Raw genomic sequence first — 72089 nt, forward strand, 5'->3', positions numbered from 1 at the left:
TGTGAATCAACATGTAAATTTTCAAAAATTATTTTATACTAAGATCCTTGGGAAATAGAGATCCTCAACCTCAATATATCTTCGGCAGTAAACATGCTCAAATATCATTAACTTATTTTACTCAATTTTCATTGTTGACCAATAGTAATACTTACTGCTATTTAAAGTGAAATCTGAAATCTATATTTTACTAACTTTTTCACTGTATTCTTCAAACTTGAATCGCCAAAAAGCACGAAGTATAATTGAAGACAAACGTAGTAATAAATAAGATGCAATTGGATGCACTATGGGCGTAGCATAGTTGGTAACGGAGGAGCAGATCTTGCTGCTATGTAATAGCAGTATATGACATTCTAGATGATGTTGCATATGAAGAAATGGATGAACAATTATGTGAAGTCATGCCCTCCCCATTTGAATGTATATAAAATGGTTAACGTTCTTAGCATACACAATGTAGCCAAGCTGTATTAGTATTAATTTATAACGTATGGAATCTGTACCAAACAATAATAAATTGTAACATCACAATTCATCGCACCACAAAATTGAAATTAAAGAAACAAATATGAAATTCATTGGCAACTATGCGATACCTCGTCAATATAGGAACGCCATGCGCACCAGTTTCACACTCTCGACCAAAAAGAAAGAGTAGACTTTTTTACAAGCCCACCCAATTAAGATATGCTATAAATAAGGACTTCATTTTCTCTCATTTTCCCATCTCACTGAGCCACATTTACACTGAGCCACATTTTCTCCTACTTATAACTCCTTTGCTCATATTACTTCAACCAAGCATGGGTGCCACCACTTACGACATTGAGATCCCTTCCTCCATCTCGGCCGCAAAGATTTTTAAGGCCGTGGTGCTTGATGTTGACACCCTCGTCCCCAAGATCATGCCACAGGCAATCAAGAACGTTGAGATCTTGGAAGGGGACGGTGGCGTTGGGACCATCAAGCTTATTCATTTTGGCGAAGGAAGTCAGTACAAGAGTGTCAAGCACCGTGTGGATGCGATCGACAAGGAGAATTTGACCCATAGTTACAGCATAATCGAGGGCGATGTTCTTGGAGGAGTTATTGAATCCGTTACCTATCATGTGAAGATCGTCCCAACTGAAGATGGAGGAAGCATTTGTAAGAACAGAAGCATCTATAACACAAAGGGTGATGCTGAGATTAGTGAGGAGAAGATTAAGGAAGGAAAAGAGAAGGCCATGGCTATGTTCAAGGCCATTGAAGCTTACCTCCTTGCCAGTCCAGATGCCTAAAACCTCCAATAATACACAGCTATGAGCCATGCATGCATGAAAACTGTTGTTTTGTGTGATTTTATTTCTTTGTTTCTTCAACTTTGTATTTTCCAATAACATGCATTTTTGTTGTATGCTTTTCATCAAATTAAAGTGTTTTTTTTTTCTACCAAAACTATGTCGAGTTGCCAACCAACTAACGTTATTTCTACAATTCTACTTATTGAACTGTTTCACATCATATGAGCAGCACATAGAAACAAAAAGATGATGAAAGGGACCGGAAAAGTAATGTGGAATAGATTATTTAGGGTAATGTAAATTAAGATATGCACAGCATAGCAAATACTAATAATCTCTAGGCATATCATAAACAATACATGTGAGTAATATCATCAACAGAAAATGGCAAACTACTTGAAATTTTGGCCACCAAGAATGGGTGCAGGCCTCAAACGTTAGAATAGGGAGAATATAGAATTTGTGATAATATCATTGGATTCAAAACGTATGACTATAACTTTTTTCCAAAATACACATTTCGAGGGACATGATTGCAAATTGGTAACATTTGGACCTGACTGTAAATCTTGCACCTCTTGTTGTGATAAACGTTTAACACATGGAGTGGTTGTAAATTGGGTATATGGAAAAGAAAAAATAAACCTTTAAAATTTGATCAAATTTTAGTCCATCTCGTAATTTCAAAAATCATCAATTATATCATAACATTGACATTTTTCTTAATTTTCTCATAGTCAATGATTTTGGGGAGATTATATATGCTTTTGGCAAACGAGAAATATCACTTGAACAAAATATTCGGCTATTTAAACATGCCATTTAGTAAAATTAGTCTAATATGTTGATACGCTTGGATTTTGCACCATTTTAAGGCCATTATTTGGTCCGTTTTTTATGTCAAAGTCACTCTACACGTCCATTATTTTCATATTTTGTCTATTTTGGTATTTTGATGTGTTTTGTGAGAAATGTGCATAATTGAGCCGAAAAAGGGAGCCAAAACGCGAAGTCTAGAAATCTGAGTCGACGGCGCCCGGCGGGCAGAGCAATGCAGAGAAGATACACTTGGAAGAGAAGTCTCGCCCGGCGACCGCCGGAAGCCATGCGGCGGTCCGCCGCCGGAAAAAACAGACTCTCTGGACTCCAACGCGGCGACCCACCGGAGAAAGGCGGCGAATCCGAGATGCCCTAGATTTGCTCCAAGATTTACCATATTTTGAAGATCTTTTCCTTCTACAAGAAGGAATGGCTTTCCCCTATAAATTAGACCCCAAGCTTCATTAAAAAGAGAGAGCTTCTAATTGCAAAATAATTCGTAGAGATCAAAAGGTAGAGTACTTCATTTGTGCAAGGAGTTGGAGAAGGATTTCAAGAACATCAAGAACGACAAGGATTCAACCTACAGGTTTTATTTGGTTTAGTTTTATGTTCTAATTGTCTTCCCTTCAATCTATGTGTTTAGCTTATTTCATTATATGTAACTAAACTCATAGGATTCTAGGGATGTGTTAGTAACGACTTTGGTTATACAATTCATTTTTCTATTTAATATCCGTTTTGTTTTTACTTTGTTTCTTCCATAAGTAATTCTGATGCTGCATGATTGAGTGACACAATCGTGTATGATTTAATATAGCTTGCTTCATAACTGTGAGAGAGTTCTAGCGAGTTAGATCTGAAGGAACTGGCAGCGGAAGCGTTGCCTCAAATTATCATAATTTAATAATTATTAATCGAACAAATAAATCACATAATAATGAGATCTATTTAGCATATTGTTTAGACAAAATCTATTCGCGTAATTCTCACATGTATCATGATCATAACTTGAATTAATCATGCTTTAAGAATATTGAAACCTAAAACATGCTTTTCTACGGAGCATAAATAATACCTAATTAATTCTCCAAAGAATTGATGATGGCTAGGGACTTCTCCACGTGATGCTTTGAATATTAGACCACGGATCTTCTCTCTGGTTCCCGAACTGTACTCCAATATCAGTGTGCTGATCTCACCGGAATACTAGGACTTAAATAAAGAAGACAGAAGAAATCCTACTCCTAAGAGGAGAGAAATTCGAACTCCTCTATGTAGAGGGGAGACGAAAATTTTGGGTAATAATAATTATGATTTCTGTCTCCTTTATTCTCCTATTTATATTAAGTTCTTTTTGGGCCCAGACAGGGATCTATGAAAGGTTTTGGATATGGGCTCATCCAATTTACTTTTTACTAATTAAATTGAACCCACAATTTAATATAAGCTTTAATTGGAATATTACGAGCAGCCACTATAGAAGTAATATTGAACTCTCCCCATCCAAATCCGAAATTATAAGTAATCCGCGTTTCCGTTTTAACTTGCATTTCCCGCGCTTAAGATAAAAAATGTCTATTAATTAATTCATGTCTGCTATGTACTTAATTAATTAACTTCTTATTAATTCCAAGAGTGGACTTAGCATGAAACACTTATTTATTATTCATAGAGTAATCACAGTCCAACTAGCTAGGTTGCGAATAATAAAACCTTGTTTCGCGCTCTTCTTGAGGACATTATCAAACGAGTCTCACCTCGCGCACGATTCAATATAATAGCAATCCTAGCACCGCTACATATTAATCACCACTACCCAATATATTAGGATTATTGGGTTACGAAAAATCCGCACCATTTGATAAGTCAAAGTAATGCATAATCAATACCGTATGCTCAATGCTAACCTACATTGATTAAGAAAAAAATATTTATCAAGACCTCGCCTTTCAGTAGATAGCCCAAGGAGTCAAGGACAAGTCTTGCTGTTAGATCCGTTCAGTGCTATACCACACTAATGTCATCTTATTTCAGTAAGGCTTAGAAATATGCGGACTGACATTGCAACCTTTCACGATGGATAGTCTAATTCCATCTAGGTTGTGAAATTCTTCTTTTTCTTTGTTTAGGACTGACCGTGTTACCTTAAAGTGGACACCGCTCACAACCGGTCTACTAAAACAAAGACTTAGACTTTGTTAAGTTAACTTATACATTTAAACATGCATTAACATCCATTAAATGTAAAACATAACAACATTATGACAAAAATAATCTGTTTTATTCCTTGAAAAATAAAATAAGAGTTTTACAGTATTCAATCACTCGAAACGTGATTTCTAGTATACAAACTCTAACAAGATCCACTTAGTAGACGCTACGGTTAGCTTCCCCTAAAACGACATTGTTAATTGAGAGTGAGGACTTTTCAAGGGTCTTAGGAGCTATTTGGAGTTACGTGTTAGGATTGACAACCCTAATCTTGTAATCAACGTTTGCATCGCATGAGCATAAGCTAGGTGACTCGTCCTATCAAAGTAATAACTGTGCTAGGGTATTGTAGTTTGGAATTTGTATAACCATAACTGTGAACGCACATCCATGGAATTCCCTTATCTCTATCGATTGTCTCTGTATTTTATTTGCATCTAGTTGTTAATTGCTTTTAATTGTTTTTAGCTTTCAAAAGTTTTCAAAATTCTCTTGTTCTTCCAGATAGTAATTGAGTCTTAGTAGGAGATAGACACTTTGTGTTTGCCTTCCCCGTGTTCGATATCCCGGTACTGACCTTTAGCTATACTATATATACTCTGTATACTTGCAAGTTTATTTAGTGCTAATAAAAAGTGCATCATAATTTTTACACATGTACACATTACGTTGATAAATTTATAAACTGATAATTTTTTATTTTTTTTTCCTGTGGGGCAATTGAGAAAAATATCAAAGTTATGATATAATTGACCAATTTAAAATACTACGGGATAGACAAGAATTTAACCAATTATTATTATTTTTTTGGGGGGCTTTCTTTCCCTTGTAAATTCAATCGAATTTGTAATTTAAATTAAAGAGCTAGAGATTGTTTGGAGAAAAATATCAAAGTTATGATATAATTGACCAATTTAAAATATTATGGGATAGACAAGAATTTAACCAATTATTATTATTTTTTCGGGGGGCTTTCTTTCCCTTGTAAATTCAATCGAATTTGTAATTTAAATTAAAGAGCTAGAGATTGTTTGAAAAAAAGTACATGAACAAGTATAAAAGTTGAAAACTAAAAGTAAAATAGCTGATAATATGTAGTACGGAGTAGGAACTTAAACACTTACCCCCTGTCTCCAAAAAATAGTAAATATATAGCATATTTTTATCATTTTGATCTATCACCTAAATTAATTCACTTTCATTTTTCTATCTATTTTATTTTATCAATTTCGCATTAAAATTCATACCGTTTCCCATTGTGTAATTATAAGCTGACAAAAGAAGTATATACTCCCTCCGGTTCCCATTAAATATCCTCTATTGACCGGTGCAAGTTTTAAAAAATTGTTTACCTTTGTGAAGGAAAATGGATAAAACAATTTAGTGGAATGTGAGTCTTACTTTTATATAATAGTTTTATAATAAAATGTGAGTAAAAATAAGTTAGTGAAATATGAGGTCCACTACTAAAAATGATAAAAGTGAAATAGGATATTTATTGAGGATCGTTCAGTTAAGGAATTATAGGATATTTAATAGGAATCTGAGGGAGTATTAAATTTTGAAACAAAGTATTGAAAGGACTGGGTGAAAACATTTGAAAATAATTATAAAAAGTTGATATATGGCCTAAAACCTATGATAACAACCAAATCGGATGAAATGAATCATTTAAAGAAACAATAAAGTTGATGAAATTCTAGATGAAGTTGACTTGTAATCATTGTATGAAGAACTTGGCATATAATGAAGTCATGCTTCACACATTTAGTAAGTTATATACGACTTTCATTATATGCCATCATGGGTTCATAATGTAGGGAATCTGTACCAAATACAAAAAAAAAAAATTATAGTCGGTGGTGGTGGTTAATATACAGAAATCTAATAAAATAGCATGTGAAGAGTTGACCTTTTGTTCAACGAATTGGGCTGGATTCCCACACAATAAAAAATGAGAACCTTCGATTATATGCTATAAATAGGCAACTCATTCTCCCATCTAATTAAGCCATATTTACAACCATTACACATATCTTCCAACTTATAACCCCCTTTAATTTTCTCATATTACTTCAACTAATCATGGGTGCCATCACTTACGATACCGAGATCCCTTCCTCCATCTCAGCCGCAAAGATTTTTAAGGCCGCGGTGCTTGATGTCGACACCCTCGTCCCCAAGATCATGCCTCAGGCAATCAAGAATGTCGAGATCTTGGAAGGGGATGGTGGCGTTGGGACCATAAAGCTTATCCATTTTGGCGAAGGGAGTCAGTATAAGAGCGTGAAGCACCGTGTGGATGCCATCGACAAGGAGAACTTGACCCACAGTTACAGCATTGTTGAGGGCGATGTTCTTGGAGAAGCTATTGAATCCATTACTTATCATGTGAAGATAGTCCCGACTGAAGATGGAGGAAGCATTTGTAAGAAAAGAAGCATCTACAACACAAAGGGTGATGCTGAGATTAGTGAGGAGAAGATCAAGGAAGGGAAAGAGTCTGCCAGTGCTATGTTCAAGGCCATTGAGGCTTACCTCCTTGCCAATCCAGACGCCTAAACCCTACAATATTGATATTACCTTGTTTGAATACTATGCATGTTTGTTTGTGTAATTTCTAGTTTTTTTCGACTTTGACTTTTCCAATTAATAACCGGAATTATCATTGTATTCTTCTCATCAAAGGAATCTTATTATGTATTGCTCTATTCCAAAACTATGTCAAAACTGAACCATGTCTTATTGCATAACTAAAGGTCAAATAGCAATCTCAGGATTGCAATATCAAACAAATAGGATTGATGTCGCTGAAAAATTATCCAAATGAAGCAATATAAAATCAGTTGACAGAAAATATTTGGTGTTTCATTTATCTACTCTACAAAACCTTACAAAAAACAAATTATATGAAAAGAATTCAGATGTAGAATGAGAATCCTAAAAACGACTTAATATCTATTCTCTCAACGACTTATTGATTCACTTTCTTGTACTAAAAAACAATCTAGAATAATATCTATCCTTCATCTTCTTCAACGATTAATCCATGTAGAAATACATAGCGAAAATGCTGCAAATGCAAACCTGCTTAAGACAGTTAATACACAGGGTTAACGGGACGAACTCATCTCATATAGCAAAATGAAAAAATATCCCCCTAAAAATATCCCCCTAACTCTTTTTGAGCAAAAATACAAGAAAAGATTATACTTACGAGCATGAGAACTAACGCTGGTGACCATTAACATAGATGAGGGTGCGATTAAAGATCTTGTGCATCTCATATTCCATCTGTAATTCTGGACAATCATGAATGTGCAACTCCTGTAAATCAATGAGGCTCTTCATTGAAGGAAGACCCCTCAAGTTTGTACAATCATATAGGCTCAAGCTTGTTAGAGACGAGAGATTTCCAAACCATTCTGGCAATGCTTTTCCTCCAAAATTCTCCAACGCTAAACTATAAAGAGCAGTGAGATTTCCAATCGAGTCAGGCAAACTTTCCCACATTTCTGTTCCTGACAATGTTAGCTCACCAAGTGAAGATCGGCAGTTTTGCAATGTGCCATCAACTGTCGATTGAATGGCCATACTAGTCTCTTTTGACCACTCCCTACTGACTTCAATCTCCAATTTACGCAATCTGTGAAAAGGCCAACTCTTGACACTAGAAGTGGACATGAATTTAGGGACACCAACAATGCTAAGTTGTTTTAGGAAAGGTGATGCTGTCAAGCAATCAAGAAACCTAGGTAGATTCTGAAGGCTCCTTAGTTCCACCAGAGACACTTTCTTGAGCAAAGGCGCCAATGGCTCCACCACTGCCATCAGCTCTTGGCATTCCCAGATATCCAAACAACGGAGGTGTGAATCTTGCGACGCAATGAACACGAACACGAAAGAAGACAACGATATAACGTGGTTTGGCGTAAGCCTACGTCCACGGGCAAATGAAGAACTTCTTCACTAATCGATCAAAACAAGATTACAGTGTGGATCTCAAAAGCAAAACAAGAACAAAGAGATAACTAAGCTAACACAGCCATATTCTCCATCAACTATAGAACACTCTGTTTCACTCTTGTGTCTCTTCTTCTCACGGAATGAATTGAGTGAAGTAACTGCTGATCTCAGCTCTTATATGTGAGCTAACAGCCTCGGCTCCCAGGTCTTCCTCCGAGCCTCAGGTTAGTTGCAAACTAGCCGTTGCAACTAATATTTGAAACCGATCCAGCTCACTCAACCGACTTGCCCTTTTTCAATTGCTAAGATGATGATTTGTTCTACCATATACTTAACAATTCTCCACCTTGGTTGATCAAATCAGCTCTAACCATTCTCATCTGCCAAACACCCCAGATTACTGACTGCTCAATCCCACCAGCCCCAAGCAATATTTGAACTTGGGTGCTGGGAGAGCTTTGGTTAACATATCGGCCGCGTTTTCCTCCGTGCTGACCTTCTGCACCTTCACCTTCCCCTTATCTATCTCATCTCTAATGAAATGGAGCCTCACATCAATGTGCTTCGTTCTTTCATGAAAGACTTGGTGCTTCGTCAGGCATATATCACTGTTACTATCGCAAAATATGGTAACACATGCCTGCTCAAAACCAAACTCTTCTACCATTCCTTTCAGCCAATAGCTCTCCTTAACTGCCTCAGTTAAGGCAATATACTCTGCTTCAGTAGTCGAGAGGGCGACCACTGATTGTAGAGTGGACTTCCAACATATTGCAGCACCAAAAAAATTGAAGATATATCCTGTCTAAGATTTTCTGCTATCCAAATTTGAAGCGAAATCTGAATCGCAGTAACCGATCAGAGCATCTCCTTCATTGTTCTTCTTGGCTCTAAACAAAATTCCAAGCCCCTCAGTTCCCTTCAAGTACCTTAATATCCATTTAAGAGCTAGCCAATGCTCTCTTCCCGGATAAGCCATATACCTACTAACCACACTAATTGCATGAGCCACATCGGGTCTAGTACAAACCATAGAATACATAACACTGCCAACTATATTTGAATAAGGAATCCGATTCATATCCCTTTCTTCTTCAATGCTTTTGGGACACTGATCCTTGGATAGCCTGAAATGCTGAGGCATTGGTGTTGAAGTTTCCTTACTTTTCTCAATCTGGAACTTCTTTACAACCTTTCTGATATAATCTCCTTGAGATAACCACAACAACTGTCTGCTTCTGTCTCTAGCAATGTCCATTCCTAGAATTCGTTTTGCTTGACCCAAATCCTTTACTTCAAAAGCCTTTTTCAGTTCTGATTTCACCTTCTCAACCTCTGACTTCTTGGGCCCAGCCAAAAACATATCGTCCACATATAAAAGTAAATATGTGACTGATTCTGTACCCTTATTCCTCACATAAACGCAGCTGTCAAATTTGCATCTGCTGAAACCAATCTGTTCCATATGCTCGTCGAATCTGATATACCATTGCCTACTACTTTGCTTCAAGCCGTAGATGCTCTTCTTAAGCAAGCACACCTTCTGACTATGCTTCTTGTCCACAAAACCTTCCGGCTGACACATATAGATCTTCTCTTCAAGTTTCCCATGCAAGAATGCAGTCTTCACATCTAATTGATCCAACTCCCAACCATTTTGATTAACTGCAGCCATCAAGATCCTGATGGAGCTGTGCTTAACTACTGGGGAATACACCTCATTATAATCAACTCCCTCTAGCTGGTTAAAGCCTCTAGCTACGAGCCTTGCCTTGAATCTAATTTTTGATCCAGCTGTTGTAGTCTCCACCTTCTTCTTGAAAACCCATTTGCAAGTTATAGCTTTCTGATCACTTGGTGCATCTACTAGTATCCAGGTGCCAATTTTGACCAGAGACTCCATCTCCTCATTCATAGCAATCAGCCACTGCACTTTTTCGTTGCTCAACATAGCTTCTTTGTAATTTGCTGGCTCTGTGTACTCAATATTCTCTGCCACACAAAGAGCAAATAATATGTATTCAGAATCACTATACTTTGAAGACGGTTTGGGAATTCTCCTTGCCCTATCTCTGACCAACACATAATCATTAGTTGTTGTATTACTGGTCCCAGCTTCAGTCTCCATGTTGGCTGCATTATCAGGCAGATCTTCTAGTCCCTCATCAACTTCCTGTGAGATTTCATTCTCACTTGAGATCATATCCTCTCTAAGCTCCACCTGAACACTTGTATCAGCAGTAATGCTACTGGATTTTTCTTTCTGTTTCTCAAGGAAAGACATTCTTGTTTCTTCAAAAATAACATCCCAGCTAATTAACAACTTCTGATTTCCTGGCTCCAAGCACCACAGTCTGAAACCCTTCACCCCCTTGGGATAGCCCAACATTACACACCTAAGTGCCCTTGGTTCCAGCTTGCTCTGCCTCACATGGGCATATGCCATGCAACCAAAAGGTCTGAGAGTTGAATAGTCTCCAGCCTTCCCATACCATTTGGAGTCTGGTGTCTCATGTTCCACAGCTGAAGATGGACTCTTGTTTATCAATTTGGCTGCTGTAACTGCTGCTTCTCCCCAGAAAGACGTTGGCATTCTTGAGCTGAACAACATGCATCTAACTCTTTCCAAAATCGTTTTGTTCATCCTTTCTGCCACGCCATTTTGTTGTGGATTGCTTGGCACTGTCTTGTGCCTTTTGATGCCTCTATCTTTACAGAACTCTTCAAATTCCTTATTGAGAAACTCTAACCCGTTGTCGGTCCTCAAGCATCTCAATGATCTACCCTTTTCCTTCTCAACATCCTTACACCATTGCTTAAAATTAATGAAGGCATCTGATTTTTCTTTTAAAACGTAAATCCACAGCTTTCTGGAATAGTCATCTATTATAGATAGAAAATACCTTGCACCTCCCGTTGTAGATGGCTTTGCTGGTCCCAGAGATCCGCATGAGCATAATCCAATGGTGAGCTTGAAACATGTTTTCCTTTAGGAAATGGTAACTTCTTACTTTTTTCCCAATATGCATTCCTCACATGTTTGCATCTGTTCCTGGCCATCTGTAACAGCTATCAGCCCCTTCTTTGCTAGCTCTTTGATGCCACTTTCACTGGCCATCTGTAACAGTTATCAGCCCCTTCTTTGCTAGCTCTTTGATGCCACTTTCACTGAGGTGCCCAAGCCTGATGTGCCATTGCTTCATGCTCATAGCTTGTACCACATTTATTGACCCATTAACTGCCTTTGCTGTCAGGTAGTACAAGTTGTTACTTCTAAGTGCAATCATAACAACTCTGCTCTCTTTAGATATCTTCATAGCTCCACTGCCTGAACTTGATGTATAGCCTTTCTTCTCCAACATACAAAGAGAAATAAGGTTTCTCTTGACCTCTGGGATGTATCTCACACCAGTCAACACTTTAATGCTCCCATCATCCAGCTTAAGGTTTACACTCCCAACTCCTCTGATTTTGCAAACCTCATTGTTGCCTAGAAGAACTGATCCTTCTCCCTCTGCCAGTTCTTGATACCACTCCTTCACCGGGCAAACATGAAAGCTACAACCCAAATCAACAATCCAAGAACTCCTATCATCCCCCTCCATCACATTTAGGATTTCAGGAACATCAGTGGCCTCCACACAATCAATTGTGTGTGATTCCTTTTCTTCCTTAGCTTGTTTTTTCTTCCATGAGAAACAATTTTTCTTGAGATGGCCCGGCTTCTTGCAATAGTGACAAGACCGAGTCTTCTTCTCCTTTGATTCATTCCCAGTCTTGGCTGACTAGTCTTGGCTGACTGTTGATTAGGCTTTTGGAATCCATCCTTTTGCTTGAAAGGCTTTTTCCCCTTTGAGAATTTGACATTCAAAACCTCCGCATTCTAATCAGCAGAACCCCCATTTCTGATTTAGGCACTGCAACTCCTTGCATTTCAAAGCTGACTGCACTTCTTCGAGAGAAATTGTAGCCACTCTAACATAAAGCATGACGTCCTTCAATTGATCATACGTTCTTGGCAACGCATTGAGGAGGATGATCGCTTTGTCCTCGTCATTCAACTTGACATCAATATTCTCAAGATCATCGATGATCTTGTTAAATTCCTCCAACTGCTCACCGATCCCCTTTTCCTCCACAAACTGGTAAGAATACAACCTTTGTTTCATGTAAAACCTGTTTGCGAGAGACTTCGTCATGTAGATCAATTCAAGCTTCGTCCATACACCCGCAGCGGTGGTCTGCTTGGCTACTTCGCGCAGCACTTTGTCTCCCAAATTGAGAATTATTGCGCTGTGAGCGCGCTCCGCAATCTATACTCTCTTGGCCTTCTCCTTCGGATCTTCGATTTCCCCTTTCGGATCTGCTTCGTGTTTGAGCGCATCGCCTTTGAGTGCATCGGCTAATCCGTGCTGCACCAACATCGCACGCATCTTGAGCCTCCATAGCCCAAAATCGTTCTTCCCAGAGAACTTTTCCGCCTCAAATCGTGAAATCGCCATCGGTCGCAGAACTGTCTCTTTCTTGGTCTCTCAATTCTCACAGACGGCGCCACGTTGTGAATCTTGCGACGCAATGAACACGAACACGAAAGAAGACAACGATATAGCGTGGTTCGGCGTAAGCCTACGTCCACGGGCAAATGAGGAACTTCTTCACTAATCGATCAAAACACGATTACAGTGTGGATCTCAAAAGCAAAACAAGAACAAAGAGATAACTAAGCTAACACAGCCATATTCTCCATCAACTATAGAACACTCTGTTTCACTCTTGTGTCTCTTCTTCTCACGGAATGAATTGAGTGAAGTAACTGCTGATCTCAGCTCTTATATGTGAGCTAACAGCCTCGGCTCCCAAGTCTACCTCCGAACCTCAGGTCAGTTGCAAACTAGCCGTTGCAACTAATATTTGAAACCGATCCAGCTCACTCAACCGACTTGCCCTTTTTCAATTGCTAAGATGATGATTTGTTCTACCATATACTTAACAGGAGGGAAGTTAAATTCCCCCCACCACTTGGGTTCCCTATAGACTTCAGATTTCGACAGCCTCTAATAGTAATCTGCTCCAGAGACCATCTGGTAATTCTCCCAACTTGAAGCAATGCCTTATTGTTATGACAAATGAGAAAATTGTGAATCGAGAAACAAAAGAACGTAAATAGAGACAGAATTTACGTGGTTCACCAACGTTGTGTTGGCTACGTCCACGGGCAAGAACGGAGAACCAATTGTATTATGACTGCGGTTTTCAGATACAGATTGTATCTGTCAGATCACAGAATTATGAATTATGTGCTCTACTCCCATACATATAGACACATAAGAGACAGACTGGGCCTAGGAAACATAATCCTATCCCAATTAGGAAACCTAATCCTATACAAATTCAAGGCACACTAACAAATCTTCACCTTGACTTGAATTCTCCCTTGCAGACGCATCATCATTACACCAGACGAACAAACTTCTCCATTCTTGCCTCAGATTTGCCCTCCACGGGCAACTAACAGCTCATGACATTAAGCAAGTTGACTCAACTTATTTTAACACAAGTGATACCGGCAAGTGTACGAGGCTAGTGTAGCAATTAGCAAGCAAGAGTATCGTGTCCCACAGAGACAAATTCGTATCAACTTAACTACCACGAACAAACGTTGACTACTATCTAGAGAATCGGGAAAGGTTTGGTTGTTTTCTAACACTACGAAAAGCATATAATGAGCAAATAAACAAATAAAATCTAGTAAACACGGAGTGAAAAGATAATATGGAGGAAATTGTAGAACTCAAGGATCCGATGCACAATTCCAAGCTCTTATCCAATCAAATTGTCTTACCTTTTGGTGTCTCTAGAGTTACTAAGTCGACCACAATTATAGATTAAACCCCCTCCCGAGGTGAGAAACCTGCAGATTAGGTGCTAGAATTGAAGTCCCCGTCTAATCCTAAAACCCCTAACTCCCAAAAGCTCGATTAGGTCAAAGACCTCACTTAAAACCTCAACTCTCCCGAGTTTTATTGCATTAAGGTGTGAATTATTCTTATTTCCAAATTAATTATTTCATCTCTCGATTAATCTAGTTAATCCTACACACAAGCAATTGAAAGGAATAAACTCAAGAATAATCAAATAACTTCAAGAGCAAGACAAGAACAAAATTAATTGGATAAAAACTATGAAATTAGTGCATCTTCACCAAGAATTCTACAAAAAGATGTTTAGCTACTCATGTTCTTCACAAAAACCATGTTTGAAACAAAAGATTCTATGAAATACATGGAGAAAAGATTAAGATACTCCTATGAGAATGAATCTATGGAATGGCAACTTCAATCTTCCAATTGGAAGTCTTCAATCTTCAATTCTCTCTCTCAAAGTGTTCTTTGGGGGGTGTGTATGAGTGATGGAGGCGGTGAGTGTTGAATGATATGAACCCTAGGCGTTTTTCCTTTAATCTCCCATAAAAAATCACGTTTTTGGCAAGAGAATACGCCAAAATAGCGTACCCGGCCGGGTGGAATTATAAAGAGCAAAATTTACCCGGCCGGGTGGTCATTTTCGACCACTTTCTGACCCTTTTCTCACAGAATCGTTGTACCCAGCCGGGTGAATTTATAGTGTAATAATTCACCCGGCCGCGTGAAAGTTTCTGGACAGCGCAGTGTTCTTGTAACGGCCATAACTTCTTCTACCGAACTCCGATTGAGGTGTGCAAGATACCCACGCGAAGATCTTTCGAAGACGAAGAGATTGATATGCATTAGGGGCTGATTGGACTTCAAAGTCTCCAGTAAATATTGTCTCAAACCAAGGCTACTGCACATCCACATATTTTGTACCTTTTCTACACATTCTTAATAAAATGGTCAACATACCAACATAATAGAGAAGTAGATATAAACATGTCCAATAATAGACAAAATATGATCAAATTCATACATAGCCACCCTCTAAAACCATGTAAAATCCAAGTATGTCATAAGTCTAAACAATGTTGGAACTTGTTCTGCGGGACCCGACTTGGTGAACATATCAGCAAGATTATCAGCAGTACCTACTTTCTTCACCTCAATTCTCTTCTCATCTCTTAGAAAATGATACCTCACATCAATATGCTTAGTCCTCTCATGATGGACTTGATCCTTGGCTAAACAAATAGCGCTCTGACAGTCACATAAAACAACAACTTGATCTTGATGTAAACCAAGATCACCAACTAGCCCTTGCAACCATATTCTCTCTTTAGCAGCTTCTGTCAACACCATATACTCTGCTTCAGTAGTAGACAAAGTAACTGCAGCTTGCAAAGTTGCTTTTCAACTAACAACAGAACCACTAAGAGTGAAAACATAACCGGTCATAGATCTTCTACTATCGACATCTCCAGCGTAGTCAGAATTAGAATAATCAGTCACTAAACAGTGAGTACCACCTCCATAAATGAGACCAATATCAGACGTACCTCTCAAGTAACGAAAGATCCTCTTCACAGCCTGCCAGTGCTCCTTTCCAGGATTTCCCATGAACCTGCTAACAACGCTGACAGCATGTGCTAATATCTGGCCTAGTACAGACCATGGCGTACATCAAACTCCCTACTGCATTAGAGTACGGGACTCGAGACATGTACTCCTCCTCAACTTCGGATTTCGGTGCAAGATCAGATGACAAATGAATGTTTGTGGCACTTGGAGTATCAATAGCCTTAGATGCGGACATGCTAAATCTCGACAAAATCTTCTCAACGTAGCTCTTCTATGACAGAGAAAGTTTATTCTTTTTTCTATCACTAGAAATCTCCATGCCCAAAATTTTCTTCGCAACACTCAAATCCTTCATATCAAACTCAGCACTAAGATGAGCTTTCAACTTCTGTACTTCAAACTTCGACTTCGCAGTTATGAGCATATCATCCACATATAGAACAAGATAGACCATAGAACCATCATCAGCTTTGTTGTGATACACACAACAATCATACGGATTCCTGTTGAATCCCAGCTTGATCATGTAGCTGTCAAAACTCTTATACCACTGCCTCGGAGACTGCTTTAGTCCATACAAGGACTTCTTCAACTTGCACACATAATCCTCCTTGCCCGGAACCACAAATCCCTCTGGCTGAGTTATGTAGATATCCTCCTCAAGAAATCCGTGTAGGAAAGCCGTCTTCACATCTAGTTGCTCAAGCTCCAAATCATAATGTGCAACTATCGCAAGTAACACTCTAATGGAAGAGTGTCTGACCAGTGGTGAGAAAATCTCATTATAGTCAACCCCCTCCTTCTACGTGAACCCTCTTGTAACTAGACGAGCCTTGTATCTAATGCCCTCATCTAGTGTAGTGCCTTCCTTCTTCTTGAAAATCCATTTGCAAGTGACAATATTTCTTCCCTTAGCCCGTGGAACCAATTCCCAAGTCAAGTTCTTCAAAAGTGATTCTATCTCTTCTTCCATTGCAGCGAGTAATTTGGCACGCTCACTGCGCGAAACAGCTTCCTTGTAGGTAGGTGGTTCATCTGCCGAAGGCTCATCTTCGACCTCATTGGCAACCTGCAATGTATATGCCATCATATCCTCAAAACCATACCTCAACGGAGGCTTCACATCTGTCCTCCTGGCTCTGTCAATAGCGATGCTTCTCTGACGAGCTTGTGGATGAACATCCGAACTAGAAGTATCGGCGGCTTCAGCAGTAGTGTGTTGATCTTCTCCACCTTGGAGTTGTGATTCACTCACATCGTGAGTGACTTGCAGCTCCACCTATTCATCAACACCATCCAAATCCTCTGTAGCAATAGACTTCACAATAGAGTTAAGCATAGAATTTTCATCAAACATCACGTTCCAACTGAGAATAATTCTACCCTCTGAAGATGACCAAATTCTGTACCCCTTAACTCCATCTCCATAACCAACAAATACTCCCTTCTTAGCTCTTGGATCCAATTTACCTTCACTCACATGATAGTAAACAGTACACCCAAAAACTCTCAACATAAAGTAATCTGCAGGTGAATCAGACCATACCTCGTAGGGTGTCTTGCAGTCAATGCTAGTGTGAGGTCCACAGTTGATCAGATAACAAGCCGTGTTTATTGCCTCTGCCCAAAACTTCCTAGTCAAACCGGCTTGGAAGAGCATGCATCTTGCTCTCTCCAACAACGTCTGATTCATGCGTTCTGCCACACCATTCTGCTGTGGTGTATGTCTAACGGTGTGATGGCGAACGATCCCTTCACTCCTACAGAACTCATCCAACTCAGATGAACAAAATTCCAGACCGTTATCTGTTCTTAATCGCTCTATCTTCTTCCCATTCCGGTTTTCAATTAGAGTCTTCCACTCTTTGAATTTCTTGAATGCCTCACCTTTATGTTTCATCATAAACACCCAAGTCATTCTCGAGTAGTTATCAATCATCGACATAAAATACTTGTGTCCTTCAATAGACTCAACACGTGAGGAACCCCAACAATCCATATTAATGTAGTCAAGTGTCCCCTTCGTTCGATGAACACCCTTCTTTGGAAACTTGCTGCGATGAAGCTTCCCCAACACACAGTGTTCGCAGAAATCAAGTTTCTGCACCTTATGGCCGGAAAGAAAATCACGATTTGACATGATTCTCATGCCATGTTCTCCCATATGACCGAACCTCATATGCCACAGCTTGGTCATATCCTTGGTTGCAACCTCGGAGGATGCAGTATCAACAGAATTTGCCACGATGGAACCTCTCAGAACATACAAGGTACCCCGTTTCAAAGCTGTCAAAACCACCTTCGAACCTTTCAAAATACGTATTACTCCACCTTCACCTTTGAAACTGAACCCCTTACTATCAAATGTACTCAAGGATATTAGATTCTTCGTCATCTGTGGAACATGCTAACATCGTTCAAGGTACAAAAGACCCCATCATGAGTCCTAATCCTGATTGAGCCGATGCCAACCACCTTGCAGACAACACTATTGGCCATAGTAACATTGCCTCCATCTGTCTGCTCATAAGTGTTGAAATACTCCCTGCGAGGACAGAGATGATATGACGCTCCAGAATCCAAAATTCACACATCATTATAGTGTGACTGTTCATCCGCAACCAAGGCCAATTCTTCTTCCGAATTTGTGTCATCGGCTTCTGCCACAGTCGAACCGTTAGCACCTTTCTTCTTGCCCAATTTCTTCTTTATCCTTGGACAATCAGCCTTCCAATGCGATGGTTCTTTACAATATCTGCAGATGTCATCTGGCTTAGGGCCTTTAGGACCTTTTGAACCTTTTAAGTTATGCTTCTTTAGTCCGAATTTCTTTTGTCCTTTACCCGTAACGGATAATCCTGGTGGCAGATCTTTTGCGGCTGAACTCGTTGGCTGTTGACGATAACATCCTCCAACGAAAGAGTTTCCTTGCCAGTCATAAAAGACTCAACAAAATTTTCGTAAGATTCAGGCAGAGACACAAGCAAAATTAAAGCAGCATCCTCGTCTTCTACTTTAACTTCAACATTACGCAAATCTAGCAAAATTTTATTCAAATTTTCCAGATGATCCCGAAGGGGCGTACCTTCCAGCATGCGTAACCGAAATAAATGTTGCTTCAAGAGCAACTTATTGGTTAGAGACTTCGTCATGTATAGACTCTCCAACTTCGCCCAAAGAGCAGCAGCCGTCTCCTGATCCGCAACTTCGATGATAACATCGTCAGACAGGCTCGACATGATGGTCGAGTGGGCCTTTTCGTCTAAGGTTGTCCACTCGACATGATGGTCGAGTGGGCCTTATTATCCTCAGTAGCCTTCTTTGTTTTCAGCGGCTCCCATCAGCAGAGATCGCATCTTGATCTGCCATAAACCAAAACTATTTCTCTCGGTGAATTTGTCAATCTTCATGTTCAGAGCAGACATCTCGATTTACCGGACAAAACCCTCGCAGCGGAATTCAAAATCCTAGTTCGAAAACCAAGGCTCTAGATACCAGTTTGTTATGACAAATAGGGCAATTGTGAATCGAGAAACAAAAGAACGTAAATAGACACAGAATTTACGTGGTTCACCAACGTTGTGTTGGCTACGTCCACAGGCAAGAACGAATAACAAATTGTATTATGACTGCGGTTTTCAGATACAGATTGGATCTGTCAGATCACAGAGTTATGTGCTCTACTCCCATATATATAGACACACAAAAGACAGACTAGACCTAGGAAACATAATCCTATCCCAATTAGGAAACTTAATCCTATACAAATTCAAGGCATACTAACACTTATATCGAACTCCGAGAGATTATGAGTGTCACGGAATAACCAGTTTGGGAGACATTCCAATTCGTAGCAGTGGCCAATCTTCAAGCATTGAAGGCGAGGAAATACCTTCACTTCATTGGCAAATTCTATTTGTGTCCACTTGCTCAGTTCAGCCATATGTAACAGTAAGATGCTTTCAAGTGCTGGAAAGATGATTCCGGCACCATTCCCTGTCCCGTAGAATGAAGAATTTATCAACCTCACATTGCTCAATCCCCACAAACTAAGAGATTTGAGATTTGGCAAGTGCCCCAGTGTTGGGATTTCTTCACATTCATGGAAGCTACTTAATGTGATCTCAGTCAATCTGTCAAGCCCTATCAAAGACCTTTCAACTGCCATCTTTTGAGTCCATAATGGAAACCTTTTGCCTTTGAATCCTGCAATCTTTAACCTCTCTAGATCTGGTTGAGGTTCGAGAGCTTCCAATACAGCCCCATCATTTCTTTTTTTCTTTTGTTGGAGAGGCTCATCATTTCTTCCACCTTTTCCATTTTCACCCCATTCTAACTGCAAGGAGATTAAGTTTTTCTTATCAGACAATTTGGCTTTCTTCGCGTCTTCACTGTCCAGTACCTTTTACAGATTCTCAAGGGATAGTCATTCGAGATTGTTTAAACTCCCCAACTCTTCAATCTTGTATCCTTTATGCTCGCCCACTCTAAAATTGAGTGCCTGCAGATTAGTTAATCTCCCTATCTCGGCAGGCAACTTTACACTATTATGAATATAAAGATGTCGTATACTAATCAAGTACTAAACGTACTTGGCAGTTCCCTCAGAGATCTTGTAAATGCATGTAATATTTGCAAGTGACGGAGTTCACAAATCCAGTCTGGCAAATTTTCAATTTGGGTTCTTGAAACATTAAGATTCCTCAAATATATCAACTTACTAATGGGACTCGGCAACTTTGTAATTTTATCACAGTCGAGAGTAAGGACGTGGCAGGCAACTTTACACTATTATGAATATAAAGATGTCGTATACTAATCAAGTACTAAACGTACTTGGCAGTTCCCTCAGAGATCTTGTAAATGCATGTAATATTTGCAAGTGACGGAGTTCACAAATCCAGTCTGGCAAATTTTCAATTTGGGTTCTTGAAACATTAAGATTCCTCAAATATATCAACTTACTAATGGGACTCGGCAACTTTGTAATTTTATCACAGTCGAGAGTAAGGACGTGCAAGGATTTGAAACCTGAGAAGATGGTGGTATCAATAATTTCACCTTGGAAGATCAACGTACGCAATTTTTTTTTGTTGCTCTACCATTTAAATCACCATCACCATCTCCATGAAACAAATATCGAATTTGATTGGTGTCTTCAGGTTCAGGAAAACCTTTCTCAGAACTGACAAGGTCATGCACAAGATAGGGCATCACACAACTTTCAACATTTCCGTAAGTATCTCTCTCAGCAACTACCAATAAAGAGTCGTGTAGAAGAACATTGAATAAATTGTTCCCAAAGACTCCATGTCATTTCTTTGATAATGTTGGAGAAATCCTTCAGCCATCCATAGCTCAACCAACTCCTGCCTCACAATTTTATGACCTTTTGGAAAAATTGAACAATACGAAACACACTTCTTCATTATAGGTGATGACAAACTATCGAGATTGAATTCCAAAAAATCTAACATAAAATATCTCTCAACATCTGGAAACCATTTCTTTTCGACTGACATCCAATCTTGCCCCCGCAACATTCCCCCGACTATGTTGGTAGTTAACGGCAAACCTTGACATATTTTTGCAATCTTTGTTCCGATGATCTCAAATCTTGATGGCACATCTCCTTTTCCAAAAGAATTTTCTTTAATTATGGACCAACGATCTTCATCTGATAAGACATTCAAGAGATGATTACGAAGAGGCTTCACTAACGAAACAACTTCTAGATCCCTGGTAGTGATGATAATGACGTTCCCCTTGGTAGAAGTACTTCCAGATATGGAATTGATAAATTTTTCCCATTTCGTAGCATCATGAGTCCAAACATCATCAAGAACAAGAAGAAACGTTTTAGCCTTCAAAGCTTGTCGAAGCTCTCTGAGGATACTTTTCTCAGTCTCAGTACCATCAGTGGTTTCTGAAGTTAATGCTGAAATGATTGATTTAAAAACCACGAGTGGATCAAAAATTCGAGAAACATGAACCCAAATACGTGATCCAAATTGAGCCTTGAGATTTTCATGATTGAAAACATTCCTAGTCAATGTTGTTTTTCCCACCCCATCCTTCCCCACAATTGTAAGGATGGAGAACTTCCTTTCTTGTGGGATCTGGATGTGGATCTGGTCAACTAACATACACAGATCATCATCTCTTCCTATAAAGAGCGGATCATAAGTGATTGAAGCATTCAAAGCAGCCGCAGGTGCATTAACAGCTAGGCTTTGAAGGCCAACTCGGGTTGCCTTTGGTTCATAGAATCAAAAGCCATGTTGATTTGTTTAATTCTAGGAGCTAATTTTTTTGGACGTGAAATGAGTTTCTGGTGGAGAAGATGAAACATGATTTCATCCAAAATATTATTAGCATCAAAAGCCACAGCTTCAAGATCTCTTAACCAGAGGTTGACAGCTTCCTGGGTCTTATTCAAGTACTTCTTCTGGGCATTATTCAAGTAAGCCTGAATCATGAGCAAAGTCCTATGCAGCTGTTCCTTGATAGCATTCATCAGTTTTTGAACCAAGATTTCAATGGACGCCGCACAAGTCATGATTTAGCTGACAAACACAAATGATTGTTGGTCTTTTTTTCTCTTTGAATCGAATGCGAAAAAGAAACGGATCTTAACCGGGACACAAGGAGTACTATTCAATGATTGTATGATAAGTGTAATTCCCTTATCAAGATGCTGGAAACGATAAAAGAGATAAAAGAGAAGTTCGGGGAGGCGGAATCCCGAACAACTGAAACTTTAAACAAAGTACTAAAATAAAACATAATGAAAAATTCACATTCATACTGAAAGCACCAAACAAAGTACTAAAATAAAGCATAAAGAATCATTCATTCATTTTATGAAAAGAATAACAATGACACCTATTTATAATGCTAAATGTCCTAACTTAAGAATAAGAAAATATCCTTATAAACATATATGAAAAAAGATATGAGAAATCACTAATTAACTAATTAATAAAGATATAGGATCTTCATAGATATATGAACATATCATTGTATCACCTAAATTATGATACGTACCCATAAAACTACAATAAACTAAGAGGTCACAATTTAACTAATTAGCAATTTCCACAGTAATCACATAAACAACTCCTGAAGGTTTTCCCTTTCCTCGCAATTTTTGATTTAGGAATGCACATAAATGGGTGTATACAGACAAGAAACAATACAATCAACAAAAATAAAATTAAAATGGAAATAAAGTTGGGAAATACATGTAGCACTTACAGGAGAGCTGTGTGTGCAAGCATGTTCTGCGTTCACTAAATTGTGCTGTGTTATTGAGTGATTTTATAATCAATATTCTCTCTTTTTTTATAGGGCGTATCGTTTTTAGTGTTTAATGATGGTATATACTGGTATAGGTTGTAAAATAAATTGATGTATACGGTAATGAGTTTGATAGAACTTTCTATAAAGATGGAGTGAGTATTCCTAATTCGAATTTCAAGCTAGAAAATTTAAGCTCATATTCTGGGAATGGGTTGATATGGAAAATCCATTTCATAAATGGGCCATTTTTTTCACACACTACGTTTAATTACGTATTCTGAGAATGGGATAAAATATTTAATAAGACAAAATAATTAAGATTTTTGAAAAAGATTTCATGTTTGGTTGCCAGGATTTTGTCTGGGAAAGTAATCTGGTTCCTTATATTTTAAATTTCCGTGTTTGTTTCAATTTTTAATCAGGCTGGGAAAGTAATCAAAATCCCAGAACAAGGAAGGTTAGTACAACATTCCAGGATTTAGAATCCTAGCTTTTCTTAGGTATTCTCTTTCCGAGTTTTAGGATTCTTACATATTTAATGTAATATATTATTATTATTATTATTATTATTATTATTATTATTATTATTATTTTAATATTAATATTATTATTATTATTATTATTATTACAACTATTATTATTATTATTAATATTATTATTAAATAGAACATTTTAAAAATAATTTAAAATTATAAATCATATTTTTAATTTCAGTATAATAAATATTTATAATTAAATTTATCGTAATTATAACTGTATTATTATAATATTATTATCATAATAGTAATTAATAATTTATTAAATAATTAAAATATAATTATAATATAAATGATATAATAATAAAAATAAAAATAAATAATTATCATCATTGTCTTATAAATTAATAATTAATCAATAAAATCATAGTAAAATTTAAATTATAAAATTTATTTAATTATAATAATAATAATAATAATAATAATAATATTTATTATGATAATCATTTATAATTATAATACTCCATGTAACTATAAAGACAATTATATTATTATATATTATGATGGATGATCCATATTTAAACTATCATCATAATAATAAATATAATAATATAATTATTATCATTTGTAATTATAAAAAAAATAATAAGTACCCTATTTTTAGTTTGGTGTTTAAATCAAATATAAAATTTTAAATCTTAATATTTTCCAAACACTGGAAAGTAAAGTTATTAGGAATCATATTCCCGGGATTCATTTTCTCGGGAATCATTTTCCTTTCCAACTTTACTTTCCCCCCAACCAAACATGGTAGGAGATTTGTAGGGATTGGCATGAGTTTTATACAATAAAAAATAATATAGTTTGAAGGAAATAATATAGTTTGAAGGAAATATTTAATAAGGCAAAACAATGGAGTATATGAAAAAAATTTAATAAATTTATAGTGATTAGAACCGTGATTAACGTGATTTTTGTACATTTATAACAAATTTAGTATAGAAGATTTGTCTATATAACCGTAATTTTCTTCAAAATATGAGCATTAGTTTATAGGAAATAATATATTTTTAAGGAAATATTTAATAAGGAAAAACAATGGAGTATAAAAAAGATTTAGGAGATTTGTAGTGATTTTTATTAGAACCGTGATTAACGTGATTTTTATACATTTATACTAAAATATACAATAGAAGAATATATTTGTCTATAAAGCCGTAATTTTCATCGAAATAAGAGCATTAGTTTGTAGGAAATATATATATTTTTTTGGCAAATACGAAGAATATCCATCGGCCGATACTCCTATGAAAAAGATTTAGGAGACTTATTAAGATTGTAGCGTAAATTTCACAATTTTATTTCTTTATTCGTCATTTATATTTAAGAGTGAACTGCATGAAATACCCCTAACATTTGCGGTTGTTGCAGCAGTGACCCCTAAAAAAAATACCATCATACGGGTCTAACATTTCATACAATCACAAATCAAGTAAATTTAGTCATTTTTCGGACCAAAATGCCCAAATGGCTTGAAGGGCAAATTAGTCTCATAACCCTCCAAACCTGCACCCACCTGCCCCCTACTCTGCAGCAACCTACACTACATGAAGTGAGTTGTCAAATCTGCAGATTTTGTTTCCACTTTCGAATGATTAGTAGCCGAGAATATATTTTCTGCTCTCTCTCTTTTGATTCCACTTAATCTCACTTGTTCTTCCCTTCCATTTCGTTTTCTTCTTCTTTCGTCGTCTTCTCAGCCACAACGCATCCCCATCCATCCCTACCCTAACTGTAGTAAGTGTGATGTGCTTCTTTTGAGTTTTTGTATTATGAAATGTATGAGATTTCCCCTTTATGCGTCTCAACTGGCAACGCGAATTAGGGGTTTAGGTTTAATCAATTTATGGTTTTAGGGTTACAGTGTTATGAAAATTTTTGGGGATTTCATTTGAGAGATAAATAGGAATTTTTTATTGTTTTTTTTAGCATATAATTTATATAAATTTTGCAAATCTGTTTTGAATTTTGGCAAGTTGGGCAAGCCGATTTATTATGAATCTAGGGTTACTGCCGTATGCAAATTTTTGGGGATTTCTATGAATTTTGCACTTGCGGTTCTAAATTATATTCATGCCTAATTTAAAGGTTGTATTTTTGAATTCAATTAAGGTCAGGTTCATGCCAGATATTATTATACCTCTGGCACGCATGCATGGACGTCTCCTTGTATCACAACTTCAACTGATACATCATTGTCTTCAACATCAACCACAACAGAGTCGGGTTGGGCTCCTTTTTCACTACTACATGAATCAAAAGCGTCCATCAAATTCTTAGCAGCCTCCTCTACCATCAATTTCTTAGCGGCAGCAGTCGCATCATCCTTTTTCCATTGCCGATGGGCTTCTTTTAAACTCTCGGTAAGATATTGTTCGAACTCAATATCCCGTGGGTACCACTCAATCATCAATGGCTTCCCCTTTCCCTCATCATGCTGCTCCCTATTCCTTTTCCGTTTAGGAGGCCTTGGCACAACTAGATCAGGTTCCTCTATCTCTTCAATGATCACTCCGGATTTTTGGCAAGCTTTACGATATTTGAGATACTCCTCCGCTTCTTCCTTCCGCTGCTTCAGTATGGCGGCCGCCCGCGTAGTCTCCACGACGTAAATGTGAACTAGCTTTCTGCTAGTAGCCGCCACTTGGAGAAAACCAGTTAGATGTGGTTCCTCAATAAGGGGCATCAACGGGCCTCCTATGTCAATGCTCATACACTCATCACTGTACTTTGGATGGCAGTAATAAAATTCACAAACAGTCTTCATATCATACTTCAACTTGAGCACCATAATTGAGAGATCCAAGAAGTCAGAGCGGGTTATGTTGCAAAAGTCCAAGAATGTCAAGAAACCCCCACAACTCTTCTTCTGTTTATTGATTTCGCAGATTGCACCCCGGTGGTGTAAAGCAACCGAGAACCTCTCGGGATAGTCCTCTGTAAGGGTTTAAGGAGTTAACAACCAAAAAATTCAAAATTAAAGCATGAACCTCTGTTAGGGTTTAGGGTTACGGAGTTCAAATAAAAAAATATATTTCAAAATTAAACCAATTTCACCAAATGCCACGATATCAAAACAAATTCCCAAAATTTTCTTTTTCGGAACCCTAAATCACAGCTTAAATCCAGTGAACGAGTTGTGAAATTTTAGAAGAAAACTTACTGTATTCTGTTTCTGGGACAAAGAAATCCAACTTAGGATCTCGGATGTCCCATGTCTATGGGTCTACGTCGACTATCATAGGTTTCGGTAGCGGTGCACTGCTAGATTGTGTTTTTCGCTGTGAGCGACTCTGGGAGGACAACGCTCCAGAGGTACCACCTCGCTTCCGAGAGGACGACGCTCCAGAGGAACCACCTCGGTTCCGTTTCGGCGGCATGATGAAATCGGCTAGATGAAAACGACGACTCAAATGGAACGAAAATGGGTTGAAAGAAATGGAGAAAATGGAGTGAAATGGAGTAGAGAGAGAAGAGAGCGCAAAATAAATTGGAAATGTGATTTGGAGGGAAGATTAATTTTACAAATATTTCAATGCAAGTCTTGGTACATGTGGCGTGTAGGAGGCGAACCGATGATCACACTCTTGCATTTTTTAGGGAGAGAGAGGATGGAAAATATGACATTGTGTGTCATATCATGCCTAGTGTGTCAGCAGCAACAGTGCATGTTGCAGTGCATGCAGAGACGGCGTCAAAGCAATATGCGTAAGTGACGAGAATGCCCTTTAAGGGCCTGAGGGCGTTTTGGTTCGAAAAAACTTGATTTGTGATTGTATGAAATGTTAGACCCGTATGATGGTATTTTTTTTGTTAGGAGTCACTGGTGTAACAACCGCAAATGTTAGGGGTATTTCATCCAGTTCACTCTATATTTAAATAAGGTAATACTATAAAATAAATACTATCACCAAATCAATCTAATATTATATGAAAATAAATATCATCAAATCAAATCCTGATATTTTATTTTATATTATCTTATTGAATAATATATTTATATTATCTTAGTATAGAATATTTGTCCATATTATCTTATTACGATTATAGCGTATATTTCACAATTTTATTTCTTTATTCTTCATTTATATATGCAATAAGGTATAAAATAAATACTATCATCAAATCAAATCTAATATTATATGAAAATACATAATGTATATCCCAAACTTTTAGAAGACTAGAATTTGAATTAGTGGTTTTATACCTGCTTTAATTAATTAGATTAGTATTGGTTTAAAACTTTCTATTTTCAGAATTAGCCTAAATTTTTTAATTATTTTTTTCCAGTAACAATTTAATGTTAGTATTATTAATCCGGTTGTTATATCTATTAGTATTACAATAAGTAGTTTAGTTGACTATGAATTTGTTCGAAATGTTTGATTGGCCCATAGTCGAGTTTGAGCCCACTAGGGATGAGTCGAGTTTGAGCCCACTAGGTTTATAGAATCAACCAATCAATCAATCAATATAAATAGCCATGAAAAGATTGGAATTCGTAATTGTAATATGAGCCCAAATGTATAAAAGAGTCGGCCTAAATACTTTTACTGAAGAAATTGAATATAAGCTGTTTTTAATATATACATTTAATTAAAATTCTAAACTTTCTATAATTGATTTTATATAATTTAATTCAATTTTTGATTAATTATCACAAACAATATTAGTGTATTATACTACTTTCACGTTCCGTAGTGGTAAAATCATTTTGCTATTTTTGTACGTTCAATATTAGTGAAGTCATTTCCTTTTTATTTAGCAAAAGTCAACACATTTATCTTCTCTTACTTTCCTCTCTCTTCATCTCTCTACCTTTTTCATTTCTTACTTTATTCTTTTAACTCATTTAACACAATTTTTCTAAAATCGTCTATGAAAAAGAAACGTTTCCACTACTGTTAAAGGGAGGGAGTATTATTTATGATTATTGTTGCGTTAGTGTGCAAACTAATTTATAGTAATAACTAATAACTTTCAATTCTGTGTAATAATATTATCAACATAAAGATATAATTATATCAATACAACATGTAAATTTAAATATCAACACAAAGACATAATTTTATCAACACAAGAATATTGAAAAATTTATGTCTTTGTGTTGATATTTTTAACATATAAAATTGATATTAGTTATTACTCCCTCAGTCCCACAAAAGATGTCACACTCATGGGATGACACGAGATTCTAGGAGGTTTTGTTTTGTGTGTTAGATGGAGAGAGAAAATATAATTTTTATATTAATGTGAGAGAACTTTTTCCAAAAACGAAAATGTGACATCTTTTGTGAGACGAAGGGAGTAGTTATTATTGTAAATAAATTAGTATTTGATCACACACCTATATTTATTTATATTATTTTTATGATATAAATGTTGTTTAATTTTTAAAAAATTTATAGTCATACGGGTGTTACGCTAATTTATTCTAAAATATCATACTCCCTCCGTATATGAAAAGTATTGACTGTTTTTTTTAGTCCGTCCCAAAAAAGTATGAACATTCTAATTTTGGAAACTTCTTTTTTTCTAATAAGGTGTGATCCATTTTCACTAATAATATTTTAAAAACTTTTTCTTTCTATCTCTTTCTTACTTTTTAATTTTGCATTAAAATTCGTGTTAAACCAAATGTTCATATTTTTTAGGTAGAGATGAATTTTTTTTTTAAGATGCTGGTTGGTACGCACTAGGAGTCTACATAGGGCATATAATAACTTTTATTTAAATTTGAAAATGGGAAGAGTGACCAAAAACTTAAAATATGGAGTACTTTATATAATTTGAAAGGTAAGGGCGGGCGGAAAACAATGACAATTTGATAATAATGAAATAATTAGTTGTTGAGCCTTTAAATCGAAATATGAAAAGGTTGGCTGAACTACTTAAATTTAAATTACTAATTGCATTTCTAGATGAGGTTGACTATAATCGTGCGTATGTTAAGTCATGAACGAAGATGAAACTCTACTGCAACTTGCGAAGACTAGTCAACATTAATGGAACGCCATGCACACTGGTTTCACACTCTCCACCAAAAAGAAAGAGTAAACTTTGTTAACTGTTGATTCGACAACTTTGGCTACGTACACACACAAGCCCACCCAATTAAGAAAGATAACCTTTGATTCTGTGCTATAAATAGGGACCTAATATTCTCTCATTTTCCCATCTCACTAAGCCACATTTACAACCATTACATAAATCTTCTCTTCCTACTTTTACTTCACTTTTCTCATTTTACTTCAACTAATCATGGGTGCTATCACTTACGACATTGAGATCCCTTCCTCCATCTCGGCCGCAAAGATTTTTAAGGCCGTGGTGCTCGATGTTGACACCCTCGTCCCCAAGATCATGCCTCAGGCAATCAAGAACGTAGAGATCTTGGAAGGGGACGGTGGCGTTGGGACCATCAAGCTTATCCATTTTGGCGAAGGGAGTCAATACAAGAGCGTCAAGCACCGTGTGGATGCGATCGACAAGGAGAACTTGACCCACAGTTACAGCATAATCGAGGGCGATGTTCTTGGAGGAGTTATTGAATCCGTTACTTATCATGTGAAGATCGTCCCAACTGAAGATGGAGGAAGCATTTGCAAAAACAGAAGCATCTACAACACAAAGGGTGATGCTGAGATTAGTGAGGAGAAGATCAAGGAAGGAAAAGGGAAGGCCATGGCTATGTTCAAGGCCATTGAGGCTTACCTCCTTGCCAACCCTGATGCCTAAAACCTCCAATTATACACACCCATGAGCCATGCATGCTTGAAAACTATTGTTTTGTGTGATTTTGTTTCTTGTTTCTTCGACTTTGCATTTCCAATAACATGTATTTTCGATGTTTTCTTCTAATCAAAGGGTTCTTTGTTTTTCTATATCAAAACTAAGTCAACGAGATTAATGTTATCTCCTCTTAATGAGCATTCATTGGAACGTTGCATGCACCTTAGGGCCGGTTATATAATTGTGAAATAAAATGTTAATGGATCAGCAAATATATCTCATTAATTTATTTAAGGATAATAGCTATTTAAATTCATGAAGTTCGGTCAAAATCCATAGTTCATCCTATGAATTTTAAAATTAGTACTTCATCCGTTCCTGAAAATTTGTCACTTATTTCTATTTTCGTCCGTCTCTAAAAATTTGTCACCTTTCAGTTTTCAATTTTTGACATTGGGGTCCATATTCTACTAATTCATTTCCACTCACATTTTACTCTAGAACTAATACTCCCTCCGTCCGTCATTAGGAGTCCCGATTGATCATTTAATACATCCGGTGTCCCAATTCACTTTTACCATAAATGGTAGGTTGACCTCACTTTCCACCAATGCATTCTCCTCACATTTTATTATATAATTAATATATAAAAATGGGTCTCACATTCCACTATCTTTTTTCCACTCACTTTTCTTTGTATTTCATAAAACTCGTGTAGAACTCAAATGAGACTCCTAATAACGGATGTAGGAAGTATATAAAAATAGGACCCAAAAACCACTAACTTTTTTAACTCACTTTTTATTACATTTCTTAAAACTCATGCCGGGTCAAATGGTGACTTAGAGACGGAGGGAGTATATTAAATCATAAAGTTTCTTTTATGATTTAAATTGTCCCTTTTATATACAAAAGGTATGATATTTAAAATGGCATTTTCCATTAAAATAGAAAGAGAAAAAAGAAATTAAAAGAAAATAAACGAAAAAATTATCATTTAATGTAACTCATAATTTTAAATATAATTTAAAGATATAATTTTGTATATAGATAGGGAAATTGAGAAAAAATTGACACTGTAGTTCACAATATTTCAAGTTTAAACTTTACGAGACGAACCAGAATTTGACCAAATTTTATAATTTAAATAGCTATCCCCGAGTCCAAAAAATAGTCTCATTTTGGAATGTAAAAAAAAATAGTCTCATTTCTATAAATGAAAACTATTTCTCTCATACTTTACTCACTTTTTCTCCTATCTCTCATACTTCACATATTTTTTCTCCACATATCTCTTACTTTATCTACTTTTTCTCATTTTCTCTTATTTTACCAAATTTCTCATTAAAACTCGTGTCATCCACAAATGAAACTATTTTTTTTTTTACGGATGGAGTACTATTAATAAACGTCTCATAAATTAATGACTTATTTGCTAACTGATAAAATTTTATTCATGGTATCTTGTGCAGTGCCGATTGAATGAACTATTAAAACAAAGTAATAGGAGTATGACATTCTAGATGAGTTGCATATGAAGGAATGAATTCGTAATGTCATGAAGCCATGCCCTTCCCATTTGAATGTATATAAAATGGTTAACGTTCTTAGCATACACAATGTAGCCAAGATGTATAATTAATTATAACTTAAGGAATCTGTACCAAACAATAATAAATTGTAACATCACAATTGTTCGCACCACAAAATTGAAATTAAAGAAACAAATATGAAATGCACTGGCAACTATGCGATGTCTCGTCAATATAGGAATGCCATGCGCACTAGTTTCACACTCTCGACCAAAAAAGAAAGAGTGGACTTTTTTATTCAACTACTTGGTTACACACACATGGCCACACAACTAAGAAACAGAACATTCGATTCTATGCTATAAATAGGGAGCTCATATTCTCTCATTTTCCCATCTCACTAAGCCACATTTACAACCATTACACATATCCTCCTACTTATAACTCCGTTTTCTCATTTTTACTTCAACTAATCATGGGTGCTATCACTTACGATATTGAGATCCCTTCCTCCATCTCGGCCGCAAAGATTTTTAAGGCCGTGGTGCTCGATGTTGACACCCTCGTCCCCAAGATCATGCCTCAGGCAATCAAGAGCGTCGAGATCTTGGAAGGGGACGGTGGCGTTGGGACCATCAAGCTTATCCATTTTGGCGAAGGGAGTCAGTACAAGAGTGTCAAGCACCGTGTGGATGCTATCGACAAGGAGAACTTGACCCACAGTTACAGCATAATCGAGGGCGATGTTCTTGGAGGAGTTATTGAATCCGTTACTTATCATGTCAAGATCGTCCCAACCGAAGATGGAGGGAGCATTTGTAAGAACAGAAGCATCTACAACACAAAGGGTGATGCTGAGATTAGTGAGGAGAAGATCAAGGAAGGAAAAGAGAAGGCCATGGCTATGTTCAAGGCCATTGAAGCTTACCTTCTTGCCAATCCTAATGCCTAAAAGCTTCAATTACACACACCCCTACATGCTTGAAATTTGAAAAACTATTGTTGTGTGATTTTGTTTCTTTGTTTCTTCAACTTTGTATTTTCCAATAACATGCATTTTGTGGTATTCTTCTCATCAAATTAAAGTGTTCTTTTTTTTTCTACCAAAACTATGTCGAGTTGCCAACCAACTAACGTTATGTCTGCAATTCTACTTATTGAACTGTTTCACAACATATGAGCAGTACAAAGAAGCAAAAAGATGATGAAAGGAAAAATTAATGTGGAATAGATTATTTAAGGTAATGTAAATTAAGGTATGCATAGCAAATAATAATCTCTATACATATCATCAACAAATCATGTGAGTAATATTATCAACAAAAAATTATGACAAACTACTTGAAATTTTGGCCACCAAGAATGGGTGTTGGCCTCAAACATTAGACTACGTAAAATATAGAATTTGTCGTAATGTCATTGGGTCTAAACGTCTGTCTGTAACTTTTTTCTAAAAAACACATTTCAAATGCATTATGAATAGGTTGATATTGCACTAAATTAGGGAAACAAAGTTTAAGGTACAATCGTATATTTCAACTGTTTCGTAAGATGGCTGATAGAGAGTAATTTGTGAGACAGTGAGAACATATAAGTAGTTATTGACTCTTAATAAAGAGGTAGCTGTAACAAAACCTTCTCTATGAACAATGGCTAATCCATGAACATTGGATTGTCGAGGTTTAGAGACTAATTAAGTGAACTAGAGGTCCAAATGGCATGGTATTAGCTACCTCAGAATCGATAATCCACCAACTATAGTACTATACCTAGTTTCACACACTCCTTAAGTATTGCTTGTATAAAATACATCATTAATAGCTTGAAATAAATTCGTGTAAACTATAAGGTAAGAATCATAAGTGCAAAATTTTCAAAGCCTAATTAAAGGTGTGGTTGGAATTTTCCCAACTTCAAGGGGGTATGATTGCAACTAGGGGTGGGAATACGGGTATCCGTGGATATTCGACCCGAAAAAACCGGGTACCCAAACCCGAAAATCATCTAAATGTCTATCCAAAACCTGACCCGATATATTTTCGGGTACTCCAATACCCGCTCGGGTATCCATATCCGACGTATCGGGTACCCAAATACCCGACTCTTTACATGTGTTTATAACTAATAAAAATAATTCAAATTATATATATTAATATAAATATAGAAATATTTAAATTGACTAATATCTTAAATGTTGCATTTATTTTGTAGTATAAAACTATTAAAAAAAATGGGTCACTTTTATTTTAAAGTATATGATTATATTTATGTGGATTGATTATGCAATATGTAAGTAAAATACAATACAAGTTACGTATTTAATTAAACGGTAGAAGCAACCAATAATATAATTCAAAAGTCAAAATAATTAACTAAAGTATAAAAACCATATGAGTTGGTTATGCCATATGTAAAAACTGAGTTTGGAGAAGTCGTGATCCAGAGTAAGAGAGATTGACTTATTTATATAAGTTTAGAGAAAGTTAACCTAGTAAGTTATAATTAGTAAATAAATTAGCCCAGCTCTTGAAGCGTAAAATGACTAAACCTAATTTAAAAAATGCTTTAAATAATAAATTGGATATTCGGGTAATATCCGATACTCATTCGGGTTATCCAATACCCGATTTATCTTAAATTTCAATACTCAATCCCATACTCAATCCCATAAAATTGGATATTGACTATCCAATACCCGGCGGATATCAGATCGGGTACGGGTAAACCCAATACCCGATATTCATATTCCCACCCCTAATTGCAACTTAGTAACTATTGAAGGACCTGATTGTAATTCTTGTAGAAGTGAAAGAACCTCTTGTAGTGATAACGTTAACACACGGAGTGGTTGTAATAAATTGGCTAAATGGCAAAAAAACCATGAAGTTTGGTCAGATTTGGGTCAATCCTACAACTTAAAAAAATTGCCAATTATATAATAACGTTGACATTATTTTTTTTAATTTTCTCGTAGTCAATGGTTTGGGGGAAATTATGTATGCTTTTGGCAAACGAAAAATATCACGTGAACAAAACATTTGGTTCTTTAAACGTCATTGAATACAATATGTACACATTATGTTGATAAATTTAGAAACGTAGAACGATGATTTTTTTTTTTGCTAAGGATAATTGAGAAAAATATCAAAGTTATAATATAATTGGCCAATTTTAAAAATTGCGGGATAAACCAGAATTTAACCGAACTTGACTTTTTTTTTTTGTTTTCTTTCCCTTGTAAATTCAATCGAATTAGTGATTTAAATTAAAGAACTAGAGATTGTTTGAGAAAAAGTAGATCAACAAGTATAAAAAGTTATTAAAAACTAAAAGTAAAATAACAGATAATATTTCGTACGGAGTAGAAACTAAATATCCTCTATGTCTCCGAAAAATAGTCTATCTATATTTTTGTCCGTCTGCTAACATTAGTTTACTTTCATTTTTAGTAGTAATCTTTTCTTTCTATCTCTATTTTACTGATAGGCGCTGAGTCCTATCGGCGATGGAGCACCTGTTTTGGAACGTGAAGAATTGGCAGAAAAAAAAGGAACGGCGGAAATATGAATTGCAAGGAGTAGGGTTTCGAGGAAAAGAATTTTATTTCTTATTTCTCGATGACTCGATCTATGGGAAATCTATAGTATTTATAGACTATAGAATTCCCCCTACTTGATTCGGACGTACAACTCGGGAAAGAATCAAGAAGAAAACCCGAGAAGATTGACTCAAATCTATTCTAAATATAAGTTTGGTAATTATGGAAATAAAAACAAAATAAAGATAATTCTTCAAGATATGCTTCCAGCTCTAATAAGTGACGAAATCTCCATACTTCGCGGGCCTGGGCGCCCAACGCTTTGGTCGATCATTCCTTCCCTGAGCTCTGTTTCTTTCTCTGCTTCTTCGTCCATCACTCTCCTCGTTGCTCAGTTCTTCTGCATGTTCTGCACTTGTGCTATCTTGTGTTATGGTCGGGTCTCTATCATTTACTTTATTTATTTTATATTAAAACTTGTATTGTTTTCATATTCTGTAATTATAAGATAACGGAAGAAGTATATATTAAAATTTGAAACAAAGTATGGAAAGGACGTGTCGAAAACATTGAAAATAATTTTTAAAAGTTGATATATGGGCCTAAAAACTATGATCATAACGAAAACAATCGGATGAAATGAATCGTTTAAAGAAACAATAAAGTTGATGAAATTCTAGATGAAGTTGACCAATAATCATTGTATGAAGAACTTGACACATATTGAAGTCATGCCGGCCCTTAACACATTTAGTAAGCTATATACGACTTTCACACATCAATATACAAACGGAGAAAGTTCCTATTGCACATATTGACAAGTTGTATAATTTTTAATGTAGGGAATCTGTATAAACAAAAAAATTTATAGTCGGTGGTGGTGGTTAATATTATTAAATCTAATAAAATACTATGGAAATCTATTGTTAGCATGTGAAGAGTAGACCTTTTTGTTCAACGAATTGGGCTGGATTCCCACACAATAAAAAAAATGAGAACCTTCGATTATATGCTATAAATATGCAACTCAGCTTCTCTCATTCTCCCATCTAATTAAGCCACATATCTTCCAACTTATAACCCCCTTTAATTTTCTCATTTTACTTCAACTAATCATGGGTGCCATCACTTACGATACCGAGATCCCTTCCTCCATCTCGGCCGCAAAGATTTTTAAGGCCGTGGTGCTTGATGTCGACACCCTCATCCCCAAGATCATGCCTCAGGCAATCAAGAACGTCGAGATCTTGGAAGGGGATGGTGGCGTTGGGACTATCAAGCTTATCCATTTTGGCGAAGGGAGTCAATACAAGAGCGTGAAGCACCGTGTGGATGCCATCGACAAGGAGAACTTGACCCACAGTTACAGCATAGTTGAGGGTGATGTTCTTGGAGAAGCTATTGAATCCATTACTTATCACGTGAAGATCGTCCCGACTGAAGATGGAGGAAGCATTTGTAAGAAAAGAAGCATCTACAACACAAAGGGTGATGCTGAGATTAGTGAGGAGAAGATCAAGGAAGGGAAAGAGTCTGCCAGTGCTATGTTCAAGGCCATTGAGGCTTACCTCCTTGCCAATCCAGAAGCCTAAACCCTTCATACAACCCTTGTTTTAAAACTATGTTCCTTTGTGTAATTTCTTGTTTTTTACTGAGTGTAAGTTCTCATATTAATAATCTGAATTATCATTGTATTCTTCTCTATCAATCAGCCCTTCTTTGTCATTTACTGTATACTACTACTATATTGGAGTATCAATTGCAGAAGCAATTTATTGGCTCATTTATTTGCTTCAAGAGCTTTGGCCTTTTATTTGGCCAAGACTATTTAAATTCCAATACATTTATGTGGTACTTGAATGACAAGCTTTCAAGTACCATCCTTTTTCCTAAACAGACATTTAGTTACACAACAGATTTACTAAGCATTCTTCTCTAAAGTTCTCCTTGCATGTTTGTTTGCTCAATTTCCGAAACTCCATCAAATTCGACAGTGCCTAGCAGCAGAGGTCGCATAAGGAAATCGTGAATAGTAACTTGGCATACACAATTAATGAATGAAAACAAAGACAACAAACAAATATGATATTGGTTATCTATCACATTTTACACTTGTTCTTTATACATAAATTGTTATGCAAATGTTCCTATCAATGATCCAAATCACCTAAGAAAAATAGTATCTTCTTTTTTGGGTCGTCTCATTATAATTAAGTAATTTTTCTTTTTAGTAAATTTTAACACACATAATCCCTCTTACTTCACTATAGTCTTTTCTTTACATTATTCTCTCTCTTAATTTACTCTCCCTCCACTGTAAATTAATACTTTAAATGAGACTCAGATTCCACTCATTTTCCTCATTTACTTTTCTTCACAAATCAAACAAATTCTTAAAACTTTTGTCGAGTCAAAATGACACTTTAAATGATGGACGGAGAGAATATGTTTTTTCATCCATCCCAGCCAAAGGCAGACCCACCATAGGGTATGGGTGGCCCTTGGAACCCCTACCCATTTTAGATCTTCCTATAAGGAGTGTCTATTCATACTTAATTGGTTTACTAGTTGTGAACCTAGATGTCATAGGATGTATGGTATTGAACATTTGTTGTGTTTCGTAGATTTTGTTGTTATTATGGATTTTCTCAAAGCAAGACAACTAAATAGGTTCATTTATCCATTAATTTATTTACGGTCTTTTTATTTTTTTCATAGTAATAAATTTTTGAAAGCTAAATTAATTTATTTGTTAGTGCTTATTCATTTGTCTGATTCTTAAAGTTAATTCATTAGCTGTTAAATAATTCATTTATATTTTTACACTAGTAATTTTATATAATTTCGTTTATTTTTTTATTTATATAAATATTGCTATTGTATCATGTTAATAAATTTAATTTTAAAGTTATGCTATATATTTAAAAACATATTCTTCAATTATTTTGACATTGACATTGTCATATTATGTATTTTAATTTATATTGCTAATTTTTAAATTACTTCTCTCTCAATATCCATCTCTCTCTTTGTACTGTCATGTTGTGATTGTTTCGCGTTATTGATATTAAAAATATGCAACAATTTTTAACATTAGCTTGGACCGCCAATATTATAATCCTGCGTCCGCCAGTGATCTCTGCTTATACGACCAATACGAGTGAGAGCAACACAAGCTTCTAGTTCTACTTTTTTTTAAACACCTTAGTGGTGGAGGGTTCGTGGGTCCCTCATCCCTTTATATCATCAACTACAATCTTACATTCTGCCCAAAAGTGGCTTACAAAACAAGGCTAGAGTAAGGAGGTGGCATGATCTAGATAGAAATTCTCGGCACCCCCATACTCTTGCCCGACCAAGTCAAGTTGGGTCTTCATTTTCCTCTGCTGACCGTCTGATATTTGGGATGTTGAGTCTATCCATACGGGCCATGGCCTTCACAAAAGGCGGGGCCGTTTCATGCTCGAACTCAAACCGTTGTTCTTGCCTTCCCCCTTGTTTAGCGAGATAATCCGCGATCCTATTACCCTCCCTATGAATATGCGTGATTTTGTATTGGAAATCCCTGAGCCTATTCCTGATCTTCGTCAACACATGTCGATGGTCCGCAGCCCCTCGTCTCCCTGTTTCGATCAGGCTGACCACTTCTTGTGCGTCAACCTCTATCCAATTATTTCCCCAAGACCTCTAACCAGCTCAAGTCCTCGAAGCACACCTTTAAGTTCAGCTTCAACACCGGATTTTGCAAAGAAGTGATCTACAAATCCCTTTAGAATCATTCCTTAATCATTTCGAATGACTCCTCCTCCACCCGCCATAAAGGTCACTCCTGCGAAGGCCCCATCGGTGTTAATCTTTACGCAGCCCGATTGCGGAAGTTGCCACCAAACCACTCGTGATTGAGGCGCCCTATTCACCTTTGGCTGCGGGAGGTTAAAGGTAACGTTAGGGGCCGATCCTTTCCATTGTGCCCCTTGTATCTTCCTTGCTAGGTTCGCCCATTGTAGATGATTTTGAACTCGTTCAATTACATTGCCGCTGCTGAAAATAGCACCTCTACGAATGATGTTATTTCTCTCGGTCCATATGAACCAGAGAATCAAACAAGGGATGAGGATATTGACATGCTCTTTTGTTGTTTGCATCGCATTTGATTTCCACCACCGGATTCTTAGCTCCATATTCGTCATATCCATCGGGAATTCTGGAGCATCCGGGAATCAATTAGCAAAGTACCTCCATTTTTTGTTGTTGTGGCTCCTTGAATAAACAGATGCTCTCTTGTCTCTTCACTTGAGTTCTTACAGCACCTGCATTTCGAGGCAAGGTGAATGTTTCTCCACTGTAATTTTGCATCCATCGGGACCCTATTAGCCAAGAGTCTCCAAATGAAGATTGACATAGACGGCGATAAGGCAGGGCTCCATATAAGCCGAAAGATCTCCATCTTTTCCTGTTGATGTCTAATAATCTCCCATGCCGACGAGGTAGAGAAGTCTCCATGTGCTGTAGAATTCCATCTCGCGGTGTCTTTACCCTCTCCATCAATCGGTACTTCTATAATTTTCTCCACCAGATCGTTCGGCGCTCCGAGGGGCACTAGTGTTGCTCTGATTTTTGTCTCATCCCATTTGTTGCAGTCCACAGTTCGCGGACATGTTTACGCGGTAGACTCACCTCCGGTTGTCCCATGCCTCTGATTGGCCGGTCATTCAACCAGATGTCATCCCAGAGTTATGCGGCCCCATCCCCGATAGACCACCTCATGTGCAGGTGTGTCGTTGCTCTGGCCCGGATCATGCGTCTCCAAGTGGGACTGCTTCTTTTCAGGGGTTTCACCTCTGAGGGGGGGCGGTATATGACAATACTTTTTAAACATAAACTCTGCCCATAGCGACTGTCTTTCCCTGAGTCTCCACCACAATTTCATGCTAAACGCCTTCGCCATGTCTCTTAATCGTCTGATGCCTAATCCTCCCTCATCAATGGGGTGGCAAATTTGCTCCCATGAAATTCAATGTGTACTTCTGATGTCATTATTTGAACCCCAGAAAAATCTCGCAATTATGCTCTCCATCTGTTTCATCACCTGAAAGACGTGGAGAGGAATGGCTCCCAACGTACTTTTGATGAGTGTTAGCCGCCCACCGAAGGAGAGGTATTTATGGGACCATGAATGAATTCTCTTCGAGATCTTGTCTCTTAAGAACATGAACATTGACGTCTTTTTGATGCCTCGGAAGATAGGAACTCCCAGATACTCAAACGAAAGGCTTCCTTGTTGAAATCCACTTGCTCTCGTTACTCTCCGTCCCCAACTTCTGTATTTGTCATCCAAGTAGAAGTTGCTCTTACCCATGTTGACTTTTTGTCCGGATGTAGACGCATAGTGGTCGATACATTGGCTGAGTTTGCGAAGGGATGTTCGGCTGGCCTTTGTGAACACAATGATATCATCCGCATATGCAAGATGCAAGATCCCTGGGGTGCGTCTAGCTGTACTAAATTCCACCTCCTTGTCTCCGATGATGGTCTCGTCCAACATTCTTGAGAAGTATTCCGCCGCAAGCACGAACAACGCTGGTGATAATGGATCCCCTTGACGTAGTCCTCTCGCAGATTTGAAGAAACCTCCCGGTGTTCCATTGATGAGAACGGAGAACCAATTTGAGTTGATGCTTCTCTCAATGAGTCCGATCCATTTTCTACTGAAGCCCATTCTTTCCACTATTTTGAGCAAGAAAGGCCATTGTACTCTGTCGTAAGCCTTCGCCATATCAAGCTTTATTGCAAAATTCGGAGATGGGAAGCCCTTGCCCAGGTCTTGTATCATCTCTTGCTCCAGAAGGACATTGTCGCTAAGGAGACGTCCCTGCACAAATCCGCTCTGATTTGGAGATGTTACTAATGGCATGATCGGGGCGAGTCTACTTGCCAGAATTTTGGAGATGATTTTGTTTGAGACGTTGCATAGACTAATCGGTCTGTATTCCGCCCAGGTAGTCGGCCTATCCTTCTTAGGCAGGAGGACGATCATTGTTGATGTGAAGCTACGGGGCATATAGGCACCACCGAAGTAATCTTCCACATCTGATGTGACATCCCCTCCAACAATGTCCCAGCAGGATTGGTAAAATAAGGCGTTAAACCCATCTGGTCCCGGAGCGCTGTTTGCCGAGATGTTAAAAACAACTTTCTTCACTTCCATGTGTGTTGGAGTACAACATAATAACTCCATGTCAACCTTAGGGGGTAGAGGTTTGATCAAGTCAAGATTAGGTTCCTCAAGGTCCCCCTCATCTCCAGTAAGTAAGGAGTGAAAGAAGTTTGCTGCCGAAGATCTAATACTCTCTTCCTTAGTAATGATCGCACTACCGTCTTTGATTTCATGGATTCTTACTTTGGTTCGCTTTTGGCGCACCCATCCTTGGAAATATTTCGTATTTCTTTCCCCCTCGGCAACCCATTTAATGGATGTTTTTTGTCTCCAGAAATCCTCTTCCATTTTTAGTGTGAGTAAGAGGTGTGTCGTTGCTTTATTGTTTAGACATCTGTTCTCCGGGGTGGGGTTGTCCTCATAGTTTTGTTGCGCCTCTGTCGCCTTCATCTCTGCAATTTCGATGTTGGAAAAAAGGTTTCCAAAGGTGTTTCTATTCCATTCCTTAAGCCGCTTCTTAACTCTTGCAAGTTTTAAGTGCAGTCTTCTCATACCCCTTAGCTCCGTTTCTTCTTCCCATACCCTCTTTACTTCTGTGACGAATGTAGGATGTCTCACCCACATATTCTGGAACCGAAAGGAGGATTTTGTGGTAGCTTTGTTGTCATTGCATCTGATTAACAGAGGACCATGATCAGATCCAATTCTAGGCAGGTTAGTGACCCTTGTGTTGGGGAAGATTGAGGCCCAACCCTCGCCCAGAAGCGCTCTGTCGAGTCTGAAATAATTCTCCTCTTGCCCAGGTGAATTGAGCTCCATCGCTCCCGGGATCCAAAAGTTGACAATCGCTGATTGCTTCAGCAAACTCGCTCATTTCTTTCCTCTTAATCCTGCTGCAGGGAGTGTTACCTCGGCGCTCTTCTTAAGAAACGAAGATGTTAAAGTCTCCCCCTATCATCCATGGGATGCCGTCCAAATTCCAGCAATATCCCTCATTGATCTCCACAGTTGTTGTCTCCCTCCACCCGAGCATTTACCATAGACTGCTGATAAAAAGAAGGGAGCCTTAAACTCCTTTGATTTGATTTGTACGTGAAGAATTTGTTCTGTATCGATATAGCATTCTACTTTCCATTCCCTCTCCGTAAGAATCCAAATTTGGTTGTTGATGTTCGCAGCTTTAAACTCAAGCCTCAGTCGTTTGCAAATTTCAGGCCTAGGTGGGACCAAAGGCTCTATAATTGCAACAAGTGACAGTTTTGTTGGAACATATATACTAAAAAGCATTTTACGAGTTTTTGAATTTGATAAATTGCTTGTATATTGTAAACACTCTTCATTTAATGAGAATAATAAATGTTTTCTTCACACTGTGTATTTTACTTTAATGGGTATTGACCGTATTTAATTATATATTAAATTATATAATTAAAACGCCGGAAAGTAAAATCAGTCTAAGTCTTCTACATTGAAGGTTGGGTCGTGGAACAGGTCATCTTCTTGTCTTCTCCTTCAAGATTCTTATAATTTCTAAGAGATTCCTCCCACAAGGAATTTAGATCTATAGAGTTAAGGGTCATAGGTTAGAAGATCTTTGGTCTTGCATTCACAATCAAACTTCAAGATCTACACGTGGAGAAGTAGCAAGCCACTTCGATTCTTTGGAGAATCATTGTTGTAAGTATTCAATAACATAATTTAATTTAAATTATGTGATTAATTGCGCAATTATATGTTTCTACATGTTCAAGCATGAAATTGAATCGACCCACATAATCACCTAAATAGATTCTTATGTGGATTTATTTAATTTGCATTTTCTGTTGCGATTATCCCCAACAAGTTTGTGTGACTTAATTAATCGGTTTAGGATACGTTGAGTGCTTGCGTTGGCTAGGCCTCTAGCATTCCAAAACATGAACTGGCTTATCATCATTGGGGAGTAACGTTGTGTGAGGCGGACTGCCCCCTTTCCTTCATCTGCTCATCATTTTTTCCATCCGATATGGGGAGCATGCTAAACGCACCTTCTGGTGGCCTTGTGCCATCCTCTTGATCTAGCAGCATGGTGTTAGGTTCCTCCTCCTCCTCATACCCTTCTTCTATGTCATTCATTTCAAACCTTCCGTCTTCGAGCTGCTTATAGTAGCTTGGTTTCACGAATGTTTTCCATGCTTCATCAAGCCTCCCCGAATACGAAGTCATTTCCTGCTTTTGGTTGGATTTCTGTGGGTCACTGAGATGGAGAACTCTAGCTTGGTTGTCCTGTGGTTTGGCAGCAAATCGTTGCTGTCCGATATCCCCGGTTGAGTTTGTCCTAGGCAACCCGCTATTGTTCATTTTCGGGTGACTTTGCTTAGGTCCCCTCCTTCTCCTCTGTTTTTGGAATTCGTCTTCATCCACCTCCCTCTGCCTCTCCGCTCCATGGCTCGGTTTATTGTGTTCCTTTCTTCTATCATTGCTCCAATATTGTCTCTCATTACTAGCCGAAGCCTCATGATGATCTTGATTAGGTACCTCTGTTTGCAATTTTTGGTGTGTTTCTATCTTCCCCAAGTCATTTTCTCCTGCCACTGGTTGATAACGGCTTTGTTGTTGTGTCCCGGCTGAGTTGTTGTGTCTAGGTGTGTGGTAGTTCCTCTTCATCGGTCTTTCCCTTTGACCGTTGGCATAACATGCCGAGCTAGAGTGTCCAACGTGGTGGCACTCCCTGCAAAACAGTGGTATCTTATCCCATATCACCTTCTGAACCACTTCCCTTCCCATAATGTCAACTATAAATTCCTCCGTAGGCGGCTTTGAGATGTCTATTTCCACACATATCCTGGCGAATGATAATCTTGTTTGGGAAGCCGTTGCATGGTCGACTTAGAAAGGATTTCCTAGCATTCCGCCTATCGCGAATAGAGCTGATTTTTCAAAAAGATGTATAGGCAGCCCCACTAGATTGCACCATACTGCTGCGATTGGAGTTTCGAAATAAGGGTTGAATTTCGGCGACCAACGGAACACTCTCATCGGATGTCTATCCACATACCAAACCGGCATACCATTCTGCCCCACTAACAACTTCGCGTAGTCCGTTGCATCCTCCACTTGATGTATTGATGTATTTCCATGAGACACCTCCAATAAATTTCATATTACTCAGGCATTTCTGTATTTGGTGAGACGAAGGAATAGAATGTGAGAACTTACCAATAATTGTGTGTCCCATCCTTTCAACTAGAAATTGTGTGTCTTCACCGGAGAAGTAGATCGATGGTTTCCCCTCAACGAGACTCACATATCCAATCTTCTTGATTTTATCTGGTTGGAAGGTGACTGGCTCATTCATTTTAGGCACAGCTTCTCCCCGTTTGAGCACAACTGCCATAGAAGGTTTTATGTCGGAGGTCCCTGTACCATCCCTCTATGGTTTTGGCCGGCCCTCCGTCTCGCCCAAGGTCCGGGGGTGCTCAATATTATTCCCATTTAAGTTCCCTAACTCTCCTTTCCGTGGGAGCCCCTCCCCTGTTCTTTCTTCTTGCCTTTTTCCTCCATGGGCGTTCTCAAAATTTCTCATAAGTTTCTTTGATCTGCCGGCGATTAGAGGGGGGAATTGTTCATCGAAGAGGGTTTGAGAGACGCTATTATCACTCCTTTTCGCATCTTCATGAAGCCCCTCTTGTATCCTTTCTCCTTCTTCAATGAGAACTATATTATCAACCTGCTGCCCCGTAATAGCTAAGTGTGCAAAATGTACCACTAGGGACAAACTTTGCTCCAGCTCTCCTACTCTATCGTTGGAAGGACCTTGTAGGTCAATGTACTTTTCAGCCTCCGTCAGTTCATGTTCCTCCGGTAGAACTTCTGGTGACGGCTCTATCATTGTCTGCACCGGTGCCTGGGCCTCTTCACCGTGTTCTACTAAGTTCGCCTCCGATTTCTGCAACTCTTCCTTTGATGAGTTATTCCCCATCTTCATCTCCTCCCCGGTAAGCTCCACCTGCTTGGTGTCCAGGGTCATATCAAAGTGACTCTTCTTTCTAGCAACCCTTTCCTCTGGAAGGGGCGACATTGGCACCAAATTAGAGTTTCTGCATCTTTTCTTGCCATCCTTGAACACCACCGGCGATATGGGCTTTGACGTCCGGAGCTTGACTCCCATCTTTTTCTTTTGTTGTTTCTTTGTTTTCGCCTTCGCCATGAAGGTAATGACCGTGCTTTCCTTTTCCCGTGAAGCTGTTACTTCATTTTCCATTGTGGGCGGTGTGACCGCCGTTACCGGAGTATCCGGTGGAGTATCGGCCGTGGCCGGCGTAGTCATGGAGGAACCAAGATAACTGGACCTCGGACAGAACTGTGTTTGGTCTATCCTTCTCACTAACTAAGCTTCTAGTTCTACTTCTAAATTGCATGAGACTCATGCGTGACTAAAGATCTGATTTTACACTTATTAGTTATTACACACAATATTGACTCTTCACCTGTATCTAGGTCCTGGTCCCGGCTACATGATAGTACTAAAGCAGTGAAATCAATTTATCAAGAATCCAAACACACGGATGTTATAATATTTAAAAAAAACAATCATACCAAAAGTTCCGAAGAGGGATGTAGTCGATGATGTCCCCAAAAGGAGTTGATGATCTATATCATACAATCTTGTGACAATTGGCTGAAAACGTTGAATATTTCTGTGTAGTCCATTCCCTGATCCACGGCTGATTGTTTCAAGAATGAAAATGTAACAGCCCGACATTCTATGGTATAATAAATACGGCGATCGCTACCTAGGCGGACTTAAAGCAACAAGAACATAGGCTAGGGTTTCATTTAAAGGGTTTTGACCAAGGCATTTAATGAACTATTAAAGCAATAAGTCAACGGCTTAATCAAGAAAAATCAATGATGAATAGATATCGTAAATTATGCTCAAAAGACAAGAGTTTAATATAATTCCAAAAACGCATTTTATGTCTCAATATTCTAAACCAAAATGAATAAGTTCAAAAACAAACGATACTAAGTTTCATGTTTCAGCGGAAGCAACCAAGAGAAAAGTGAAGTGATATATGAAGACACAACCCCACTCAATGTTTCAAGACAATCATATTATCATTCAATTTATTTGCTCAACACCGCCAACCGCTCTCAATCATTGATTCAAAAATCATGCATGTTCCCAACGTTTCCCTTTTTCCCATCGATTCGTTTTATATTATCACTCAAAAATCAAGGCATGATTATCATATCACTTTCTATTCGCACCACAACGCCCGATCCATCATCAAAACATGTCACGCATGAGTGTTCCTCAACACATCCACACGCACACACACGAACACACACGCACACACACATGCACATCACCCCATATTCATCAACTGTTTCCCCTTTTTCACTCATTCTATATGCATGAGGGTTCAAGAACACCGATTTATCAGTTAGATGAGAAAGATTAATATAAAAATACCTTTTCTCGATAGAATGAATGGTAGAAACAAAGTAGAAGCCTTGATTCTTCAAAAATTCTTGAGTTTCAACTTGAATTCTTCTCATAAGATGAAGAAATCTTAGAGAAAAGTAGAAGAAAATTGAGAGAGAGTGGGAGAGAGTGGAGGCGTGTATTTGGGGGAGTGGGAGGCGTGTATTTGGGATCTAGGGTTAGGTTTTTGTCTCTTATTTATAGAGTGCAACATATAATCTCATAATTAAATAAATAAAAAGATTTGAGGAGATATGGGAGGAGAGTGGCGTTAATATTGGTGAGAAATAAGGGGGTTTCGAATTTTTATGCTATTTATTAGCATATGATTTAATTTGGATATTTCACGGAGTAGAATAAAATATCATGGAGCAGTATAAAAATAATAATCCTCCCCAAATAATTAGGAAGTGGCGTTAACTATTGATTCCTCCATAAGGAATCAATTTCAAATATTAATTAAAATAGGATATGACAAGATCTCCTTAGATATGGTAAGATATGCTATGATATTTGAATTTATTCATGGAAAAGAATAAATAAGGGATCAAATAATATAATAAAATAATCCCTTCTACCATAAATAGGAGATTTTTGAAAATCTCCATGTGTAGGCATAGAAGTCGAAAATTTCATGGAGGAAATAAGGAATAATCGGACTTTGGATTTAATTTGGATAAATATCCCAAGCGAATAATTAAATTCACGAAAAATAGAATTCATTTCCAATAAATAGAAGTGGTCGAAAATTCCAATTAAATAATGATGCTCCTATTTAATCTCACTCATCCCTTAGGAAATAATTCACCATAATATTATTCTACCCCGCATCAAAATATTTACACAATCGCATCACAAAATCCACCATTTTTAATTCCATCTCATATTTACAACACATTGACCTTTCAACGGCTACGTCATATTTTCCACAATATTGACTATTCAATAGCCACGTTATATAATCAACAAGTTTGACTATTCAACTCAAACTCAACTCCAAATCGCAATTAGGTCACAGAGAATCATGCAATAAATCGCTCATCATTTAATCCACATACTTCATAGCATTAAAAGCATTTAATGCAAAAAATTTATATCTCAAAAATTAAGGTTCGAAAAAGTGGGGTGTTATAGAAAACATACGCAGATTCAGCCTGTTTCACAAGGTTAGCTTGATTTAACAATCTAATTATAATTGAATGAAAACATTCAGTTAATTATCTAGCTCCACAATACTCCGATCTTATATTTAGCATTGAAAATTTGAAGTAAAACGCTTTTTTGTACAATTAAACAAATTAGAATGGTCTTCTAGTGCAGTTAATATTTACGCACCAATAAACTAACCTGGCCTTTCTTCCACAGTGAATTTGTTATCATTATATGAGTGAAAACAATACTAGTCTTGATAATTTCTGACTTGATCTTCCTGCATCAATTCAAGCAATAATTATCATTAGGCTCCATTTGGTACACGGAATTGGAATTGGAATGAATTATTGATCAAATTCTATGGAATTGAATTGGAAGGAATTGAAGTCTAATTTAATTCTAAAGTCCTATGTTTGGTAAAATAAAGTAATTGATATGAAATAGAACTTAAAAAATTTGTGCACACGCACTATATACAAAATACACACACTTTATACAAAATACACATACTATACACACAGACACAAAAAATACACACTTCACAATCTAAACACGCTACACACATTACATACACACTATACACACACTCTGTGCACACCATATACACACAGCACAATATACACGCACTACACACATTTTAAAAAAAATACATATACTCACACAATGTACATAGACTACACACATTATATACTATAAAATACACCCACTTCACACACTGCAGACTCTTGACTATACACATGGTACACACAAAATACACACACTATGCACATTACATACAAAATACACACACTACACACACCATACACAAAATACACACATTCCATACCCTGCACACAATATACACGCACTGCACACATTTTACAAAAATACACACAATGCACACAATATACATAGACTACACACATTATATACAAAATACAGACAATACATACACACTATGCACAAACTAAAATTTCAAATGTGGTTTAGTTTTTCAGTTTTTTGGTTAGTTCAGTTTAAACTTTTTCAAAAATTTCAATTTTTCGAGGCGGTTTGGTTCGCATAAAAAAATTAAAAACTGAAAAAAATTTCAAGAATTGGATGCTTGAGATGTGTGAAATGTTGAGTGTGTGAAATGTGTGTAGTGTGTGTTGTGTGTGGAATGTGTGTAGTGTGTGTACCGTGTGTGAAACATGTATAATGTGTGTAATTTGTGTAGTTTGTGTAGTGTGTGAAATGTGTGAAGTATGTGTAGTGTGTGAAGTGCGTGTAGTGTGAAATGCATGTAGTGTGTGGAATTTGTGTAATGTGTGTAGAGTGTGTGAAGTGTGTGTAGTGTGTGAAATGCATGTAGTGTGTGAAATTTGTGTAATGTGCGTAGAGTGTGTGAAGTGTGTGTAGTGTGTGAAATGCATGTAGTGTGAAATGCATGCAGTATTTGTGTAATGTGTGAAGTGTGTGAAATTTGTGTAACGTGTGTAGAGTGTGTGAAGTGTGTGTAGTGTGTGAAATGCGTGTAGTGTGAAATGTGTGTAGTGCGAAATGCATGTAGTATTTGTGTAATGTGTGAAGTGTGTGAAATGTGTGTAGTATGAAATGCATGTAGTGTATGAAATTTGTGTAATGTGTGTAGTGTCTGAACTGCATGTAGTGTGTGTATTGTGTGTGAAATGTGTGTAGTGTGTGAAATGCGTGTAGTGTGTATAGTGTGCAATATGTGTAGTTTGTGTAGTGTGTGAAATATGTGTAGTTTGTGTAGTGTGTGAAGTGCGTGTAGTGAGTGAAATGCGTATAGTGTGAAATGCATGTAGCGTGTGAAATTTGTGTAATTTGTGTAGTGTGTGTGTGAAGTGTGTGAAATGTGTGAAATGCATGAAGTGTGTGAAATTTGTGTAGCTCAAATGTGTGTAGTGTGGAATGCATATAGTGTGTGACATATGTGTAGTGTGTGTAGTATGTGAAGTATGTGAAATGTATCTAGTGTGTGAAGTGTGTGTAATGTGTGAAGTGTATGTAATGTGTGAAGTGTATGTTGTGGATATATAGTGAAAATATTGGATATATAGTGAAAACATTTAATCTTATAACTATTTGGAATTCTAATTTTCTACCTTTGATATGTTCAAATTGTGGAATTGAAAGATTTGAATTAATTCCAAATCTAATACTTTTGTGGTACCAAACATTGAATTTGGAGTTGAAGGCTCCAATTCTCGGCATGTGATTTGGAATTAGATCTTTAAATGTTTGGAACTTTAAATTCTAAATCCTCTCAATTTGAAGAGTTTTTCATAAAATATTCACAACTTCAGTTTTTTTTCCATAAAATTTCCTTCACTTTTATGTGTTCTCCCCAAAAACTTTGGCAATTTTAAACTCGGGAGATGGAAATTGATTCATCTAGCTAGCGAGATGAATCAATTTTTTGTCACTGAATTTTACATAACCAGATATTTTATGACAAATTTTTAAAGTTCATGACATCCTCAAGGATAATCATATTGAAAGTTGATGATTTTTAGTAGATAGAGAAAGTTGGGGACATTTTCTACTATACATAAAAAGGTAGGGATATTTTAAGTAAAAACAATTGAAAGTGGATACTTTTTTAATTGAAACAAGACATGTTTAGAGAAATTGAAAATTTAGGTACTACTAATAAAGAGAAAAAGAAGATTAAGGAATTCTCTAGTGACACAAATCAAACTTACTCTTTTCTTTACAATGTAAGGGCATAAACTGATGTCAGTTTGTAATTTCGAATATTTTTCATAAAGCAGGTATTATTTGGATTTTTTAAATCAATATATTTACCCAAATGTGATAAGCAGGAAATAAAATAGTTTTACTTACAATTTGAGCAGGAGCTCTAAAGCTGGTGACCATTAACGTAGGTGATGCAGCGATGGAAAATCTTGTGCCCCTCATTTTCCATCCGTATTTTCGGACAATTGCTAATGTGGAACTCCTGCAACTCCGTGAGAAGCTTCATCGATGGCAGATGCCTTAACTTTGGAAAAATAGATAGACATAACCTTTTTAGACATGAGAGATCCCCAAACCATTCAGGCAAATCAAAAACTCCAAAATTCTCCAACTCCAAACTATAAAGAGCAGTGAGACGTTCAATTGATCCAGGAACTTTCCAATTATACAGCCCTGTCAACTTTAGCTCACCGAGTGACGAGCGGCAGTTTTGCAACATGTTATCGACTGTCTCCTCAACTGCTACACTTGAACAGTACTCCATAGTTAAATCAATCTCTAATTTTCGCAATCTCTGGAAAGGCCAATTCTTAATAAGAGTATTGGATGTGAATTTATAAGGTATGCCAACAATGGTTAGTTGAGCTAGCGAATGTGAGTTTGCCAAGCAATCAAGAAACATGGGTAGATGCTCTAGGCTCTTTAGTTCCGACATAGATACTTTCTTGAGCGAAGGCCCCTGTGGCTCTACCATTGCCGTCAGCTTTTGGCAATCACGAATCTCCAAACTACAAAGGGAATTTAAGCTCCCTCCGCTCTCTGGATTTACTATCCACTCCAGATTTTGACAACCTTTTACAGTCAACGACTTTAGATGGTCTAGGATGTGTAGACCATCAGGAAATCTACTCAACATGGAGCAATGCCTTATATCCAGTTCTTTGAGTCCACCAGCCTTAAGGAAGAACTGAGATGGGAGACGTTCCAATTTGTTGCACCAGTAGATTTTCAAGGATACAAGGCTTGGAAATACCTCCACTCCCTTGCCAAAATCTTGTATCTCTTTCAGCTCAGCCATATCTGTCACTAAGAGGGTTTCGAGTGCTGGAAAGCTTATTACAGCTCCATCAATATTACCGTAGAATGACGAATTTATGGACGTCACATTGCTCAATCTCCACAAACTAAGCGTTTTGAGCTTTTTCAACTGCCCCAGCTCCGGGATATCTTGACATCCTTGGCAGCCACTGAGTGTTATCTCAATTAGCATGTCAAACCCTGTCAATTTTTGAGCCCATGGTGGAAAACGTTCGCCTTTAAATCCTGCAATCTTTAACATCTGCAAGCCTGGGTGAGGTTTGAGGTCTTCCAACACAGCCGCATCATTTATTTCTTTCTTTTTATCGAGAGGATCATCATCATTTTTTTCACCTTCTCTATTTTCATCCCATTCTAACGTCAAGGAAAGTAAGTTTTCCTTCTCAGATAATTTTGCTTTCTTGGCTTCTACACTGTTATGTACCTTTTCCAGGTTCTCAATGTATAGTTGTTTGAGATTGTTCAAACTTCCCAACTCTTCAATTGTGTATCCCTTCTGCTCGCTCACTCTAAACATCAGCTCTTGCAGATGATTTAATCTCCCAATCTCGGAAGGCAAATCTACGCCACGGCAGAGATAAAGATGTCGTAACCTAATCAAGTACGTCAACGTACTTGGCAGTTCTCTCAAAGATTCTGTAGATGCATTCAAGGTTTGCAAGTAGTGGAATTCAGAAATCCAGTCTGGCAAATATTCAATTCTTGTTCTTGAAACATTAAGATTTCTCAAATGTTTCAACTCGCGAATGGAACTCGGCAACTCTCTAACCCGGTCACAGTCAATAGTAAGAGCATGAAGAGATTTGTAACTCCCGAACATGGTGATATCTTCACAGAACATGGTGATATCGTCACCTCGGAAGATTAACGTACGCATCAAATATATTACAGAACTTGCATCATCTTTATCCGCATCTTCACAAAATAAGTCATGTGCAGATTTTAAAACAGCACTTGCGAGATTACGCACAAGATCATGCATCATATAACTCAAAACATTTCCATTGGCATCTCTCTCTGCAACTTGAAGTAATGAATAGTGTAGAAGCACATTTAAAAACATTTCGCCCACAGACTCCATGTCAACTCTTTCATTTGGTTCAATGCCAACTCTTTCATTTGGGTCAAGAAACCCTTCTGCCATCCATAATTCAATCAGCTCATTCTTCACAATTTTGCAACCTTTAGGAAAAATTGAACAATATGCTAAGCACATCTTGAGTGATACCGAAGGCAAACTATCAAAACCCAGTTTCAATATATTTGAGATATTCCCAGCTTCCTTACTATCTGAATGCCAATTTTCTGTGACTGATGACCACTCTTGTTTTGATTTATGGTGAAGCACTCCGCCAAATATATTGGCAGCTAACGGCAAACCTTGACATCTTTTTGCAATTTCTGTTCCATCGATCTCATGTCCTGATTGAACACCTCCATTTTGAAATGCTTTTGATTTGATTATTGACCAACAATTTTCAATGGATAAGCCTTCCAAATGATAATGGTAAAATGGCTTCACTGATAAAGCAACTTCTTCTTTCTTTGTAGTGATGATAATTGCATTTCCCCGTGTAGAAGATACTCTCGATATTGAATTTATAAATTTTTCCAATTGTGGAACATCTTCAATGCAAATATCATCAAGAACAAGAAGATAAGTTTTTGCCTTCAAAACTTGTTGGAGCTTCTTGAGGATACTTTCCTCGGTCTCAACTCCACCAATTTTTGTTTCAGACGTCAACGTTGAAAGGATATTTTTGAAAAGCATGATTGGACTGGAAACTCTAGAAACAAGGACCCAAAGATGCGATCCAAATCGAGCCTTGATATCTTCATGGTTAAATATTTTCCTGGTCAACGTTTCTTTTCCCACACCAGCCACCCCATGAATCGCAAGGATGGAGAATATGGCTTTTCCCGGGATATCGGTGGTCAGCTTCTCAACTAGTTTTTCCACAGTATCATCCCTTCCCTCAAAGATTGGATCGAGAGTCAATGAATTAGTTTCAAAGAAAGCACGAGGAAGAGGAGGAGCAGGAGCAGGAGCAATGTCAAGCAACTTTGCACTAAAGATCATTAGGTTGAAATAATGGTTGATTTGTTTAATCTTCAAAGTTATATCTCGTCGGCGGTTAAAGCGAATGCAGTATGAGATGCATGATAGGAACTTATCCTTGGCCCTGGGCTTCTTCAATTTCCTCACTTCATAATGATAGTCGAGTTCATTTAAAACCTTATCAGCTTCGAAAGCCACAGCTTGAACCGTCGTCAACCAGACCTTGACAGGCTGTTCGCCAATGGACTTGTTCTGGGCGTCATTCAAGTAACTCTGAGCAATGCTCAAAACACCCTGCAGCTGTTGGACATCTCCAATGGAAGAGCGGTCTTCCTTTAAAGTGTTGCCAAGGCTCTTAAAAATAAATTCAACAGCAGCAGAAGACATACCTCCATCAACAATTTCACTGAATCAGAGAAATAAATGCGTGTCATTAAAGCAGAGAGTATGATGTAACAAAGAAGAAACAATTAATACTTACTTAGTACAAGGTTCAATCCAACGGTTATCAAGCTTGATGGTGAGATGGGGAGCGTTGCACCACGCAGATCCAATTCGTAATTCCGGACAATTGTTAATATATAAATGTCGTAATTTAGTGAGGCGCTCTAATGTCTCCCGGGAAAGCAGGCGCTTCAACTTGCTGCAACTAGATAGATTTAACTGCACTAGAGACACGAGGTTTCCAAACCATTCAGGCAATTCTTCAATTCCTAGCTTCTGCAAGTCTAACTTAGAAAGACCAGTGAGACGTTCGATTGATTTTGGCACCGTCTCCCAAATTTGCTGTCCTACTAAGCATAACCGAGTGAGTGAGTTGCAATTTCCTTGTAAGATAGCATCCACCTTCTGTTCAATGTCAGGACTTTTCTCCTCACTAACATCTAAATGTAACTTTTGCAAGCTGCCAAAATGCCAATCCTTAAACTCACAACCATTCATGAATTGAGGAACGCATCCGATTTCCAATTTTCTAAGACGAGCTGATTTTGCGAGGCAGCCAACAAGCATTGGTAGATTCTTTAGGCTTTGTAGTTCAGACATTTTTAATATCTCAAGCGACGGCACCCACGACTCCAACATTTTACAAGGCAATTCCATCAGCTCTATGCACTCTACAATCCTCAGCACACGGAGGATACATTGTCCTTCTCTGACATCTGGATTGCCGATCATCGTCATCTTTTCACAATTTGTTATATACAACTCCTCCAGAGAATGAAGCATTTCTAGTCCATCAGGTAATTTTTTCAATTCGGAGCATCCGGTTATCTCCAACTTTGAGAGATTCTGATTCTTACGGAATAACCAATCTGGGAGACTTCGTAATCTCTTTAAATCTCGTATGTAGAACGACATTAAATTACTGAACGGAGACTCTATCGACACCACCTTCTCCAATTTTATCAAAGAAAGAGATTTGAGATTTTTCAAGTGTTCCAGCTTTGGGATTTCCCTACATTCTGAGCATGATGAGAGTGTTAACTGTGTCAAGTTCTCAAGTGGCCCATCCCGTACAGCCATCTCCCTAGTCCATGATGGAAATCGATTGCCTTTGAATCCTACAATCCCTAACTTCTTCAGGTTTGAATGAGGTTGGAGGCCTTCCAACACATTCTCGTCATTTATTTGCCCTTCTCTTTCTAAACTCCAACTCAACACCAGTTCAGATAAGTTTTGCTTCCGATGTATATTTGCTTTTGCTGCTTCTTCCTTGTTACGCACCTTTTCCAAATTAGAAATATGTACTTCTCCTTTGAGATTGTTCAAACTCTTCAACTCTTCAATTTGATAGCCCTTGTTTTCACCCACTGCAAAGTACCTTAGTGTTCGGAGATTAGTTAATCTCCCCATATCAGCTGGTAACTTTACACATCGGAGAACATAAAGATGCCTCAAGTTAATCAAGCACTTCATCGAACTTGGCAGTTTCCACAAATATTCTGTTTCTGCTCTTAGTGTTTGCAAGTTATAGAGTTCACCAATCCACTCTGGCAATTGTTTAATCGATGACTTTGAGATATTAAGATTTCTCAAATGTATCAATTTCATAATTGAACTGGGCAACTCTTTAGCTCTTGCAAGTCTAAGATTACGCAGACTTGTATAGTCTACAAGCATCTTATCAGAAATTTCACCTTCCAAGAATAATGTGCGCAAATGCTTTGCCACTTGTTTCTGTATAGGACTTGATTCTTGTCGGATCATCATGTATCTCACTGGGAGCAACCCATCTTCACCATTACGAGAACCTAATAGTATATAAGATGCTAGATCATGCATCGAATGGTGCATCACAAAACTTTCCACATTTCCATTTTCATCTCTCTCTGCTTGAAGCATTAAGTTTTGTACAAGTTCATTTAAAAGCATTTCTCCTGTAGACTCCATGTCATCTCCTTCATTTGGTTGTAGAAATCCTTCTGCCATCCATAGCTCAATCAGTTCCTCCTTCACAATTTTAAAATCATATGGAAAAATTGAACAGTATGCGAAGCACGTCTTCATTGATGATTGTGACAAGTTCTCCAACCTCAATCCATATATGTCTAACATACACTCCCACTCATCTTTCAAGCCCGCAATCAGCTCCCAGCGCTCTTGAGATTTACCACAAAGCATTCCCCCAACTAAATTAGCGGCTGATGGACAACCCCCACATATTGGTGCAATCTTTCTTCCCGTCGTCTCAAAACCTGATGGCACATCTGAATTTCCAAAAGCTATGGATTTGATTATGGACCAGCATTCATCCCCTGATAAGACATTTAATGGATGAATGTGAACGGGGCTAACCATATCAGCAACCTTTCTATTTTTGGTAGTGATGATAATGATGTTTCCTTTCATAGAAGTAACTTCCTTGATCCAATTTACAAACTCATTCCATCTCGGAACATCTTCAACACAGACACTATCAAGTACTAGAAGACAAGCTTTTCCTTTGATAGCTTGTTGAAGCCTTTTTAGAATGTCATCCCTACTCTCAACTTGATCACAAGTAAATGTGGCAAGGATTTTCTTGAGTAGATCGATTGGTTCAAAAGCAATACCAACATCCACCCAAATGCGTAATTCGCCAAATTGAGCCTTGATGCTTTCATGATTGAAGAGTTTTCTAGCAAACATTGTTCTTCCGACCCCCGCCTTGCCCTGAATTGCAAGGACAGAGAACACCCGCCCCTCTGAGGTGCTGGTGATGAGCAGCTCAGCTAACTTGAGCATATCTTCATCTCTACCAACTAAAACACCATCAGCAGAAAGAGAATCAGTTTGAGACAGAGTAGGCACCTTCCCAAGGCCAATTTTGTTTGCCTCATTCTTAAAGGATTCCAACCCGTCATTGATTTCATTGATAATAAGGGCACCTTTTTCATTGGATGAGAAATATGTAAGTACTTTAGCCTGGTTGGTGGGAAGTTTGAAACTGTAGGTTTCTTTGAGAAGATGATATTTGAGTTCATCCACAGAATTGTCAGCAACCAACACCTTAGTTCCAAGCTCCTTCAGCCAGTGTTTGACAGCTCCACCAATGGGGATTGTCTGCATCTCTATGTCTTTTAAGACGTTCTGGACAGTTTCCAGATTCCCGCTTAGCTTTGCTGCATTCTTGTGCAGACCAAAGATTGGTGACAACTCCTTCGAGACTTTGATCATGTTTTCAATTGCAACATTAATGAAGGCGGCAGCGGCGGCGGCTTCTACTTCCATTCTCCTGTGCACTGCCGAGACAAATCGAGATTTTAGAAACACAAATACTGCGAAACTAGTCAAGTTTACAACTTTAGCAAATTAAATTAGCTTAAGTATTCACAATTAGCGATATGATGCGGTGGGACATTTCACGATAAGAGCCACATTTCACTTTTACTATAAATGACAAGTAGACCTCACATTCCACCAACCAATTTTACTTACATTTCATTATAAAACTATATAAGTGGGACAGTATTATATATTCCCTCTGTCCCAATTTCATTGTCATTCTTGTAGTGGGCACGAGTTTTAAGAAATGTAAAGAAAAGTTGGTTGGAAAAGTTATAAAATGGGAGACCCACTTTTTTATATTAGTTTTATAATAACATGTGAGTGAAGTGAATTAGTGGAATGTGCAACCTACTTACCATTTATGGTAAAAATAAAGTGTGTTAATTAGATAGGAACGGACCGAAATAAAAAAGAATGATAATTAAGTGGGGATGAAGGAATATAAAATAATAAAATATAATTGCATACAATATCTTGCCTTCTAATAAAGGATTCATTTTTCTTGGATCGGATGAATATTTATTTATGTAAATTAATGTGACCTGCATGGGAAGTGAGTGGATTGATGCAGAAAAGAAAAATGGACATGTTTACTGTATATGGTTGACACTTCATAGGAGGACATCCATGGTATATGTTGTGATTCAATTGAAATTTGAATGTCCAACGACAGAATTGGCACTAGTGGTGTAGATTCACCGGATTCGGTCTAGATTTAAAAATTAAATCAACTCACTTGCTAAGTACGGTGTAAATTACAAATCTTGCTACACTCCGTCCCACGAGAATATACTCTCTTTTTTCTTTAGTCCGTCTTATAAGAATATGTATTTTGAAATTTCGAAAACTCTTTTCTATCTAGGAGCATTCACAATGGGGCGTCCTATAGTCCTCCATGTCAGCATTTTATCCTCCTGCTCATTCACCTGCAGTGGAGCACCTTATAGCCCGCCCCATAGTCTGCCCTATAGCATTTTATTTATCTTTTGTATTTATTTTACTTTTTATGAATATTTGAATATAACAAAATTGTAATTTAACACTACAAAAAAAAACTTTACTTTATTGAAAGTCGAAAGAGTACAATACGAAATAACTTTAAAGAGCAACAATTTCAATGGCGATTAAGTGCCCAAATTTCTTCAACCATGTCGAACATGAGCCGGGCATGGTCTTGTTGGTTGCGCATTGAGGCCTGTGCCGCTAGAACCTCATTGTAGCCCATCGGTGATCATCGAACGTGATGCGGGGTTGCCGCACAGGAGCTAGGTCCAACTTCCTCATCGCCCCAATCGGTGACTCCAGTACCTTCGTCTTCGATTATCATGTTATCCAAGATGATGCACGGATACATGAGTGCCCAAATTTCTTCAACCATGTCGGACCTGAGTCGAGCATGGTCTTGTTGGTTGCGCATTGAGGCCTGTGCCGCTAGAACCTCATTGTAGCACATCGGTAACCATCGAACGTGATGCAGGGTCATTGTACAGGAGCTAAGTCCAACTTCCCCATCGCCCCAATTGGTGACTCCAGCACCTTCGTCTTCGACTATCATATTATCCAAGATGATGGACAGATACATGACATGGGCGATGACTTCCTTGTACCAGAAACGCACTGGACCTTTCACTATTACCCAACGCGCTTGGAGCACACCAAATGCCCGCTCCACATCCTTCCGCGCAGCCTCCTGCCATTGTGAAAATAATGCTCTCTTTCGATTCGTTGGGAAGCTGATCGTCTACAGAAAAACAGGCCACCCCGGGTACATGTCATCTGTCAAGTAGTACCCCATATGATGCTGGCATCTATTTGCAGTGAACTCGATGGTTGGGTCGTTGCCACTGCATTGCTCGATGAAAGGGTATGATGTGTTCAGGACGTTGATGTCGTTGTTCGATCCCGCACACCGAATTAAGCATGCCAGATCCAGAGTCGATAGTCAACGATGGCTTCGAGGATTATCGTCGGGTGGCAGCTCTTTAATCCACTAGTAAAATTGGCCTCTTCACGCCGTTAGACAGTTCTTCCACTCCCGATGCAATCTATGCTCCCTAGCATTTCAGGAAAGTCGTGCACCCTCTCGTGCATGTTCATTAGGGTCTGGCAATCATCAACGGTCGGCCTTCGCAAATATGTGTTGCGGAAAGCGTCCACAACTCCCTTGCAAAATTTCTTAAGGCACTCTCAGCCAGTTGTCTCCTCAACGTCAATACTGGTCGAACATATCCGTTGTGGTGCCTTAGGCCAACTGCCGGAGCGCAACTGTGCACTTAGTTCGGGTCTGACGATGCCATAAGGCCGATACTGGAAGTATGTATCACGTGCCTCCAACATATGAACAATGCGGAGAAAAGATCTGGCTGCATTCTAAATCGGCAGTAAAAAACCGTCGAGCCCCACCGTGGTTCATCGGCTAAATAGTCTGCAAACCGATGTTAGTGAGCTACGTCATGCTCGCGGGGGACAAAGGTCCGACATTAGATTGGCCTCTGGATCTGCTCCACCTGTTCACGCTCACGCTACATTTCGTCCAAGCAATCTGCCGCATTCTCATGAATGCAATCGACTAAGACCCGAGAATGCCCTCTGAGGTACTCCAATCGTTGATGGGATTCATTTTTAAAGAGTGAAAGAGAATGTAGATGGAAAAAAAGATTGGTGTGAAAAATGGAACGAGAAATGAGGTATATATTATTAAGAAAATATTAAAAAATCAAAAAAAAATGAAAACACGTCGCATCATTTGTGCCTGTCATCCGCGTCCCCCGCAATGTGGCGGACGATAGGCCAGATGATGCGTAATCCGAGGCCATCGTCCGCGGAGGAAGGGTCCACCTTCGTCTACCGTGGATCGTCTGCCCCATTACGGATGCTCTAATAAGGTGAGACTCATTCTCCACTAATAACACTTTAATTACTTTTTTCTCTAATAAGGTGAGACTCATTCTCGAGCTCGTGTCCGAGTCCGCGGACTTGGATCTTGACAATTGGTCTTTAAGTGGTCTTTGGACTGTTCTTTGGGCATGGTCATGGGCCTGGGTGCTTGGGCTTGACCAAGGCTAGTCTAATTCTTTTTAGACCACCAACGTTTCCACGTCAGCGAGTCAAGCGGGATGACACCTCGTCAGTATGACACCTCGTCAAGCGGGATCCCAAAACGTCTGTCCAGGATCAACCTCTCTAGCTCCTGTAACGGTTTGAAATGCTTGGTGGTTACAACCTCGCAATAATGACAGCCATCAAGGTTGTGTTGACCCTTGTAGTGGATTGAGCCTATAAATAAGTTAGTCATTCCATGCATTCCACACACCACACTCAAACATTTTGCATGCATAAGCTCCTTCTCTCTTTGTGCACTATCCTTCATAAGCTCAGTCCTCACCTCCATCCAGTTCGTCGGAGCTCTGCTGATAGCGGTGTTGCTTCATCCGAGACGAAGTCATTTTATCTTTGGGGACGGCACGCCAATCCGAGAGCACTACCTGAGTGTATTTCGTCTTGCAGAAAGAGGCCTCCTCGACCCGGCTTATTATTACATTAACAATTTACTGTTTCGAATTTGTCATTGTAATTTCGTTTCAATTTTCATTATGTATTTCCTCTTTTGGATTGTATTACTCCCGATTTATCTATTTTAATCCAAAAACCAAAATGTAATTGCAAATAATCTACTACCTATAATAATCAAATTGAAGGAGTGAGGTCTCATATTAAATATTATTTCAAATTGAGTTCATTATCATCGATAGATTGACTATTGTGAGTATGGATATCCATCAATCTACTACCTATAGTAATCAAATTGAAGGAGTGAGGTCTCATTTTAAATATTATTTCAAATTGAGTTTATTATCATTGATAGATTGAGTATTGTGAGTATGGATATCCATCTCTCTCGAAATATGCGAGTTGATCAAATAACCTGCTAAAGTTACACGGTTGAATTAAAAATTTGTAACCCAATAAAAGTCGGTTTGCACCCATTAGCCCATAACTTGAGGATATGACCTGGTACTCAATGGGCTAGTATAGTGGGTTGGCATATGTACTATTCTTGCATAATTCCTCGTCACCTTGCTATTTTGATCCATTCCATAATAAGAATCACAATTTTTTTTATAATAGATGATAAATAGGTTTCACATTCCACTAACCTACTTTACTTATATTTTATTATAAAACTAATATAAAAAAATAGATTTTATATTCCACAAACTTTTGCAACCCAATATTCTTTACAGTTTTTAAAATCCGTGCTCACAATAAGAGTGGCTCCTATTATGGAACAGAAGGAGTATATTATTTCTTCTTATTTGACTACTAACTCAACACGTGATCATAATAAAATAAATAATTAAATAAGTGATTGCAATTATATTCTATTGTGAAACTCTATTTTTGTTGTAAAGTTTATACTACCAAAGAATATTATTTCCTCATTCCCATAAAATAGATTAATCCACAATCTACTAAAAATACTTCCAGTACTTCCACTATTTTTCCCTCTCTCTTTGTTACTTTTTCTATTTCTTACTTACTTTACCAATTGGACATTAAAACTTATGTCATATATAAGTTTGTCTATTTTTTGGGAACGAGAGAATATATTTTAATATTGTACTTAGTCTTTAATACTTTCTTCGTCCCAAGGTAGTTGGGGCATTTTTCTAGGCACAAGATTTAAGAAAATTGATATGGTAAGGTTAAAGTAGAGAGAGTAAAATAAGAGAGAATAAAAGAATAAGAGAAATGAAGAGAGAGTTAAGTATGAGAAAGGATAACAGTTTTTGCAAAAAAAAAAAAAAAAAAAAAAAAACTCAACTACCTTGGACAAAAAAATACAACTTAACTATCTTGGGCAAAGGAATAATAATGAAAGAGTAAAATGACTACAAGCTCAAAGTAAATTCCCTAAATTAGAGCTCAATATATTCTCGATGTAGAAGAAGAATGTAAGTAGGGATGTCAATTGGGCTAACTCATTCGGGTTCAGGCCAACCCACCTGGATTACCGGGCTATTTGGGTGCAGGCTATTCGGATTATGAATTTTTCTGGTCATATATTTTCGACCCTACCCCTAACCCTCTGGATTTAGGGCTAACCTACGGCTATTCGGGCCTCAAAACTTTGAAAAATAATCTCTTATATCAAAAAAAATTTCTATAAAATGATTTTAAATTTTGGATATTTTTTTCGATTCTTACTTTTAGAATCCTATAAAATCTTCAAATTTTATAGTTTTCTTGAAGAATAGTTGGAGAGAAGCATTTCATCTCGATCAATTACAATACAAACAAAGATAAATTAAAATTAAATCCATCAATTTGAATTAAAGTTTGTGTTCGTGTCATTATTTTGACATTGTACTAACCGACTAATATTACCGGCCTATTCGGGCTGACCTACGGGTTTCGGGTTGGATTGAAATCCCTAAATGTAAGTGTATATTTTAGAATCATTTCCATAGAAATTTTGTTTCTATAAGGCCAAACTATTATTGAATCAATTATCATTGGTTTTATGTTATGTAATTTTGGACTTTTTGGAATATTTTAGACATTGCATTTTATGTTTGTCATAATTAATATCTTAATTTTTGTAGTTGTTATAAATATAGGGTCTTTAAAAAAATACTACATTCCTTTATTAGCTTTTAGCCTGATTATGCTTAAGTTTAGACTTTAGAATTGGAAATTTGTGATCCGACAACATTTCAGCTCAATGCAATAGCCGGTTAGCCGCAATTAAATTTTAGCTAACCAACATATGATGGGTTAACTTGATTGGCTCTAATTATGAGTAAATGAGTAAGGCTCCTATTAATTACAAAATTTATGAGTTGGCCGAAACAAAATCGTGACAAGTTTTTCGTGGTGATAAAAATAGCAAAATGACAAAAGAATAATAAACCAGTTTACTCAAAGCTGATATAAAAGCAAAAGAAAATTATGAAGCAAGATAAACTAAACGATGTCCCTATCTCTTCATTTTTTTCCAGGTTTTGGAAGATTTAAAATAACATAATTGATGCATTCTACTATTTGTTTATATCATTGGATAAGATGCATGGATGCTCAATATAGACTTAATCCCGTTTTATTTCCAGCTAAGTGATATAAATAAAGAAATTCAATTGATTAGAACTGATCAAAATATTAGTTATCATATCATGCAAATATTCTTTACTCATCTAGTCCGATCAAATTAAAGGGTGTTCGTTTTGTTCGATATGGGTAGAGCTAAGAATTAATTGTAGACCAGATTTACTGATGGTTTATGGTTTTCATTGTTGTCTAAATTAACCAAGAAATGCACTGATTGATTTTTTAAATTTTTATTGAATTGATCAGGTGTGTTGTATGACCGTAATACCTCCAATTTAAGCCTAATTTATTAGGGGAACACCAATATCAGAGCGGTAAATTAGGAATTTGAGGCTACTCAATGTAGGAATAAAAACCACCCGAAAGATGAGATTTGTTTTAGGGGTATTCCACCTCCAAACAGCGTGGGCCTAGTTTTACAACTTGGGCCAAATTTCTTATCATTTCTATGAACTTGAACCACACCTAATATATTTCCTAAAATTTTGACTTATAAAACACATATATATGTTATGTATATTTGAGAGGAATGATATGCTATATACGTTATGTGAGCTTCTTATGTGAGCATAATTTTCGTTTGAGGCATGTTTAGTATTGTTCGTTTCGATTTATATATTTAGTTTGATTATAATACAGCAAAAAATGTTATTGGAAATTTTAATTTCATTAAAATCAAAGCTTGAAATGCTCAATTTTTCTATAATTTCAAATAAATAAATAAAATAACAAATCAAGCTTTCATTTTTATTAATTTTATAAAATTAAAATTTTCAATTACATTTTTTATTGTTTTTGAATCAAACTAAATATATAAATAAAAACCAATAGTATTAAACATGCGTCAAATGAGAGTGATACTCATATAAGGAGCTCACATTATCATTCCTAGTACATATAATGCAACAAATAATGAATCAACTGAAAAATAAAAATTGAAATGAAGTGGGAAAATATCACTTACAGCCAAAGGTATAAACGAACCACGAAGAGAAAGGATAAGATTGCCAACTCTGATGCCAAGAGAAGTCGCTAAATATATAGGAATAAATTTCAATGAATAAACATGCATTCAACGGTTTTTATTAAAATTGGAAAATGCATATTCTTATGCGACGAACTTAAAAAAATTTGCATATTCTTATAGGACGGAGGAAATATATTGCAATGTATAGCATTTATGTCCTACTTGATACTTGTATATATTATTTGTAAATAAAATGTGAGTCAAATGAATTAGTGGAATATGGAACCCTATTAACACTTACCGAGACTTGTATTCGTGGAACAAAGGGAGTAATAGTAGTAGTATTTTTATTTAATTTAAAACTAATTGTCAAAAGTACACCAAATTTGACTCTATTTTTGGATTTCGATGTTATGTACTCCCCCCGTTCACCAATAGGAGTCCCGTTTTGTCACTTTAGTCCGTCCTCCTGGTTCACTTTTACCATAAATTGTAATAGGGTCTCACCTTTCACTAACTTTTTTCACTCGCATTTCATTTAAAACTAATATACAAGTGGGACCCATATTCCACAAACTTTTTTCCATCCATTTTTTTTAACAATTTTTAAAATCCATGTCGCCAAGAAATGAGACTCTTAACGGCGTACGGAGGGAGTAAGTGATATTAATAGTACAACTGTTTTTCAATTTGTAGAAACAAAATTATGGATTACTCTTATGTCCACTAATAAATTTTTTAATTATTTTTTTAGGTAATGGATCTTATGTTTCATTAACTTTATCTTAATCGTATTTTATTATAAAATTAAAATATAAAAGTAGGGTTTATTACCCCCCCCCCGTCCCACATTAAGATTAAGAGTCACATTTTACTATTTCGGTCTGTCCCATAATAAGAGTCACATTCCACTTTTATCATAAATGGTAAGTAGGTTTCACATTCTACTAACTCATTTCTCCCACATTCTATTATAAAATCAATATAAAAAAATGAACTTCATATTCCACTAACTTTACTAACTCAATATTCTTTACATCTCTTAAAACTCTTGCCTACCACAAATACGAATCCTACTATGGGACGGAGTGAGTATAAAACTACTCTCACCATCCCATAATAAGAGTCATGTTTTACTATTTTGGTCCGTCCCATAATAAGAGTTTTATTTCACTTTTACCATAAATAGTAAGTAGGCTCCACGTTCCACCAACTTATTCCAGTCACATTTTATTATAAAACTAATACTATATATAAATGAGACACGTATTCTACTAACTTATTCAACCTACTTTTCTTTTTACATTTAAAACCCGTTTCATAACTAAATAGGCCTCATAGACTCATATTCTACTAACTTATTCAATTCACTTTTCTTTAGATTTCTTAAAACCAATATCATAACTAAATAGGACTCTTATTCCTTATTCTAGGATAGAGGGATACATTTCTTAAAATTCGTGTCGGATCCAAACTCCCCTTGTATTGGTGGACGGATAAGTAATTTTTTTTTTTTTTTGAGGAGTTTAAAATGATGTGTCATTATATTCTTAATAAATCTTCAAAGACATTAAAATACTCCTACGTAGAGACCGAGATCTTTAAAGAGGTGATTACATCCTAACTTCACAAAATGGAAGTAGTATAAAACTAGTTAGTAGTTTCCATTTAGTCAGATCCAAGGAATGTAGCACTAATTAAATGGACTATGTTGAGAAAGATACATATGATAATTCATTTTCAATTTTGTTTCTTTGTGTTCTATTCTTGACTTCAAATTTGATCAAGGAGACTGACATAGCTAAAACTTTGGTTTAGGAAAGCACATAAAATACATAACAAGGGGGATACTGATCTCTCTTACCGGTGTTTAATAAAGGCCGGATTGAAGCGCCAAGAGACGAGAGGATATGATTGCCAGAGAAGTCTATGTGGATGTAGTTGTCAAGATGGACGATTTATGTTATTAGTTCGGCCATTGATCTGTCGACACGTATCTTGAACTCTCAACCCACCCAAGTTCTATGGATCCGTACCAGTCACAGTTACTATGTCTCACTGTTCATGTTTGGCTTGCCACCTAATTACTAGTACCAAACTGGCACTATTGTGTGGACATGGCTGGTAGACAAGCAACAAAAACAGTTGTCCAGTTATTCAGCGGACTTGTCTACCGACACAAATCATAATATTTTATTAATTATTGATATATTTTTGTTCAATTCGAATAAAAATTATCATACAATTATAATTAGAAAAAAAACACACTTTAACATAAAAAAAAATTAAAGTGTGTAAATGTGTGTGAATGAGAGTGAAACGGAAGTGAAATAAGGAGTATTTTAAAAAAAAACTGTAAAAAAAATAAAAAAATAAAAAAAAGGTGTCCACTGTCGCGGCTCCTCGGGCCCTGATGCTATAGGGAGCCGCGTCCTCCATTCCACCGCCCCGTCCCCGCCAAGTGGCTGGCGCGCCCGCGTCCTCCACCCCCTGCCCCGTCCGCCCTCGTCCTCCACTATAGGGAGGTGCGGCCGCGCCACCTCCCTTGGCGGCCACTGTGTCCTTCATAGTGGACACTCTTACTCTATAATGTTATTCGAGTTTCAACTCGAGTTTGACTCATGTATGTAAATGGTACTTCCTCCGTCCCACAAAAGATGTCACACTTGTGGGACGGCACGAGATTTTAGGAGGTTTTGTTTTTTGTGTTAAATGGAGATAGAAAATATAATTTTTATATTCATGTGAGAGAGAACTTTTACCAAAAAGGGAAATGTGACATCTTTTGTGGGACAAACTAAAAAGGAAAGTGTGACATCTTTTGTGGGACGGAGGGAGTACTATTAAAGCTCTATGCTTCTTGAATCGAACATCAACAAAAAATATTCTTCTTTCATTTATAGAAATTATTTCACAATATATTTAGTTTAACTATATCAAAATTTTAAACTAAGAAACTAGTACTCCCTCTATCCGCAAATAAAAGTCTCGTTTTTCTATTTTGGTCTGTTTAGGAATCTAGTTCATGATTATTATAAATGGTAATTAAATAGGCCTCATATACCACTAATTCATTCTACTTACATATCATTTAAAACTAATATATACAAGTGAGACCTTTATTTTACTAATTTTCTTTCACCTGCATTTTTTAATATTTCTTAAAACTTATGCCGGAATGTAACGAGACTCCTACAGTCCTACTAGGAAATAGTAATAAGCAGTTAAAGCCACAGCTTTAAGCGCTTTTCAAGGAATACTCTGCGTTTAACATTCTTCAATAATTTGGTATAGATAAAATGCTTGGGTAGATAAAATGCTTTTAATGTTGACAGTAAGCAATGCAAAAGAGATGTCAATTCCTGCTTGGACACCAAAATTAAATATCTGTACGCTAACAAAAGGTACAACAGTTGGCAACAATACATTAAATGACGTTAAATGCTTCAGATTTAATTGAAATTATTAAGTTCAAGTTCGATTATTTTTATATTTCCTCCATCCCATGCTCTCGGTCTTAGTCCTAAGAGTGTCCACAATAGAGTGACACAGTCACTAATTCGTCTAAGGCATAGCCATAAAAACTTTTTCAGTCCAATAATAATCATGCCATAGCCACAAATCATATTCTCTCCATCTCAGTTCAAGTGATTGATTTCTTTTTTGCCGTTGTTTTGCAGACACAATAATAAATAGTTAAAATAGAGAGAGAGTAAAGTAACAGATAGAATAATATAGAAGAGAGTTGTATATATATTATTCTATTAACTATTTTACTTTATCTCCATTTTAATTATATATCATCATTTTCCTCAAACACGTGCCGAAAAGCAGTCTATCATTTGAGATGGGACAGAGGAAGTGTTCTTTTATCAATTGATATATTTTAATTAGATTAGAATAAAAATTATTGGACGATAAAATAATTAGAAAAAACACATAATTTAGCTAAAAAATTAAAACCAAATCTTGGTTATATTATAAAAAGGGGAAAATTAAACAACGAAAATTATGGACATCACACAAACAACACCGCCTCGCATATCACGATGCGCCCACTCCCCTACGTGCCCGGATCTCTTCAACCAAATCAACCTGGGGTTGGGTATGTGTTGTTTCCCTACACATATCGGCGAACCGTTGGAGCAAGTATCCATTACTATGTGGTCCACCCATCTGCAGGGGCGCGGTGGCAACACCGTGACTTGAACTAGCACTATCGTCTGATGCCCACCGCTCTGCAGCAAATCCTTCAAAATCTATTATCATGTTATGCAATATGATACATGCATACATGATATCGGCGATATCGTTTTTGTGCCAAACACAATAATAAATAGTTAAAATAGAGAGAGAGTAAAGTAACAGATAGAATAATATAGAAGAGAGTTGTATATATATTATTCTATTAACTATTTTACTTTATCTCCATTTTAATTATATATCATCATTTTCCTCAAACACGTGCCGAAAAGCAGTCTATCATTTGAGATGGGACAGAGGAAGTGTTCTTTTATCAATTGATATATTTTAATTAGATTAGAATAAAAATTATTGGACGATAAAATAATTAGAAAAAACACATAATTTAGCTAAAAAATTAAAACCAAATCTTGGTTATATTATAAAAAGGGGAAAATTAAACAACGAAAATTATGGACATCACACAAACAACACCGCCTCGCATATCACGATGCGCCCACTCCCCTACGTGCCCGGATCTCTTCAACCAAATCAACCTGGGGTTGGGTATGTGTTGTTTCCCTACACATATCGGCGAACCGTTGGAGCAAGTATCCATTACTATGTGGTCCACCCATCTGCAGGGGCGCGGTGGCAACACCGTGACTTGAACTAGCACTATCGTCTGATGCCCACCGCTCTGCAGCAAATCCTTCAAAATCTATTATCATGTTATGCAATATGATACATGCATACATGATATCGGCGATATCGTTTTTGTGCCAAACTCGTGTCGTGCACTGTATAATTCCCCATTGCGCTTGGAGCACACCAAAAGCTCGATCAACATCCTTCTAGCACCCTCTTGACGTTGCACGAAATAGGATTTCTTCGTACCAATCGGATCTCGGATTTTCTTGACAAATACGAACCAACGAGGGTATATCCCATCGGCTAAATAGTACTCCCTCCGTCCCATAAAAGTTGAGACAAAACTTTTGGGCACGGAGGTTAAGAATTTATATTAAATAAATAGAAGAGATGAAAAAAGTAGGAAAGATAAGATAGAGTAAAGTAAATGATGGAATAAAAAAAGAGTGATTAGATGTTTTGTCTTTTGTTAAAAAAAGGAAATGAGTCAACTTTGTTGGGACGGACTAAAAAGGAATACGACTCAACTTTTTTGGGACGGTGTTGTGATTTTTAGGGTTCAATTTAAGTACACAAAATAAGTTATAAATCCCTAAAAATACTACTTCTGCAAGTATACAGACGCGCAATGTAGTATAAAAGGTGTCGAACCCACAAGGAGGAGATTAATTGCTAAAACTATTAAATCTAACTAAAAAGCGATAAATTTGTAATTTTATAAGTTTGGACAAACGACTCAAACAGAAAGATCGAGAAAGTTAACTTGAGATTAACACAATAAAGGGGAAGAACTACTCCTAATTTGGTTCGGGTTGTTTTTTCACATGACTTCTATTTCCTAATTATTTTTCCAATGCTTTTAGGGATCGTGTTGATTTTTCCCTCGATCGCAGCTGATCACTGATCGAGGAATTGTACACCTAGGATAGGCTGATCACGTCTCCTAGGCTCTACTCACCAACCCCTCACTCCTAAAGTCGCATAGTAAGCTCGGGATTAGCTTCTAACACAATTCAACACAAAGGATCCACCCCCGGTTTATCACCTAATCGGTTCTAACTCGAAGGTTCCTTATCTTTGTTTGTTCCTTATTCTAAGTTAAAGAGACATTAGAATTAAGGCAATTTCCAAATTAAGTTTACATGCTCAACTCAACAAGGATAAGAATAATCACCAAAGATAAAAATAATCACCAAAGATAAGAACTAAAAAGCAAAGAAAATCATAAAAATTCAAATAAAGAAGTTCATGTTCAACAACCCTACTACAAATTAGGAGTAATTCCAAGCTCTAGCCACCCGTGGTGGTCACCATAACAAGGAAACAAGCTAAAGATACCATGGGGGACAAGGCTTGGGTTGATGAAGCTTCAATCTTGCTCTTCTTCTTCAAGTGTGGCTTCCAAGCTCCAAATCTCTCTCCAAAATCGTTCCAGCCGCCAAAAGTCGCATAGGAAGTCGTGCCCTAGCTTTTTATATAGTTTGGGCTGAAAAAATAGGCCCAGTCAACTTTGCCCGACCGGGCGTTTTTTAGGGCAGAAATCGCGCGGCCGGGCGTTTTTTCACTGCACTGCGCAGTTTTTGTAAAACAGCCATATCTTCTTCATCTAGACTCCGATTGAGGCGTGCGAGATATCCACGCTAAGCTCTTTCGAAGGTGAATGCAATGGTGGACTTGTAGAAGCATTTGAAATTGATCTTTAAGGGCTAATTACTGTTCAGATTCGGACCATGTTTTCTTTCTCCGCTCTCTCTTATAGTTTGGTCTTTTGTCCTACAATATATCAAAATGAGTCCATTTTTCATCTTAAAAAGTGCATTAAGATAATGCAATAAAGGACTACAATTTGATTCACATCAGACGGAGGGAGTAGGTCATGTTGTACTGCGTGCCGTTGGCCACGAATCTAATCTCCGGACACTCACCCTGATACTCGTCATTGAAGAGATGCGACGACTACAAAACGTTGATGTCATTGTTCGACCTTGCGACACCGAAATGCGCATGCCAAATCCGCAACCGGTAGTCAGCAACGACTTCAAGGATCATCGAGGTGTGTTGCTTTTGAATCCAGTAGTGAACAACGCTTTCCAAGCCACCGGGCAGTTCCTCCACTCCCAGTGCATGCAATCGATGATGTCCATCATCCTCGGAAAATCGTGCACCCTCCCGTGCATATCTAGTAGTATCTAACAGTCCTCGGCGGTTGGCTTTCGTAGATACTCTAGACCTTCCTCATCGCAAACGCGGCTCGCACCTTTCCTCCCCACCCCGCCGCAGCGGCCTTACTATTGTGGACACTTAGAGTGTCCACAATAGAGTGGAATAGCCACGATTCTGCCAAGGCATGGCCACATAAACTCTTTCACAGCAAAAA

The 72089-nt window shown here is 37.4% G+C and overlaps 8 protein-coding genes across 9 annotated transcripts in view; 5 read left to right on the forward strand and 3 right to left on the reverse strand.

Annotated features, from left to right (window-relative positions):
* The window catches only part of LOC125191882 (major allergen Pru ar 1-like), a 10839-nt gene extending 3809 nt beyond the window's left edge, over positions 1–7030 (forward strand). The window contains exon 2 of one of the 2 annotated variants that reach the window (XM_048089310.1): positions 6778–7030. In XM_048089310.1, coding sequence (XP_047945267.1) covers positions 6778–6881 — 104 coding nt within the window. In that variant the 3' untranslated portion in view covers positions 6882–7030. Of the gene's footprint in view, positions 1–6335 lie in introns of those variants that run through there. The other variant, XM_048089309.1, reaches the window with a different exon arrangement.
* On the forward strand, positions 751–1503 carry LOC125191883 (major allergen Pru ar 1-like). The gene has a single exon (XM_048089311.1). The coding sequence runs from the start codon at positions 807–809 to the stop codon at positions 1281–1283; it is 477 nt and encodes a 158-aa protein (XP_047945268.1). The 5' UTR covers positions 751–806; the 3' UTR covers positions 1284–1503.
* Positions 7031–29805: 22775 nt separating the features above from the next.
* Positions 29806–30497, forward strand: LOC125196478 (major allergen Pru ar 1-like). Its single transcript, XM_048095010.1, has one exon. It carries the CDS (start codon positions 29875–29877, stop codon positions 30349–30351), a length of 477 nt encoding a protein of 158 aa, XP_047950967.1. The 5' UTR covers positions 29806–29874; the 3' UTR covers positions 30352–30497.
* Positions 30498–32279: 1782 nt separating this feature from the next.
* On the forward strand, positions 32280–32980 carry LOC125196436 (major allergen Pru ar 1-like). Its single transcript, XM_048094951.1, has one exon. The coding sequence runs from the start codon at positions 32353–32355 to the stop codon at positions 32827–32829; it is 477 nt and encodes a 158-aa protein (XP_047950908.1). The 5' UTR covers positions 32280–32352; the 3' UTR covers positions 32830–32980.
* Positions 32981–36476: 3496 nt separating this feature from the next.
* On the forward strand, positions 36477–37123 carry LOC125193453 (major allergen Pru ar 1-like). Its single transcript, XM_048091241.1, has one exon. The coding sequence runs from the start codon at positions 36531–36533 to the stop codon at positions 37005–37007; it is 477 nt and encodes a 158-aa protein (XP_047947198.1). The 5' UTR covers positions 36477–36530; the 3' UTR covers positions 37008–37123.
* Positions 37124–48161: 11038 nt separating this feature from the next.
* LOC125193533 (putative disease resistance protein RGA4) lies at positions 48162–56020 on the reverse strand. Its single transcript, XM_048091354.1, has 3 exons — positions 54518–56020; positions 51027–54442; positions 48162–48471 (listed from the first exon to the last, which is right to left on the reverse strand). The coding sequence occupies exons 1-2, from the start codon at positions 55951–55953 to the stop codon at positions 51043–51045; spliced, it is 4836 nt and encodes a 1611-aa protein (XP_047947311.1). The 5' UTR covers positions 55954–56020; the 3' UTR covers positions 48162–48471; positions 51027–51042.
* On the reverse strand, positions 56015–57747 carry LOC125194543 (disease resistance protein RGA2-like). Its single transcript, XM_048092803.1, has 2 exons — positions 56105–57747; positions 56015–56027 (listed from the first exon to the last, which is right to left on the reverse strand). The coding sequence occupies exons 1-2, from the start codon at positions 57745–57747 to the stop codon at positions 56015–56017; spliced, it is 1656 nt and encodes a 551-aa protein (XP_047948760.1).
* Positions 57748–59035: 1288 nt separating this feature from the next.
* Positions 59036–59612, reverse strand: LOC125194544. Its single transcript, XM_048092804.1, has 2 exons — positions 59595–59612; positions 59036–59494 (listed from the first exon to the last, which is right to left on the reverse strand). Exons 1-2 carry the CDS (start codon positions 59610–59612, stop codon positions 59036–59038), a joined length of 477 nt encoding a protein of 158 aa, XP_047948761.1.
* Positions 59613–72089: the final 12477 nt, after the last annotated feature.

This window comes from Salvia hispanica, chromosome 6 (assembly GCF_023119035.1).
Source record: "Salvia hispanica cultivar TCC Black 2014 chromosome 6, UniMelb_Shisp_WGS_1.0, whole genome shotgun sequence".
Lineage (NCBI taxonomy): Eukaryota > Viridiplantae > Streptophyta > Magnoliopsida > Lamiales > Lamiaceae > Salvia > Salvia hispanica.

Coding starts and splice junctions, on each gene's coding strand:
- LOC125196478 (XM_048095010.1), top strand. CDS start 29,875: ATGGGTGCTATCACTTACGACATTGAGATCCCTTCCTCCATCTCGGCC.
- LOC125191883 (XM_048089311.1), top strand. CDS start 807: ATGGGTGCCACCACTTACGACATTGAGATCCCTTCCTCCATCTCGGCC.
- LOC125196436 (XM_048094951.1), top strand. CDS start 32,353: ATGGGTGCTATCACTTACGATATTGAGATCCCTTCCTCCATCTCGGCC.
- LOC125193533 (XM_048091354.1), bottom strand. CDS start 55,953: ATGAAGTGCTTGATTAACTTGAGGCATCTTTATGTTCTCCGATGTGTA. Junction 54,443..54,517: donor TGGATTGAACCTTGTACTAA/GTAAGTATTAAT, acceptor TCTCTGATTCAG/TGAAATTGTTGATGGAGGTA.
- LOC125193453 (XM_048091241.1), top strand. CDS start 36,531: ATGGGTGCCATCACTTACGATACCGAGATCCCTTCCTCCATCTCGGCC.
- LOC125194543 (XM_048092803.1), bottom strand. CDS start 57,747: ATGGAAGTAGAAGCCGCCGCCGCTGCCGCCTTCATTAATGTTGCAATT.